The sequence below is a fragment of the Leuciscus leuciscus genome, assembly GCF_965113295.1.
Source record: "Leuciscus leuciscus genome assembly, chromosome: 10".
In the NCBI taxonomy this organism is placed as follows: domain Eukaryota; kingdom Metazoa; phylum Chordata; class Actinopteri; order Cypriniformes; family Leuciscidae; genus Leuciscus; species Leuciscus leuciscus.
The window spans coordinates 11,266,803-11,332,990 of record NC_138734.1 but is presented as its reverse complement, the minus strand read 5'-3'; the positions used below and the strand labels follow the sequence as shown (position 1 = coordinate 11,332,990).

At 39.8% G+C, this 66,188-nt stretch overlaps 1 protein-coding gene and 1 long non-coding RNA gene across 7 annotated transcripts; both read left to right on the top strand.

The window, feature by feature from the left end:
- Nucleotides 1-35,033: 35,033 nt before the first annotated feature.
- On the top strand, nt 35,034-39,137 carry LOC309507398. 3 transcript variants are annotated; one of them, XR_014209138.1, is made up of 5 exons: nt 35,034-35,306; nt 35,403-35,538; nt 36,533-36,621; nt 36,722-36,871; nt 38,134-39,137. It is a non-coding gene; the product is annotated as an uncharacterized lncRNA (long non-coding RNA). The 3 variants fall into 3 exon arrangements; XR_014209139.1 differs by lacking the exons at nt 35,034-35,306; nt 35,403-35,538 and adding an exon at nt 35,671-35,769; XR_014209140.1 differs by lacking the exons at nt 35,034-35,306; nt 35,403-35,538 and having other exon boundaries at nt 35,676-36,621.
- Nucleotides 39,138-51,712: 12,575 nt separating this feature from the next.
- Nucleotides 51,713-64,465, top strand: LOC309508394 (UDP-glucuronosyltransferase 2C1-like). Of its 4 annotated transcripts, none has more exons than XM_082183008.1 (3): nt 51,723-51,829; nt 52,423-52,517; nt 62,620-64,465. In XM_082183008.1, exon 3 carries the CDS (start codon nt 62,625-62,627, stop codon nt 64,215-64,217), a length of 1,593 nt encoding a protein of 530 aa, XP_082039134.1. In that variant the 5' UTR covers nt 51,723-51,829; nt 52,423-52,517; nt 62,620-62,624; the 3' UTR covers nt 64,218-64,465. The 4 variants fall into 4 exon arrangements, with proteins under 4 accessions (XP_082039136.1, XP_082039134.1, XP_082039135.1 ...); XM_082183009.1 differs by having other exon boundaries at nt 51,728-51,815; XM_082183010.1 differs by lacking the exon at nt 52,423-52,517 and having other exon boundaries at nt 51,713-51,815.
- The last annotated feature ends 1,723 nt before the right edge of the window (nt 64,466-66,188 follow it).

Here is a 66,188-nt window from a genome sequence, read left to right as displayed (position 1 = left end):
GGAACTTCTTAATTATTGCCCTGATGTCAAAATGGGGATTTTCAATTCTTTAGCAATTTTCTTACAGCCACTTTCTATTTTATGATGCTCAACAATCTTTTGATGCACATCAGAACTATATTCTTTGGTTACTCATTGTGATGGATGATTAAGGGAATTTGGCCTTTGTGTTTCCTCATATTTAAACTCCTGTGAAACAAGAAGTCATAGTTAGACAATGTCATGTTCTTAGTCACGCTGATGTGCTAAAAAAGGTAAATATTAATGGGAATGTACTTCAGAGATATTTTACTCATAAAAAAATCTAGGGGTGCCAATAATTGTGGCCAACGTGTTTTGGAGAAAAACATTTATTTCATAATGTGATTTATGCGCTCCCCTACACAACACACTGCTGTGAGCAAGTAAGACATGCTGCTGCTGTACAACATTGCGTACATGAATTACCCATAGCACATCTATAAAGGTGGAGCTGGGGAAGGTGGAGGGTTTCTGAAAGCGTGCAGCACTTCTAAGGCAAATGCTAATCAAGTATTTGAAGGTTGAGCAGCGAGCTCACTGGTTACCTATACGGCAGGAACCAATCATCTGCGCCCAATAGATAACAATGTGATTATGAACAGATGAGTTAAAGGTCCTATTAGCTTGCGCCATCTAGAGTTTCATGCCAGAACTTTGTATTTATTTCAACAAAAATACATCAAATGTGAAGTGTCACGCAAGGAATTCTGGTAATGTCAATTTATGTTTTTTCACTGTAAATTATACAATGACTTCTTGTTTTTTTTCACTTCTAAAACTGTAAATGTAATAGTATACTGTACAATTACATTAATTGTACGGTTAGATCGATTACTGTTATTCTTCATCGTATATAGTACAGAAACTTTCTGTTAACCAAGTAACAGTTTTTCACCGTGGCATTTTTACAGTTTTTACCATTAAAATCGAGTTGTTTTTTTTTGTTGTTTTTTTGTTGTTGTTTTTTACAGTGATGATTTTAAAGGTGTGCAATTGAATGGAAATAAAATAATAGGTTAAATGGTGAGAAATCACAGCTATTCTCTGTAAAGGGGGTTTGCATGAATTGTAATTACACCAGCCAGCGGGGGAATATTTCAACAAGCACTGCCATCTCTCTTACACACACACACACACACATAGTCCCCAGGCTTATGTGCTTTGATTCATAGCATTGTCAATGTACCTGCAAACCAAGCATTGGTTAATGGAGTCTGACCAAACACTCCAGATGTACACACATATACACGTATAAGTCATTTTTCACGTTTAACGTGAACACAAAAGCACCTTGAGTTAGACATTCATCACAATTTTCATCTCAAATAATAATAAGACTTTGAAAACACACAAAAAAGCTCAGGGATGTGAAGAGGGAACAATAGATGCTTAGTACCAGAACATCCTAGATCTCAAAGCTTTAAATGTGAGCTATTAATAATGCATGAGTCATATCAAATCCATTCCTTTCCTCTTGCAGAGCTATTAGTAATCTCTGTAAGAACTATAAATCTGAAATAAATGTTTAAATGTTTGGAACCCAATACTGTTGGAGAAAAAGAGTCAAGATTTTGCTGGTTAAGCTAGCCCTGTTTGCCCCTGCTGGTAAATGCTGTAACTACACCATCTGGCTGCAAACAACATTGTTTGACCCATAGACTGTAAAAAAAAGATGAACGATGCACTTTCACTCGCTTCCATTGTAAAAAAGTGAAGCTGCCAATGCCCAAATATGGCCCACACTCTAATGCCCACACTCCCGCAGAATCGGTTAGAACAGTTTACTGCAGAACAACTCATTTTGTCAGTGGGAAATAAACAGTTATGGAAATGTAGAATTTAAGTTAAAGCTCCAATCTCCTTCCAAAGATCCCGAAAAAAGTCTGTTGGTGCTTCAGTGACTACTTCGCTCAGAGAAGCTGTCAATCTCAGCATCATGACTTCACACTGTTAATCAAAGAACTGACTAAAACCAAACTTATTTAAAAAACGAACACTTGAACATGGTTTAGAATTTATTTGAAGAGTAATATGATTGTTTAGTTTGTCCCATTAGATCACATGGAGAGGGGGCGGGGTTTATGACCTATAGCCACTTGGGGGTGATCAAAACGCTTTGGCTTCACTTTTCAGGACTTTTCAATGAATACACTGTGGTTAAAATGGAAATGGAAATCAGACATTGTGTTACCATGGAAAGGTACTTTAAAACCTAGGCTCCTCCCCTAGTGGGCGGTGTCATGTTTCACAGTGTACAAAATGTACTGCACTATTTTTAATCAAATATGTTTTCTAATCTTGACAAAACACATGTTGTTGGAAAGGTCTGAGATTCAATGTTCCATATTTGGCCACTGTTTTGTGATAGCAGTTATATTGTGACATACATGTATTCATTTGTGAAAGGAGTTTTAGCTGATGGCTATTTTTGATATGGCACCTGAACAAAATCTAATGGAAACCTCAGTTTTTGTGATATCCACTTCCAATTTGGAACACAGCTTGGTTAGACATATGGCTTTTTTATAGCAATTTTAGGGCCAGATTTACTAACAGCTTGTGCCAGCGCAAACCCTCTTTTGGAGTTAAAAAATAATTCAGGATTTACTAAAGACATCTAGTGGAAAAAAATTGCTCTGAAAAGATGTGGACAGTTATTTTTGCAGATGACCTTATTGCATAAGCATTTGTAGGAGTTTCCCTTTCAAATGCACAATTTATGGGAGGAAAGTATACTGAACAAAATTATAAATGCAACACTTTTGTTTTTGCCCCCATTTTTCATGAGCTGAACTCAAAGGTCTAAGACTTTTTCTATGTACACAAAAGGCCTATTTCTCTCAAATATTGTTCATAAATCTGTCTAAATCTGTGTTAGTGAGCACTTCTCCTTTGCCGAGATAATCCATCCACCTCACAGGTGTGGCATATCAAGATGCTGATTAGACAGCATGATTATTGCACAGGTGTGCCTTAGGCTGGCCACAATAAAAGGCCACTCTAAAATGTGCAGTTTTATCACACAGCACAATGCCACAGATGTCGCTAGTTTTGAGGGAGCGTGCAATTGGCATGCTGACTGCAGGAATGTCCACCAGAGCTGTTGCCCATGAATTGAATGTTCATTTATCTACCATAAGCCGTCTCAAAAGGCATTTCAGAGAATTTGGGAGTACATCCAACTAGCCTCACAACCGTAGACCATGTGTAACCACACCAGTCCAGGACCTCCACACCCAGCATCTTCACCTCCAAGATCGTCTGAGACCAGCCACCCGGACAGCTGCTGCAACAATCGGTTTGCATAACCAAAGAATTTCCGCACAAACTGTCAGAAACCGTCTAAGGAAAGCTCATCTTCATGCTCGTTGTCCTCATCGTGGTCTCGATCTGACTGCAGTTCGTCGTCATAACCGACTTGAGTGGGCAAATGCTCTCATTCGAAGGTGTCTGGGACTTTGGAGTGGTGTTCTGTTCACGGATGAATCCCGGTTTTCAATGTACAGGGCAGATCAGAATCAGAATCAGAATCAGAATGAGCTTTATTGCCAAGTATGCTTGCACCCACAAGGGATTTTTCTTGGTACTGAAGCTTCCAGTGCACATATACAAATACAAATACAACAAGAAACATAGTAATACAAATTCTAAGAATAAAATATATTAAAAATAAATAAAAATAGTATAAAAGTAAAAAAGTAGGGTCACAGTTGGGTTTAGTCCAAATAAACATTTACAGATTATGAACATATTTACAGTATTTTGAGTAGTATGAATAATATAAATATAAATATCACCTGAGTTAGAGAATATTGCACTAGACAGTGGGAGTATTGCACTTACAGGCATATGCCTTGGGGGGCATGTTAAGTGTTCAGAAGGGAAATGGCCTGTGGAAAGAAACTGTTCCTGTGCCTGGATGTTCTTGTGGCCAGTGATCTGTGTCGCCGTCCTAACGGTAACAGTTCAAACAGGGGGTGTCCAGGGTGGGTGGAGTCTGTGATGATTTTACCTGCTCTCTTCCTCACTCTGGAAGAGTACAGGTCCTGGAGGGTTGGCAGGGGGGCACCAATAATCATCTCTGCAGTCCGGACTGTCCGTTGTAGTCTCCTGATGTCTGATTTGGTTGCTGAACCAAACCAGACAGTGATGGAAGTGCTTAAAACAGACTCAATGACGGCTGAGTAGAACTGGATCAGCAGCTCCCGTGGCAGATTGAACTTCTTCAGCTGGCGAAGGAAGTACAGTCTCTGCTGGGCCTTTTTCACAATGGAGTCAATGTGATTTGCCCACTTCAGGTCCTGAGAGATGGTAGAGCTCAGGAACCTGAATGACTCCACTGCTTCCACAGTGCTGTTCATGATGGTGAGAGGGAGGAGTGCTGGGGATTTTCTCCTGAAGTCCACAATCATCTCCACTGTTTTGAGCGTGTTCAGCTCAAGGTTGTTATAGCTGCACCAGACAGACAGCTGTTCAACCCCCAGTCTGTAAGCAGACTCGTCACCATTTTGGATGAGACCGATGACAGTGGTGTCGTCTGCAAATTTCAGGAGCTTGACAGAGGGGTCTTTAGAAGTGCAGTCATTAGTGTACAGGGAGAAGAGCAGTGGGGAGAGAACGCACCCTTGGGGGGCGCCAGTGCTGATGGTGAGGGTCCTGGATGTGAGATGGCAGACAGCGTGTATGGCGTCGTGTGGGTGAGCGGTTTGCTGATGTCAACGTTGTGGATCGAGTGGCCCATGGTGGCGGTGGGGTTATGGTATGGGCAGGCGTGTGTTATGGACAACGAACACAGGTGCATTTTATTGATGGCATTTTGAATGCACAGAGATACCATGACGAGATCCTGAGGCCGATTGTTTTGCCATTCATCCACGACCATCACCTCATGTTGCAGCATAATAATGCACGGCCCCATGTTGCAAGGATCTGTACACAATTCCTGGAAACTGAAAACATCCCAGTTCTTGCATGGCCAGCATACTCACCGGACATGTCACCCATTGAGCATGTTTGGGATGCTCTGGATCGGCTTATACGACACCGTGTTCCATGCACTGCCAATATCCAGCAACTTCGCACAGCCATTGAAGAGGAGTGGACCAACATTCCATAGGCCACAATCAACAACCTGATCAACTCTATGCGAAGGAGATGTGTTGCACTGCGTGAGGCAAATGGTAGGCAAATGGTGGACATCCTTTCATTAGCGTAGTGCTACTGTTGATTAATGATAAAGTGAACACTGTCTGAGCAGTTTAGTTCTGCATTGGCAAATGCAGACATTCTAGAACCATTAATAAAACCCAATGCCTTCTACCTGTATTTAAAAAAGGTTTCTTGATCTTAGCACAGGTAGATACACGCTATGGGTAATCCCACATTCCTCTGAGATAAATGCAGTCACCCTCTGTGATTCTGGAGTTTATCCAGGGAGGAGTGTTTGGACATGCAGTTTCACTGATATAACCTCTGACTGAAACGTCAACCAATCAATGTCCTGTTTAACACAGTCAGCCAAATGCAAGCCTGAGGGTGTTTAAATGGGCCTAATTCGAGACATCTGATGTGAGACAGACATCAGATGGCTGTTTGTGAGGCAATGCTGTCCTGTCTTTATAAGCACAAGTGGCTCTTCATTTGCTTTTAGCAAGCATTCTAGAAGAATCACACCCTTTTAAAAAAAAATCTCTCTCCCTTTCTCACACACACAGATACTGTGGTCACTACATTTCCTCACACAGAGCTGTGGCAAATTCCCAGAGAGGCCCAGCTCTAGAAAGGCACATTTATATGCAGCCTTCATCCCCACTCGCTCTTTCGCTGTTACGGACTCTCTTTCATCGGAGCGAGGTGTTCCACATCCTTTGAATTCACACATTCCTGAGTATTTGTTGCTCTCAGATGCTTCTGTATGATTGAACATCCGCAGTGTTATACAGGGCAGCTGGGATCCCTTGGATATGAGATTCCAAAAAAACACATGAGAAGAGAGAGGGTTTGCACAAATACAAGCTGCTTAAGAGGAACCAAAGGCCACCACATTATTGTAAACAAGAAATAATTGAATTACTATTACTGAGCTTTATGGCGGGTGGGTCTAGGGGACATTTCCTATATTTTCAAAAAGGTTGGGAATGGGAAAAAAAATGTTTTTTCAAAACTGTGCAATTTAAGAACAACCACCAAAAAAAAAACTGGAACCAATGTCAGTTTTCATGACATTCGGTTACAGTTCTGAATGAAATTGCAAAGCATATTTTACACCAAAATGAAGAAAAGAAGAAAATGAAGCATAATTTTAAGACATGGGCCATGGCCATTTCCATTATGAAATTATTTTCATGATAATTAAGGACATTTTCCCTGCAAATTCTCATTATCCAATTCAGAATTACTTGACAGTAATCAGCAACCTGGTTTTCTCAGAATGTCTCCCATCCAGGTACTGACCAGGCTCAGCCCTGCTTAGCTTCAGTGGGTAGCCAGTCTTGGGCTACAGGGCGATATGGCTACTGGCCATGATTTTTTATTTTATTTAATCATACTTTTTTATTATTTAATAATTTAAATTAAGCATTTATACACGTTAGGTGGCATTTGTTAATCTGCATTACCATATTCTACATCCCTAATCCTACCCAATACCTAAATATACCAACTACCTTACAAACTATTAATAAGCAGCAATTAGGAGTTTATTGAGGCAAAAGTCATAGTTAGTTGGAATTGAACCCTAATCTAAAGTGTGACCCTAATCTTAATTTATGATGTTGATTGTTTCCAGACAGGATGATTTTTATATTATTGTATTGCAGTAATGAGAATAAGTGTTTACACGATGATAATGAGAATCTATCTTTCTTTCTTTCTTTCTTTCTTTCTTTCTTTCTTTCTTTCTTTCTTTCTTTCTTTCTTTCTTTCTTTCTTTCTTTCTTTCGGATGAAATTGAATCCCAAGCATTCTTCATTAGATTATCCCTTTTACTGGAATAAATGTAACATTACGTCCCCCAACTCTCAAAGTAGCAGTAGACTTGAAAAATTGTCCAAAGCCTTTTCTCAGTGATTAGAAAGTAGCAATTATACCCTGTGCCGCACAAATTCTTTCCTCTCTGTCTTTCATGTGAAAGGTATCATTATCATTTGGGAAAGGTGTCTAAAGCACACTTCATGGTCTTTTCCAATGAGAAGAATTTTAAAATGCACCTAACATTCACTAAAAGCACTCAAAGAATAACCAGCACATTTATATTCATCACACGGCCGAGTTATATGGAGTTTTAAAGTGTTTACAATTTTAAAAGTTTGATATGATCAGTAAAAGGCTTTAACATTCAGTTCCCTTTCGAAAGGGAACTCTACACTACGTCAGAATGACGCTATGGGGAACACCTCAGGCGTGACAGGTGTCTGAAATCAAATATCATCTCACAGCAATCATGCTGACCGGCGACAGCCCGTGAATCATTAGCGTGAATGATTAACGTGCAACCTGCAAGTATAAAAGGGGCGCTTTGCAAACATGACAACATCTTTTCGTCTTCTGGGACTGTTTTTGTCTGTAATTAAAAACGTCTACTCCAGCAAGGAAATGAAACGCACGTCCAAGGCAAGTCCTAAGAAATTTGTCAAATGTGTTGACCCGTGCCCAAGATATTTGTCGCCGGGTGACACTCACGAGATGTGCGTGTACTGTCTGGGTGAAGAGCACGCACGGGATGCTCTCGAGGGAGCATCCTGTGCAAACTGTGAGTGTTTTCCTATGAGAACGCTCCGCTCTCGTCTGGCTCTCTTTTCGAGGGGAGAGAGTTCAGCATCTGGTCCTCGCGGATCGGGTCCCGCTCGTGCCGAGGCAGAGCGGCGACGCGCTTCATGGGGCTCCCAGATGGAGCTCGCTGACAGTCTCGAGAGGGTTGTTCACCTCTCGGACGAGTCATCGGCTGACGAGAGTGAGCTGCAGGTGGATGACGGAGAAGATTCTCCTACTGATACTGCAGCGAGTGCTCTTCAGGCTGGGCAAGAGATGGCTGAGGAGGATGAATCAGATCCTCAACCTCGTCAGCCATCCTGCCCCATGTACGCTGAGTTGGTGGAAGTTATGGAGCGCGCCACTGACAAGCTTCAGTTGCCATGGCGGCGCGCTCAGGGAGAGATCGCTCGCGGCCGGTTAGACGATCGATTTCTCCCTGAACATAGACCACCAGCTCAACGGAGCCTCCCATTCCTTCCGGATCTTCATTCTGAGATCGAGAGGGCATGGGAGAAACCATACTCGGCCCGTATTCATCGACATCAGCGGGGTAATTTCGCTGATGTTGAGGGGATCGGGGAGTATGGTTATGTGTCGATGCCGCCCATTGACGAGACGTTTGCTAACTATCTCGTATCTGGGCGGGCGTCGACACTAAAAGCTCCGACTCTGCCATCCAAGCCTCTTAAAGTCACGGCTCACCTGAATGGCAGAGCGTACATGGCAGCAGGTCAGGCTGGTGCTGCCCTTCACACCATGGCAGTGCTCCAAGCCTACCAAGCTGATCTGCTGCGGGATCTCGACCAGGGGACGGGGCTGTCCCCTGAGGCGGTCGCTGAGTTGCGCCGGACCACAGATTTAGTCTCTCCGGGCCACTAAACAGACTGCTGCCGCGATCGGCCGGTCGATGGCGGCGATGGTGGCCACGGAGAGGCATCTGTGGCTCAACTTGGCTGATATCGGGGAGAAGGAAAAGGCCCTTCTCCTTGATTCACCAGTTTCGCCCACTAAACTTTTCGGCACCTCCGTTGAGGCGGTGGTTGGAAAGTTTAGGGAGGCGAAGGCGCGCTCAGCCGCATTTAAAACTTGTATACCGCTGAGATCCGGGCCCCGGCCCAGGCAGGCGGGAGGACCTGGTCCGTCTTGGTCCGAGGACCATAGACAGGGCCAGAGGTCTAGTGTTGCCTCTCGTGCGCCCCCTCCAGGGAGGAGTAGGACGCAGAGAAGGCGAGCCTCCCGCAAGAAGAGGGACTTAAGGGAGGTCATTCAGCGCAAGCGGAGCAGCGCTCAGCGGAAGTAAGGGTATGACCTCCCTGGAGGGCTTTTTCTACCGGCCCTCTCCCTCTTCTTTACTCCCCAGGCGTTTGCGTTACACCAGTCCTGGGGTTGGGCCTATGATGAGAACTATGTTCTGATGGCCCGCCGTAGCAACTGGTTGATGTGAGTGCCTCTTTTAGGCATGTAAAAGTGGTGGACCCCAGGTTCGTTGACACCTTTCTGGTGAAGTCTTCACTCCGCACGCCGCAGGTGAACTTTTTTGGTTTTTGGAGAATTTGTGTGTATAACTAACACTTATTTGTATCTCTCTACAGAAGCCTTGTTCCCTGTATAGACCTAGGGGTCATTCTTAGAATAACAAGGTAAAGTATGGAGACTTCAGGGCCCTGAAGCCTCCCCAGTTGGTGGCTGGAACGATCTAACGAGAAGCTCAAGGAAAATTGGCTTCCGTTTTGAGTATGTGATGGCCTTCCTGTCATAACAGTTTTTATGCGTGGTGGGCCACCGCTCATTTCTTTTTAGCCGCAGGGCTGTTAGCCACCCTGGGGTAGAGTAGTTGGTCTTAATAAAAAAATAATAAAAAAAAAACTTTTTTGCTTTAGGTTTAGACTGACGCTGGCGCTTCAGATAGATCTTATGTCTTACCTATTGGTTTGTGACATTGGTATCCTGAGTACTTCGCTCCCCTGAGCTCTGTAAGGTGTCAGTAGGTGAGTGTTTTACAGCCTCTCAATCAAGTAGGCTGTGGCTCCTCCGAGCTCTCAGGTAGATCTATGCTTGTAGGTCGGCCCTAACCCGGGCCGCCTCTGTAGCTGGCCTAGGCTAGGTTTGGGATGTTGGAGGCGTTCTGCTAAGTATAGCTGCCACATTCATTATGTGTTAGGCTTCCTCCCCTAGATTTCAGCCTCCTCCCTTAAATGGGAGTTGTTGGCCAAGGCCCGCCCCTTTCACTGCATTCAGGGGTGGTAGAGTAATGCAGGGTGGTAGTTGAGGTATGATCCTTCAGGCAGGGTTAGGCTGTCTTTCGCTCTGCGATGTGATAGTTTGCCAGACCCTGCCGAACAGAGCTACTTGGATTAGGCCTCTAGAGCTGGCTCCACTCAGCCCGTTGAGCTGAACCACTCGAACGAGGGGTGAAGGTTGGTTGGCTTGCAAGCAAGCCCCGCTTCCCCAGGCTGGGCACAGGACAAATCCCTGTTACCCTTTGGAGCCACTTGCAGGCCCGCTCCCTGTCTAACATTTCAGGGGCATATGGTGTTACTCCCCCACTAAACGCGGGGTAGTTTTGAGTAATCCATTCTCAGCTCTGTATTATCTACCTCACACCACGATGGCTCCGATTGAGCAGGCAGTTCTAACTACATTTCATTCCGGTATTTGAACTCCGCTCCCTTGAAGCCAGGGCATTGCCATGAGCTGACGCCCATGCATTTAGTAGGTAGGCCCTTGAAATGGGGCCTCCACTAGGCAGAGTGGCGTATGTTGTACTCCCCTGCTATGAGGGTTTTGCTTTGTGCTGAGTACACTGCCTTTGGCGATGTGGTTAGGTACCAGGATGCTGTAAGCGCTGTAGTAACAGTTTTTCTGCCTTGAAGGCTGCACAGTTAGGTAGTAGGCCCCAGCAGGCCTCCTTGACCGGGTAGCCCCTAAGATAGGGCTCCTAGGCCAGCTCACCTTCGTTGGTTGGCCCTGGTAGTTCGGGCAGAAGACTCACTACCGAGTAGTAGGTCTTAACAGGCCTCCTCGGAGGTGGGTCACAACATTGTGGAGCATACACTAGGTCAAAACTTTAGGAAAGTTTTTTATTAGTATGGTTCCAGCAGTGTTCATTAAAGTAGCAGAAAGACTCGCTATCAGCTAGTAGGCTCGACCGGGCCTCCCTGTTAGGCGAGTCCCCAGCAGCAGTACACATCCAGCTGATTAGACCGTTTCAGGAAGTAGGCCTCTTCAGGCCTCCCTGAAGATGGGCTCCCACATTTTTTTGTGGGGATCAGGTAGTAGGCTTTACTAGGCCTCCCTGAGGGCTGAATCCCTCATACTGTGGTACTAAGTGGCCCTGAGGTTGAACTATCAGGTAGTAGGCCTCATAAGGCCTCCCTGAAGGCAAAGCCCCATAGACAGTCAACTGGACTGCCAGTCTGGCCCACTGTCAGCTGTGGTTTTCAGGTAGTAGGCCTCTCCAGGCCTCCCTGAAAGTAAGCTCCTTCATGTCATGGTTCTCTGGTAGTAGGCCTCACCAGGCTTCCCTGGAGTTGAGTTCCATCATACTTTGAGTTTCCACTTAATGTGGTTTTTCTTGAGCTCCCACGTTCTGTGGTTATCAGATAGTAGGCTTCACCAGGCCTCTCTGAAGGAGAGCTCCCACATACTGTGGTTGTCAGGTAGTAGGCCTCTCCAGGCCTCTCTGAAAGTGAGCTTCCACGTTCTGTGGTTATCAGATAGTAGGCTTCACCAAGCCTCTCTGAAGGTGAGCTCCCACATACTGTGGTTGTCAGGTAGTAGGCCTCTCCAGGCCTCTCTGTAAGTGAACTCCCATGCACTGTGGTTATCAGGTAGTAGGCCTCACTAGGCCTCCCTTAAGTTGAGCTCCCACGTTTTGTGGTTGTCATGTAGCAGGCCTCTCTAGGCCTCTTTGTAAGTGAACTCCCATGCACTGTGGTTATCAGGTAGTAGGCCTCACTAGGCCTCCCTGAAGTCGAGCTCCCACATACTGTGGTTGTCATGTAGTAGGCCTTACCAGGCCTCCCTGGAGGGTTAGCTCCCACTTACTGTGCGTTTCCACTTAGCATGGTCTTTAAGGTAGTAGGCCTCTTCAGGCCTCCCTGAAAGTGAGCTCTCACGTTTTGTGGTTATCAGATAGTAGGCTTCACCAGGCCTCTCTGAAGGTGAGCTCCCAAATACTGTGGTTGTCAGGTAGTAGGCCTCCCCAGGCCTCTCTGAAAGTGAGCTCCCACGTTCTGTGGCTATCAGATAGTAGGCTTCACCAGGCCTCTCTGAAAGTGAGCTCCCACATACTGTGGTTGTCAGGTAGTAAGGCCTCTCCAGGTCTCCCTGAGAGTAGTTTCACAGTGGTGCTGGGTTTTTGTAAGCTAGTGGCCGCTTACTTTCAGTTTAGCAGACCTTATCAGGCAGCTAGCGAAGGTGAGCTTGCGCCCTGGCTCGACTCAAGTTTTTATTCTCTGCTACGGGTTCCCTCCTGGAACCTCTTTTTCCTGCTACAGCCTGGTTGCCTACCAGGTAGATCTAATGCTCCTCCCCTCACTGAGGGTCAGTATGAGTATGTGGTCTCCTGAGTCTGGTCAGTCGGTCGTAGGCCTCTCTTGAGGCCTCCCAGTTAGATCAGCCCTTAGGCCCTCACAGGCCTCCTCAGTGTTTTGAAACACAAACACTGAGTTGATCCGTGGATTGAGTAGAGAAACTCCCCTCGCTGGCAAGGGTTGTAAAGCACTATGCTGAGTCATACTCTCCAGGATATCCCGTCTCTGAGATCCGGTCCGAGTGGTTCACTGCCTGCTTCACAGTCCCTCGGGTTGGATGCCTTCCTAAAGGCAAGTGTCCAGAGGCTCTGTCTTCGGACAGACAGGAAGTGGCCAGACTGTAGTGTCTTATATAGTGACACCAGGTCAGGCCTGCCTGGTGGCGTTTCAGGCGGCACGTTCCCCTGAACAGTGACTGGCTGGGGTTCCTCAGGTTCCCTAGCCACATTCCCTAGAAGGGACCCCTTCTAAGAAGTTGAAGTTGTGGTCCTTGGCCCTTGAGCAGGCCCAGGTAGACCTTTCACTAAACTATGTTTATGGAGGTTTTCTGTGGTGTCATGTAGCTTGGGCTATGACCGTAGGGAGTGCTGTCACTGACAGCTCAGTGTGACCTGGGGGTGAGTGGTACTAGCGTTCATTTGAATTGCCGGTTCTGACAGTTGTCACTGCCTTTTTGGCAGGCACTCCCCTTAGCATGGTGGCGTTGGTATATCGTTCCCCATAGCGTCATTCTGACGTAGTGTAGAGTTCCCTTTCGAAAGGGAACGTCTCAGGTTACGACTGTAACCTATGTTCCCTGAGAACAGGGAACGAGACACTACGTCTTCCTGCCATGCCTCGGGGCCTGCCTGCAACAGTCCCTTCAGACGATAGGATGTTGTCATGTTTGCAAAGCGCCCCTTTTATACTTGCAGGTTGCACGTTAATCATTCACGCTAATGATTCACGGGCTGTCGCCGGTCAGCATGATTGCTGTGAGATGATATTTGATTTCAGACACCTGTCACGCCTGAGGCGTTCCCCATAGCGTCATTCTGACGTAGTGTCTCGTTCCCTGTTCTCAGGGAACATAGGTTACAGTCGTAACCTGAGACGTTCTGTTGTTTTTTTTTTTTATTATGTTTTTTTTACATGTATGTGAACATTTGCAAAAACAAAACAACAATTTTCATTTATCATTCATTAACAATTTAAAAATTGTCCTATTTGCAACACCATTCATTTTGAGACAAAGTATCTACTGTACTTACCTTCTAAATTTATCTTGTAATTTCAATTCAAATGGGTCTTATATGCATTTTTACCTTTTTAAACTTTCTTTAGTGCATACTGTTGCTGTTTGAGCATAAAAAAGGTCCACTCCAAAGCGAGTTTTTCTCTATATCAGTAAGCACTGTTTCTGAACTCCCTGAAACGCCTCCATTGTAGTCTTGAGTTTTCTTTCAGGAACGTAGACGTCACAGTATTCCTCATTTAAATGATTCCCAACCAAGGCATACGCAAATAATAGAGCGAGGCCTGGTTGAGTTGTGTTAGTAGTATTTAAACTCGCAGTTATGGTAAGGGTGATATTTCCAAAATAAGCTTGAAACAGTTGACCAATCACAGCACACTGGTCCAGCTGACCAATCAGAGCACATTGTGCTTTTCTGAAAGAGGTGCTTCTAAAGCCCTATTTGGACAGGATTAGTTTTACAAGGGTAGATGGAGTAATGTAATTTTACCACAGGACGCCTGTAATATTAATGGCCAATTTGCATGGGATAAGTAATCTCAGTAAAACTAGCAGAAGTGGCAGGGCACCGCCATCACCTCCCTGTCTTCATGTGCATATTACGTATATCATGTGTGCAAACACAAATAATCTTTATAACCTATATATAAAAGTTAGGTCCGATCGAACAATTTATTAATTAAATTCAGATTGGATTCTGTTGGTAGTAGGCACTTACCTAAAGCTAAAATAAATTGTGTGCTTTCGACCTTCTTTTTATTCTGAATAGTGAGCAGAGTTTTGCCACAGACTTGACATCTAATTGAGAAAGGTTAAAGAACTTGTACAGGCCATGGGGATCAGGATTGTAAAACTCTAAGAAAAGCACCATGAAGTAGTTTGTGTCTGACATGAGGCATGAGTAAATGATGACAGAATTAATTTAGCATTTTTGCTGTAACATTTATGGGAACGCATTGCTGGCACTGAATGATGATAACACAGTGATGCTAAAGAAACACAGTAACTCAGCAGTTCACACTAGTGTCGCAAGGCTGCAGACTGGAGGTGACGCTGATGTAGAAGCACAATTTTGGGATATTTTCACACATCAGTATTTTTTGTATTCATGCTGTGCAGATAAAAAACGAGATCAGTGTTGGCATAGTAGCATCAATAAGGATTCAAGATGCGGCCACACATGAGTTCTATTCACTTTTTCATTCATATGCATATTGCATACAAACACAGGAGAAAACATTATTTTTAATTGATTATTTATGAAAACATAAGGCCTTGAGTGACATCATATCCTGTTACCCATATTCATTATGGGGTCTGAAGTAATTTCACAAGGTTTAAACCTAGTGTGTCCACACCTTCAGATTTGGGTAACTTCGAGTGAATATCTGAAAAACCTTTTTAAAAAAGTGAGATCACAGTTAGATCACATCTCTGTTCATGAACTTCATGAAACCTTAAAACAGAGCTGTCGAACACGTGGCCCGCTGATTGAATATGGCCGTGACGTGCATGTCTAGGTTCAGTCAAGACCATGGCATAATTTAAGGGAAAAAAATGAAATATATGTTAAACGAAACTGTATCTGTAATGGTCTTAGTATCCAAAGAGACTTGAAATAGGAGATCTAACAAAATAGTCCTTTAACTAATTAAATTACAAAAGGTGAACAAAATGAAAACTGAAAGTGCATAATCATGACAGTATCAATATTATATGTTAATATTACTCTGTTACTCTATTATATTTATGATACTATTTAGCTAAAGCAAGTCAGGTAAACTTGATACAATTTGTTTTGTTTCATGCTTCAAGTAATGGAATGTTTCATTTAAGTATCTGTGGCATTTTGCCACTCGCACACATTTCATTAACTCACACAAAAAACTGTTTATTGTTCCACTTTAAAATATGTTTACAACATTGATGACAATATGGATTTTTACCTGGATTAGTTTTATTTTTTTATAAGTTTTAGTTTTTTATTTTTAAATAAAAAAATGCTTCTTCTTCACTTCTTACACAGACTCAAAAGGAGCTCTAAAGATATACGTCATTGTGGCACACACACTCACCTGGGCCTGTCCCTGGGGCTGAGTGTGTGTAAGTGCATGTGTGTATACTGTCGGGAGGAGGGTCACGGAAAAACCCAACCACAAAAAAGCAGCCAGACAACACAAGAGCACCTGATCACTGTCATAACATGCTACTCCGATCCCAACACACAAACACAGCAATAAAAACACTGTAGGTAAGCACCAAACCAGACTGAACAAAGGGTTTGCGTGTATGACTACATCTACAGACCAATAAACTTAATTAAAACCTACACTGTGTTCATACTCTTAATGTATACAATACTAATAATATATGGGTTGTTGACCTGACATTAAAGTCACCATGAAATCAAAACTGACCATTTTTTAATTAATATTGCAGTATTTATTCTAAATGATTTATCCATGCACATCATTAATTTTTAAATGTGCCCTCATGTGCCCCCATAATCTTTAATCAAAATAATATTTTTTTCATTGTTCACTTGGATGTACATCACAAAAGGGAAGAAAAAACTACTGCTACTTCCGACTTTAAGCAGTGACAGCAGTCTGGCATGCTTTAATTTAAAGGGACACTCCACCCAAAAATAAACATTTTCTCATGCCATCCCCAATGTATATGACTTACTTTTTTTCAGTGGAACACAAACAGAGATTTTTAGAAAAATAATCCATCTCTGAGACAATACAATGCAAGTGGATAAATCCCTCAAAGTTGAAGCTTCAAAAACCACGCACAACAAACATGATTGTCCATACATACAACAGTTGAGGAATCAGTGTCTTCTGAAGAGAAACATTAAGAATAAAATAAGAGAAAATATTTTAAAGTTTTTAAATGATAAACCATTGCTTATGTAAGTGCGTTCTTTTGATGAAAACGTCAGAACGTTTTGAAGCTTTATGTAAGTGCGTTGTGAAACTTGCATGAGAAGTGGTGGTCCCAATGCACTTACATCATGCTTCACAACGTGATGGCGTTCAACTGAAAGTTTGCCGGAAGCGATGGTTTATATGCATATAGATAAATACTCAAACACACCTGTTGTTTCGATTCAGAAGACATTGATTCATCCACTATTGTATGGATTAGGATTACCATCGTGTTCATTTTCTGTGGTGAAATATTCTTCTAAATATTCTAAAATAAGTAACTTTTAAAAAATGTAAACATTTCAGGAAAACAATTTTTTTTTTTTTGTATAATGTATATAATAATGTTTTTGTGCACATTTTGAGAACATTATAAAAAGACCAGGGCTGTGTTTCCCAAAAGCATTTTAAGTCTAAATTGATCGTAGAGACTATTAATGGCAATTGTTCTACGATCAACTACGATGCTTATGGGAAACACAGCCCACAAACTAATGTTCTGTTAATGTTGCTGGAAGAAGGTTTGTTCATAACTTTGAGAGAACCTTGCCAAAATGTTAGCCACAGTTCTGAGAACGTTCCCTGTTAGCTGGGTCCTTGCATTATTTGGACTCAAAGATTTTAATTTTGTGTATCCCTTTAAACTGACTTGAAAAAATAAAAAAATTCGAACTTCTTCATATTCTAATCCTTCGTTTATCACAAAATATTTAAAAGACAATTGGATAATTGGAATATTTGTACTTTAAAAAATGTATTTGTCACACCGCAGGACAGGAAGTGAACTGCAAAAAAGCTAAAAAGTTATTAAAAATGTGACCTGTCTGTTTAAGCTTTTCTTCTCTATCTCCCCTGACTGTGATAAAGGGTTTATTCTCCATTTCTGAGAAGGGGCGCTTCAGACTCTTAGGGCGGGGGATCTTATTAAGGTTTATTAAAAGCCTGCTAGGGGTCTCTCTTTCTTAGGGTCTCTGCAGGATGTATAGCTGCTTAACAAGTCTCTTTACAGCCCAGCCAGCGTGTGTATGTTTGTCCAAAGTGGTGAACAGAAGAGAATGCGAATTTACAGAATTACAAGTTAATTACAAAACAAAACACGCCGAAATCTACATCTGGAAAACAGTGTAACTATGACACTATGACATTCTATTTATAAACAGGCAAAAACGATGTCAACTATGGTTCACACTCTGCTTAATTTCTGCATGGTTAAAAAACATTTAACATGCTGTTTGAAGAACAGCAACATCACATCTGCATATCATCTACACAGTTGAATGTGAGCGAGACGAACAGAAATATAAGAATAAATGCTATTTCTGGTAATGAGTGGGTTAGGTAGTTATTCAGCAGATGCAAATGCATAAAGATGTTGAGTGTAGATAATGATATCAATGATTGTTTTTCTTCTTAGCTAGAGAGCAAAGTAAATATTTATAAAGAATTAATGAATATTCAGTTGCACAAGGATTAGATAAAGTAAACCTGGGCATGCCTGGGATTACTGATAAACCATTATCGAGTGAATGACCAACTGCAATACATATATGCTAATTTAAAATATTGATTTGAGACTGATTGCAGATTGATCTTTTGTAGTTAAAATCAATAAGCAGTCATTTACTTTCTTTAACACACATTCTGACTCTGTACAATGTAATGACTCTGTAATGTAAATGGCACCAGACAGGGAGTAAAAAAAAAAATATATATATATATATATACACAGTGAGGAAAATAAGTATTTGAACACCCTGCTATTTTGCAAGTTCTCCCACTTGGAGGGGTCTGAAATTGTCATCGTAGGTGCATGTCCACTGTGAGAGACATAATCTAAAAAAAAAAAATCCAGAAATCACAATATATGATTTTTTTACTATTTATTTGTATGATACAGCTGCAAATAAGTATTTGAACACCTGTCTATCAGCTAGAATTCTGACCCTCAAAGACCTGTTAGTCTGCCTTTAAAATGTCCACCTCCACTCCATTTATTATCCTAAATTAGATGCACCTGTTTGAGGTCGTTAGCTGCATAAAGACACCTGTCCATCCCATACAATCAGTAAGAATCCAACTACTAACATGGCCAAGACCAAAGAGCTGTCCAAAGACACTAGAGACAAAATTGTACACCTCCACAAGGCTGGAAAGGGCTACGGGGAAATTGCCAAGCAGCTTGGTGAAAAAAGGTCCACTGTTAGAGCAATCATTAGAAAATGGAAGAAGCTAAACATGACTGTCAATCTCCTTCGGACTGGGGCTCCATGCAAGATCTCACCTCGTGGGGTCTCAATGATCCTAAGAAAGGTGAGAAATCAGCCCAGAACTACACGGGATGAGCTGGTCAATGACCTGAAAAGAGCTGGGACCACCGTTTCCAAGGTTACTGTTGGTAATACACTAAGACATCATGGTTTGAAATCATGCATGGCACGGAAGGTTCCCCTGCTTAAACCAGCACATGTCAAGGCCCGTCTTAAGTTTGCCAATGACCATTTGGATGATCCAGAGGAGTCATGGGAGAAAGTCATGTGGTCAGATGAGACAAAAATAGAACTTTTTGGTCATAATTCCACTAAACGTGTTTGGAGGAAGAAGAATGATGAGTACCATCCCAAGAACACCATCCCTACTGTGAAGCATGGGGGTGGTAGCATCATGCTTTGGGGGTGTTTTTCTGCACATGGGACAGGGCGACTGCACTGTATTAAGGAGAGGATGACCGGGGCCATGTATTGCGAGATTTTGGGGAACAACCTCCTTCCCTCAGTTAGAGCATTGAAGATGGTTCGAGGCTTGGTCTTCCAACATGACAATGACCCGAAGCACACAGCCAGGATAACCAAGGAGTGGCTCTGTAAGAAGCATATCAAGGTTCTGACGTGGCCTAGCCAGTCTCCAGACCTAAACCCAATAGAGAATCTTTGGAGGGAGCTCAAACTCCGTGTTTCTCAGCGACAGCCCAGAAACCTGACTGATCAAGAGAAGATCTATGTGGAGGAGTGGGCCAAAATCCCTCCTGCAGTGTGTGCAAACCTGGTGAAAAACTTGTCTCTCACAGTGGACATGCACCTACGATGACAATTTCAGACCCCTCCATGATTTCTAAGTGGGAGAACTTGCAAAATAGCAGGGTGTTCAAATACTTATTTTCCTCACTGTGTATATATATATATATATATATATATATATATATATATATATATATATATATATATGATTTGTCCCCTATCTGCTGCCATTTACATTCTACTAATACTCGAATGAGAGTTAGTTGACATGTATTTGCAAATTTACTCATAGTTAGTAGAATGTCTAAAGTGGACCATCAAAATAAAGTGATTTGTATGTTTAAATCTTTATTTTGTCACCACTGATGATGCTAGCAAGTCAAACCTCTGCTTTTCACAATTCGTTGAATTCCTAATGGACAAAATCTAAATGTTTTATTTTGAAATATGTCATTACAGTGCTAAAATGAGTTGTGAAGGCCGTTTCATGTTCACTGTCAACATAGGGCACTGACGATGTTGTATAGTGACAGCAGGGGCACCACCTCCTTCCTCGATACTCCTTTACACTGTCAGACGTGTGAATATATCACAAGTGAGTATGAAATAGACATGAAAATAGAGGCTGAGAGTGAACAGGAGATGTAAAGGGGCCCTCAGTGCCTGGGTGCTCTGGTTAGCTGTGGGCTAGAGGGTCAGTGGTTTGAATAGTAGACGCTTTGATCACAGAGGAGCTCAATAACCTTCAGCTCAGCAGACTGGAAACACATTGGGGACAGAGGGAGAGAAAGACAAAGACATAGAGAGAGAAATGTCTATTGCTTTGAGTTTGTGTTGTTTCTTGCTGTCCTCGACTGCGGTTTTTCAGATTGTTGTCACCATGGTTTCAGGGAGGGAGGGTCCGTCGGTCATCAAGTCATAAGTTAAATCCCTCAAACAGCGGGACGCGAGTCTTTGTGTTGCAGTACATGACGTTTTTGTATGTCTGAAAGGCAATTCAGGCCAATGTATCCATTTTCTGAGCCACAAAAGATATACACACCCACAAACACAAATACACTCATACGTACACACACAATACACCTTATACAGCAGTACAATGCAAGCCATTCTCTCTCTACACAAAAGCCACTATTGTCTCAGCACATAAAAGACTAATGAGCTGCCCTGCCTTCAGACTTGTAGAGATGCAATCCTGTTGTCACGAGCGTCACACACATATACCCAAGTTCACAGAGCCAGAACCTTCTAAACCCAAGACTATTGTAATAAATATTTTACATGAAATTATTTTTTACATGACAGCTAAAATACTGTACACCTGATAAGCTAAAGCAATATTCTTGGTTCAATACACTTTCTCTCTATATGGACGGCATCTGTATCATGCTGTTGATCTTTTGTTGCTAAATAATCGGAGGTGGGACTATTTTTGTAGTTGATAAATGTCTGGTTATGTGTTTAGTAAGCTATAAGCCCTATTCGGACGGGACTAGTTTAACATGGAGAGGTGGGGTAAAGTAATAATTACAAGAGCTTCTCTGTGATTTTTGTCCCTTCCGAATGTGCCATCTCTGTAATCATTACAGACAATAGCCCTATTCGGACGGGATTAACTTTACAAGGATAGATGGAGTAATGTAATTTTACCACAGGACGTCTGTAATATTAATGGCCAATTCGCACGGGATAAGATATCTCAGTAAAACTAGCAGAAGTGGGAGAGTAACTCAATTTGTGCATCGCCATCACCCTCCTGTTGTCATGCGTGTATTACGTTGCTTCCTGATATCACGTGCGCAAACACATAACCTATATTTATATATATAAAACAGTTATGTCCGGTTGAACAATGTATTAATTAATTTCAGATTGGATTGTGTTGGTAATAGGCACTTAATAGGTAATAGGCACTTCCAAACTTCCAACTGTTTGGAAGTTTTCCTCTCTGTCCTGCAGTTGCCATGCCCCATTTTTCTTTGCCACTCAGTTCCCTATGCAGTTCACCACACCTTCAATTAATTAACCTCAATCAGCCACAGACTTCATTAGACAGCACCTGTACACACAGCCCCTTCCTTTTGTTCATGCCACATGGAGGAATCCTTGTGTGTTGCTGTTGGAAATGCTGTGTCTCCTGCTAGTGATGGCCAGATCGAGGCCTCGTGAAGCAGTTGAAACAGTTGAACCAAATGTGCCATATTGTTTCGAGGCTTCGAATCAATCCGACACCCGTCTCAACGGTGACACCTAGTGGTCACTTGCAGGTGTTGATCTGAAACAACCTTGACGAGCCATTAAAAAAATGTGTTGTTTTTTTATTATTATAATTTTCTAATATGTGAAGATTGTAACCTATAGGCTCCTCACTGTGCATTTTGGTCTTGCAAAATGAATATTAATAAAAGAAATCAAGCCACAATGTCTCACTTTTTTAGAGATTTTTATTCAAAAATATTCATTTCTCTGCTGTGGAAGGACTTAGACTACTTCTTTTTTTACAGATAATTTCTCCAGCCTTTGAAAAAATCCTCTCACAAGGGACACTTGTTACTGGCATGCAAAGATATATATATATATTGTTTTGGTGATTTTCCTTTTATTGTGACAGGACAGTAGAGAGATGACAAAAAAACGAGGCGGGAAAGGTCCACGAGCCGGGACTCGAACTCGGGACGCCCGAGTGCAAAGGCGCTACATGTCGGCGCACTGACCACGAGGCCATTGATGCCGACGGCGGAGATATTTTTTTAGCTAGGACATACAAATGAGGAAAGATTACTGCTATCTCTTTCCAGTTTCATTTAAATTCATGTTAAATTTAAATGCAAGCCTAAATAGCCTATAACTAATCAAATCGCACTATGTCACTATATCACCAAAAATCCGCTATCTCAAAATCAAACTCCTTTCACAAAAACCCACGAGGTCAAGATGCGTTGATTTCACTTTTATACAGATGTGCGACTGTGTGGTCTGTTCCCGACCGTGTCAATCAAACGCTGATTCGGCGGACCACACCTGATGAAACACTTAGTGAAACACTTCGAGGCTTCGTTTGGCCATAGTCACGTGACATAGGTGTTTTGAATCACGCTTCGGATCAGTGTTTCGAAACATCTGCGCTTCGGGATCTCGCAAAGCTTCGGAACGACTGTTTCGCGTCAGCCATCCTTATCTCCTGCCTTGTGTGTGTTATTGAACTTTGAAAGTTCCATACATTTTTACTGTTAGATTGAACAGTTTAACTTGGTTTATATTGCTCATGTGACTCACTGTGGTAATTGTAAGAATATGTGCATTTGAGTATTTATAGGCATTACCAGTTCATTAATTACGGGGCAGAGGACATGTATTGACTTTGTTTGTAGGCTACCTAGCTAATTTCCTGCATTCTAAGATCTTGTACAAATGTTTGATTGTCATTCAAATGAACTGTGGTCTTGTATTGTGGCATTATGTAGCTATTTGTGTCCCATATCCTTTTCCCTCCTAGAAACCACACACATGCACATGCCTAATAAAGAAAGACGTTGTGTAATAAAGTGACTGGACTGGACTGTTCTTACCAACACCTCCACTGGTCTCAAGCCAACCACCTATACATCCCTCTCAAACCTCCTTTTCACTAACGCTAAAAGATGGTTTGTGCCTCTAACAAGTGATTTCGATCTTCTTTCTGATCTGAATGTTATGTGGAAATCGCTTGAGTTTTGCCACAGACTTGTCCCAGTGTCTAGAACGCAACTGAATTCTTTTTCAAGCGTCTCCATACTGGAAAAACTGCGGAAAACTACGAAATGACGAAATATTTACGTACATATTTACAGCGGGTCTATTCGCATGGGATTAGTATTACCTGAGGTCATTTTTACGGACCTTTTTACTGAAGGTAAAAGTCGCAGTAATCTTTACTGACATTGTCCATAATGATTACAGAGATGGCACATTTGGACTGGACTAAAATCACAGAGAAGCTCTGGTAATAATCACTTTACCCCACCTCTCCATGTTAAAGTAGTCCTGTCCGAATAGGCCTAATGGCAGTAAAGATTACGGCGACATTTACCTTCAGTAAAAAGGTCCGGAAAAATTACCTCAGGTAATAATACCGTGCAAATAGACCCTCTGTAAATATTTCATAATTTCATGTTTAAAAGTAGTTTCCCGTGGTTTTTCAAGAATGGAGATGCTTGAAAAAGAATTCAGTTGCGTTCTAGATACTGGGACAAGTCTGTGGCAAAACTCAAGTGTTTTCCACATAACATTCAGATCAGTAAGAAGATCGAAAGCACTTGTTAGAGGCACAAAACATCTTTTAGCGTTCGGTAATTGCCTATTACCAACCCAATCCAATCTGAAGTTAATTAATACATCGTTCGACCGGACATAACTGTTTTATATAAATATAGGTTATGTGTTTGCGCACGTGATATCAGGAAGCAACGTAATACACACATGATGATAGGAGGGTGATGGCGATGCACAAATCGAGTTACCCCTCCCACTTCTGCTAGTTTTACTGAGATATCTTATCCCGTGCAAATTGGCCATTAATATTACAGACGTCCTGTGGTAAAATTGCTTTTTTTTATTTTTATTAAACATTTCTTTTAAATCTCTTTTTAAAATCTCTAATAATAATAATAATAATAATATTCAAAATGATTGTCTGTGATAACAGACAGCATGTCACAGATGATGTTGATAAAACCAATTTTGCCATAAAAGTGGTTCATTATCATTAACAAGAGATGAACATGCTGAGAATGTGTTTTATAACGAAGGTAAAATTCTAACTAGCAACAGATGCAGAGAAAATATTTCAGTTGCCTCAAGGTGAGAGACAGTTTACAGACAGACTTTACAGGCACAGAGTGTGAGGGCCTGACTCACACTTTCGTGAATGCCAGGAGCACTTTCTTAAAAACACACTGAAATAGTTTTGCTTCTTGCACTGAAAATTCACGAATGCAAGAAAGAGTTTCATATTCATAACCACAACAGAGAGTGTAGTCAGTCTTTGCACTACAGAACCTGACAGAATACAGGCTACTGATCAATGGATAGAAGCAGAACTATGCTTCTATAAGAGGTTACCATGGACAGCAGAAAGGCAACACAAAGGTCACAAACCTTATTGTTATGAGAATCGTAGTACAAACACCAACACACAATGGCCATGGCCTTCAAAACCTATTGCCTGACCTGTTCTTCTCTCTACAGAGTCAGCAAAGGAAGGTCAAAGCTCCAGCAGGAGATCTGCTCCCCAGCACAGCGCGCGCACACACACACACACACACACACACACACACACACACACACACACACACACACACACACACACACACACACACACAGCACACATACACACACACACAAGCAGGTCAGGCTATTTTCTATTCATGGAGCAAATGGACACACAATGCCATGAGCCATTTGGTAATTACTGAAATATTGTGGTGTGTTATGAATTATAGTGTTATGAGTTATAGTGAGGTTTAAAGCCTGTGACACACCAAGCCGACGATCAGTTGGTGGCCAAAGTCAGGCCTCCCATGGAGCGTCTGTCAGCCCAGTTTTTTTGCAGTGTGTTGCGAACCGTTTGCACTAGTTTTGCCGACTGAGCAGAAATCACTCTGATTGGATGTTCAGCTTAGCGAACCAATGCATGAGAAGAAAACCGAAAGAGATGAAAGCAAGAAACGACAAAGTCAAAGGGGCACACACAGATGGCTTTTCTAATTTTACACCTACATCTTACATGAGCATTTCCATATGTGAATATTTTCACAATATTTAGCCCTGACTAATAACACATGCTTTATTTGTGATAAAGCTAAATGTATGTCATAAACATTTACATAAACATTTACATGTCATAAACAAACATGCAAATGTCATAAAATGCTTTGTTTCTCCAATCAGCAATGATACTTTCACACCTTAAAAAAATCATTAACTTAGTCCCAACTCAAATGTATTAATGTACTGAATAAAAATCAACACATATTTTTTTTTATTAACTGTAAAAAAAAAAAAATACTAAATATGAAATGATCAGGAGAATTTTTTTTTTTTTTGAGGTATAATGTATTCTACACAAGTGAATGTGCTGCTAAACAACAGTTTTACCACCTGCTCATGCTTACTCATCAACTTCTGATCATTATTACAGCTCAGTAAGGAAATGCTGCAAAAGTATATGATGAAAGAGTAGGCAGCATGCTCAGTGTGTGTTTAACACAGGTCTTCTAAAAGCACACACACAATAGAGGTGTGCATCAGGCGCATAAATGTGAATGCATTTAATTACAGCACTGTTGGGTTAGGCTGATGTCCAAGGAAAACACTGTAAGTGTATGAGTGCCTGCATTCATGGCCATAGATGTACACACATTCATGTAGACACATGCAGTGTGTGCGCTTGTTGGTTTCGTGGCTTGCTTCCTTTCTGTTATGCGTAACCTCCGCTGTTGCGCCGTTCATATGCTGATAGACCTGCTGTGTTTTTGCTAAATACAATCGGAGAGACAAAAGACCCTCCTACCGATAAACATTCCCTCTCAGAAAAACAAAACCACTGAGTGTCTCCTCTCCAAACACAGGCACATTGAGAGTTTCAGTCCCTCTCTTTGTGGTTAAGGGTTGTTAGAAGTTTGTGTATGTAACAGACCTCAAGAGGCATTGAAGATGAATAATACAAACAGAAAAAAACCTCCAATGAATCATATAGTATGTAATTATGCCATTAGACTTCAGGCAAAACCTGACTTGCCAATTCATTTTCCTTATAAACAGTACGTAGGATTAGAACTGTCACACATAAATCATGATGAAAATAGAATGCCAAAGTGCAGATGATACATTTTTACAAGTGGGTTTACTAGTGGATTTTTGAAGCATCTTTACATGATAATTTTGATTTTGGCCATAACCCTGACCACAACTTCTTTCAACTTCCAGAAGTTAAACTTAATGCATGCTTCAATTGTCCATTTGCCAGAATTCCTCATGGACAGTGCATAATTATTTACTTGAATTGTGTCATCCGCACACTCCATTCAAGCTGTGCAAGTGCAGCCTGAATGATTGTATATTCTTACTGGTGGACCCACTAGGTGGTAGCATTCACAAAGAAGAAGATGGAAAATGCTAATAAAAATGACAGAATACAGAGGTGAAAATAACACATATGGATATCAGAGGAGGTCATAGTGTAGTGCAACAAAACAATGTGTGAAACATAATGGCAACCTGAAAAACGCCGTTACTGTCCACAGGTTTCTACTGGAACTAACACATTTATCAATTTGCAAAAGTGGCATCAAATGTTTTAAAAGATATTTTGCTGTAGGAAATTAATACCATTTAGAAATTAAAAGAAGACCTAAACCTCTGCCTTTTAATTCCTACTCATGGAGGGCCTCCTTTCTGCAGAGAGCTCAGCTTCAACCTGCTCAATCACACCTGTCTGGAAGTTTCTAGTAATCCTGAAGACCTTCCCTGCATCCCAATGTGTTATCTATCTATCCTAAATAGTATGTGAATTTAGAATAAGTGTGTTCCAAAGTAGCATGTTGAAAAGAGTATGCCAAAAGTCCCCGTATGGTCACTGTTTTCGGTAGATTTCCAAAGTGTGAATACATGTACACTCAAACAACTAATATTGCCCACAAAACCAGTGATTATTAATAATCCATTTCATTTTTTTTTTTTTTTTTTACCCATGTTGTTCCAAACCTGACTTTCTTCTGCAGAGCACAAAAGAAGATATTTTGAAGAATTGACTTCTATTATATGAACAACAACACACTGATTTCTCAAATAATCTTATTTTATCTTCCACAGAAGAAATCAATCAGGTTTGGAATGACATGAGGGTAAATTATGACAGAATTTAAATTGTTATGGGTGAAGTGTGAACTATCGTTTTAATATGATCTGTGTTATATACAGTATCTGCAGTTGGTCTGTTTGCGTTTATAGTGAGAAGTCTGGCTCTGTGAGACTAGCCGAAACTAACTTTGACCCTAAAGCCTGATCTGATCCCCATGACCAGAACAGCATCATGCCAACTCTGTCTGCTGAGCTCTAAACTAAATAACAAAATGGGGGCAGCTTCAGAAAACTTAGGCAGCTGACTTGTTCCCTTGCTGCCCTGTCAGACAATGAGGAAAGACTTCTGCAGCATAACAATCTAAAGATTTACAACAAAATAGAGAAGTCTTTGTTATTAACTAAGCAAATATTACTACAATACTAATTTCATAAAAATGTAATTAAAAGTTGAAAAAGTTGTTCAAAAACATACATGTATCCACAAACTGACCACCAACCACAACCTTCAGATGTATTTTTTTTAAAAATTTTTTTAGCTCAACTATCATGGAATCGAACGCACAGGATAGTGGGATATAATAGAAAGCAGAGGATACATCTACAGTATGTTGTCTTCTAAAATCAATCAGATCTCTGTACACAGGATGTGACATGGATTTGGATGTGCCTCTGTGGCATTTTTCAGTTTTCAGACGCAGCTAGAATCTCAATATGGATTGGTGTTTCAGAGGGAAGAAGTTCAGTCCCATGCATTACATTCGCCCCTCGTTTCCTAACTGATTTGGGTCTGAAACTCATTAAAATTATTAATGGAGAATGTGATATTATTAATAAACTCCCACTGAATACCAACGTTAACAGGCAGATTTACAGAAATGTATGCAGAGTTTTGAGGATGTGTAAAGGTGGAAGTAAGTCAGAGATGTAGCGGCAATGTTGTTGTTTTTTTTGTTTTTTTGTAATGGGCCTCCCATGGTCTTTTCCACTTCTTACCTTCTCACAGAATAATAGAGAAAGGGCTAAAGAGAGTGTGTGTACGTGTGAAAGGACGGCGACCCCCCGTGCCGAGATAATTACTGCCCCTCTCTCTTTCTGTGTGTGCTCAGGTGGAACACTCATTACGCCCGTGTTCTCATGAAAACGCATATGGAAACTTCATCTGTCACGCATATACATACAGTGTTGCCTAGTCACTCTGTCCTTAACTCAAGTACACAGAAAAAAGCACTTTGCCTCTTCTAGATTCACATTTTCTGCTTACATAGACCTACTTATGACATGTTTTTGTGATTGGGATTAACACTTTATGTTCCATATTAAAACATTGAACGCACAAAACTGTTAGGAAGGGGAGAGTTTGGCGTTGAAGGAAGGGGAGGGTGAAATTTGAGACTTGTTCCTGTATTCCCTCAGAAGGCCCCTCACTCTCATAAACCACACTGGGCTTTTTCTGCTCCGTTGCACACTTCAATCTCTTATATACAAAGCTCACAAGAGCTGACTGTTAAATCCTCCAGGATATCCTGCTATAACACAATATCTATTCTCTATTATGAATGATAAAAGCCAAAGTATAAAAAATAATAATAATAATAAAGCCGACAAACTTGCAAAAATATGGTGATGGATGAGATGAGGAGTGGAGATCAGAGGACAGAAGGATCTGGACTTGTTGGAGGGTTTTTTCAATTAGTGGGTCTATACTGCCATCTCCTGTTGCACATGAGAGTGAGAATTTTTTTTTTTTTTTTTTTTTTGTGGTTTGGTCACTAGTGATCATCATCACAGAGTGTCACATAAGGGTCACATTCTCCATTAATACAATTATTGTCAAACACTGTAAACCATTAACCCTGTAAAGCCTTACATATGAAATAATAGTCAGAAAAATCTAGTTATAGTTTTCTAAATTTAGCATACTATCACAAGAGGCCTAGCTTTTGAAATGTTGGATTGCAAAACCAAACACATTTCTCGGGCGAAGCGAACTAGAGGAATTTAATCATATCTCCTATTTATCATATCTCCCTTCTCAAAAATTAAAATTAATGCAATTTAACCCTTGTATCAATTTTAAATGTCTATTGTGGAGAGTCACTCCCAGTCTTTGTCTACAGGAGAGACAAAAATACCTCATTTATGCGTGAAAGCATGTTTCAATTATATGTCAGTCTGTCAGTTTATACAGCAAGACCAAATTCCAAAATATGCTTTAGAGTGGAAGAGGTTAACTTGAAAAACAAACCTATTTTTTTTTTACCTTTTTTTTTAACATGTTATTACATTATATTAAATGTTATTAAATCATATATATAGCATTGTTAGAAAGAATAATTAATTGGATTTTTGATTCAAACCATTATATAGCCCTTGTAATGAACCCCAGCCTCCCTTATTATGGTCCCATAAATAAGAGGACTTCACCCTATGATCTGGTGAAGACAGATAAAGGAAAGGGCCATAATCTTCACCCAGTGCATTCATACAATCCTAATATGGTCCTTACAAACCAACTAATCAAGAAATAAACATAAGGAACAGGACTGCACTCACCCCGCAGTTGTCTTCAGTCATCTCTAAACTAGAAAGTGTCAATATGCATCCAAAGTTAAAGCCTGTTGATGAGATGTAGGGAAAAAGCACGACATAAGGACTCTCAAAGGTAAGTCTGACCAAAAAAAATATAAGAGCTGGAACATGCCCTAACATGACCAACATGGCCAAGAAGACCACCAGGGAAATATTGCACCAGCAGAGGGAGACACATGATAGAAGTGGAGGTGTGTGTGGCAACTCTACCATACACTGAATTGAATAGGAATGCAAAAATAAAGCTCTCTCTATGTATATTCTCAGGAAATGCATGAAGTGTCTAGGACATGGCTGCCCTACAAAGGCAAAAGACCTTAACTCGCTAGAGCAGTGGTTCCCAATCCTGGTCCTGGGGACCCACAGCTCTGCACAGTTTGCATGTCTCCCTCATTTAACACACCTGATTCAGATCATCATCTCGTTAGGAAAGAGCTCTGAACTGAACTGGGTGTGTCAGATAAAGGAGACATACAAACTGCGCAGAGCTGTGGGTCCCCAGGACCAGGATTGGGAACCACTGCGCTAGAGTGTGGAACTGAGAAAAATGACTTTAAAGATTTTTAGTTGTCCCGCCAAATTAATTATAGGTAGGACACTGGAAATCTGACGATTAGATGTTTTAGTAATGAAAATTATATACATAAAAACATCTTGAGTTCAAACTTGACTTTTGACCAGTATTTTAAAGTTACTGTACTCTGCCTCTGTATTGTCAGCAAAAAGTGAGAAGTCATGCCAAGGCAAAAGGCAGTAACTTCCACATCAATATTTGGTTGCTGATCACCATTAACAAAATCATTATAGTAACACCTGTATAAAATTTGCAGAAATAACTATCAGTATGGACACCATTTTCTCTAGTACCTTAGAAACTGTTGCACCGATCAGATTAAAAAAGGTTAGAGATAAGTGCTGTACCATGGTACAACAGTATTACTCACGCTATCAAGAGAGAAACTCGTAATCTAGAGCGTAATTGGAGACAAACTCAATTAGAGGTCTTTAGAATTGCGTGGAATTCCTGATATAAAAAGGCTCTAAAAGCAGCCAGGGCCAAGCATCTCCGCAAACTCAAAGAAAATAAGCAAAACAAATCCAAGGTTCTTGTTTAATACGGTGGCTACATGAACAAATAAACAGACATCACCTGAACTGATTATTCAATTACAGTTTAGTAGTAATGAATGACTATGAATTTCTTTACTGAAAAAAACCAGACATACAATTGTAAAGTGCAACCTTTGACAGCATTTTATGATTCAGCCTCAATTATCACCCCTCAAGAACAATTGCAGTGCTTTACAACTATAGGACAGTAAGAGCTTAATAAACTTATCATTGCATCTAAACCAACAACATATTTATTAGATTGAATACCCACTAAACTACTGAAAGACTTGTTACTAGAGATGCACAGATAAAAACATTTTGGCCGATACCGATAATTCTTTACATTTGAAAGTCGGTAACCGATATATTGGCCGATAAATCTAAATTCATATACTTTGATAGCCTGTATACATAAACAAAAGGCTCACCATTAAAAGCCATGTCCCAAACACTTCAACATAAATCAAACATATACAATACAGTTGCCTACTTTGAACCAGTGTAAGATTCCTTAACTTTTTAAAGGAGCTGTATGTAAGAAATGTATTTCAATTAATCATAAAATGGCACTGATATGTCACTAGACATTAATAAATCATGTTCATTTCAAATACTTATATCACTGACAACAGTAGTCCGGCCAGGATATTGTCATTTAAAAAGTGAAGTTGCAGCCCTCAACTGATGTTGATGTTGTCATCTTGTGTTTTGGCCTGAAGCACCACCCTCCACCTATCTACCAATCACGAAGTCAGTAGTGTTTCGGCATCCGGGTTGCCAGCTCTGCTCTAGTTACCACAGCTACGTAGCAGCCTACGTTCCTGCTGGATCCTGCAGCCTATCTGGCAACCTGGAGTCAGGGGGAGGGGGAGGGGATACACCGCTCTACAGTAATTTGAAAGTGATTGCAGTACCAGTTTTGGCCACAATCTTACATACGGCTCCTTTAAATTAAATGTACACTCCTATAGCCAACTTTCTTTATTAAAAAACGGTAACACCTTTATAATAATGTTTTGTTTGATTAGCATTAGTTAACATGAACCAACAATTAATGAGAAATACTTCAACATTTATTAATCTTAGTTAATATTAAGCTCAACATTTTATAAGACATTTTTAAGATCCAAAGTTGTATGTTAACATTAGTTAAAGTGGTAATAAAAATGACTTATGACAATGACAATATTGTTATTGTAACTAACAATAAAAATATTTTATTAACTAACATTAACAAAGGCTATTGCTCTCTGTTAGTTCATGTTAGTTAATGCATTAACAAATGAGACCTTATTGTAAAGTGTTAACAAAAAATCTATTGTCTACCAAAAATGTAAATAAAATTAAAATAAAATACCTAAATAATGCAAACATTGGGCCGCATATAAAGAAACAAAATGCAAGAACTTGTTTTGCAACAATGTCTGCTCGCTCATTTGCAATAATGCCACTATGTCCTGGAATCCAGCAGAAAACAATGTTGTACTTGAGTCTCTGTAACTGATTTGCTTTGATTAATATATCAATGATTATTGGATGGTGTGTCTTCAAAGATTCAAGAGCTTGTAAACAGGATTTTGAATCAGTAAACACTACAAAGTTCTGTTCTCTTGCATTTTCAATATGTTCCAAGGCAAGTAAATAGGGCATAAGCTTTTGCTGTAAAAATGGAACTTTGGTCTGGGAAACGAATGCCATACTGTTGGTGGCCAATTAATTAGTGGGTCTATACTGCCATCTGTAGTACATGAGAGTGAGAGGGGTTTTTTTATTAAATTTTTTTGTGGTTTGGTCACTTAGCCAATAGTGATCATCATCATCACAGAGTGTCACACAAGGGTCACATTCTCCATTAATACAATTATTGTCAAACCCTGTAAATCCTGACATAAGAAATAGTCAGAAAAATCTAGTTATAGTTTTCGAAATTTTGCATACTACCACAAGAGGCCTAGCTTTTGAAATTTTGGATTGCAAAACTGAAGACATTTCCAGTAAGCAATACTTAATTCTCAGGCTGAAGCGCACAAGAGGAATTTAATCGTATCTCCTTTTAATCATATTTCTCTTTTCAAAAATGAAAATTAATGCAATTTAACCTGTGTATCAATTTTAAATGTCTATTGTGGAGAGTCACTCCCAGTCTTTGTCTACAGGAGGTTCAATGATACCTCATTTATACCAGTGAAAGCAAGTTGCAGTGATCTGTCAGTTTATACAGCAAGAATGTTTAAAGGGGTGGTTGATTATGATTTCACTTTTCTAACTTTAGTTAGTGTGTAATGTTGCTGTTTGAGCATAAACAACATCTGCAAAGTTACAACGCTCAAAGTTCAAAACAAAGGGAGATATTTGCTTTTAAAGAAAAGGACTACAACAAACGGCTGGTTGGGACTACACGACATTCCTCTCGGGTTAGTGACATCACTAACCCTAGAATTTACATAAACCCCGCCCCCGGGAACACGCAGTCCATATTGAGAAGAGGAAAAGTTGTTGTATAAGAGTACATTTGTGAGTCAGCTCAAACTTTAGCATCCATCGTTTCACATGCAATAGAAAGTCACTCTGTGTGCATCTCACAACAGTTCCTATATAGGGTGACCAGATGAGATCGGCTGAAATTCGGGACGGGGGGGGGGGGGGGGGGGGGTCGTCTATGGGTCTGGGGTGACGGGATGGGGGGCTTCTATGGCATCAGACTGCGTAGCCTATAATAAAAGATAATGAATTTCAAACCTGAACCAAACATATTTTTATTCAAAGATCAACAGTCTGTCATTATTCTTTAGTCTGCCACAAAAAACAACAACATTAAAATCATGAACTCAAATCAAATGTCATTGTGAAAAGAAAAAAAAACAATTACTGCATAAATCAGACCTTTCAGTAGCCTAACGCTAATAAGCTTAAACGACGTTTTGCAGTGCCGCGAACAATCAAGTGACTGTCCTCACGGCTACAGAAACTTGCGCTCAAATAATAGGCAAAATAGGTTACAGAATATTTCGGTATTGATAGGTGCAATATTTGAAAATCGATCATATATTTATTTTTTATTACATTTATATCTGCATTTATGTAAAAACTTAAACTTTCAAACATCAAAATGTAATTTATTAATATGTTTTCATGTCAAAATGACATACAAACATCTTTTCCTATTCTATTTTGCCTGGAAACGCTTCCAACAGGCTTGCGTGTCGCGTGAAAAATAGGCGTCGGTTCTATTTCTAGCAAGACGCGCGTGTCACGCAGGCAGTGTGCAAGCTCTAACCTGTTAACATGGGAGCCGAAATAAAAACGGACACGCCACGCAGCCAGTGTATCGCCGGCCTCAACCTCCGCAGACAGTTTTTAATGTTTATAAGACAATAACTACTCAAGATTTTGCTTTAGTATAATTTTCGGGACAATTAGGGCCAGATTCGGGATTCGGGACAACAGTTTTGATTTCGGGACTGTCCCGAATTTTTCGGGACGTCTGGTCACCCTATTCCTATATGAGCAATTTATAGATTTATCATGACAGAATATCCTAATTGAAGATAGTTAACTCCACATCAGCTGCATAAATTCATCAACTAACCATTCAGAGACGTCCTGTTGCATTCTACATGTTGTCACTTCTTCTTGAGTCTCTCCATCCTTATCTGAATCCGTTTAACATTAAAGGCAGAACAGTTTCTGTCATTTTAGTGTGTCTGCGTGAGGTAACAGCAGCTGCTAACACACATGAGCTCTTGAAACCCCGCCCTCTGCAGCAGCTCATTTGCATTTAAAGGGCCAGGCACAAAACGGTGCGTTTTTGCAAACCCTCAAAAAGTGACAACTTTAAAGGTATAGCGGAGGATCTTTCCAAATTTTAGATAAGACCCGCCCTCTCCACTTTTTGAAAAGTTTGATTGATTCACCAGAATGATTGACAATTAGGAGGACCAATAGTATAGGTTACCCACAAGGAAGTAAAACATCCTCCGCCATACCTTTAACTTGCTACACTGTTAGCAATTGATGTAATTTTTACAATAAAATTTACAACAACATATTGTATTCATGTTTTTATTGTAAATACAAATGCATGATGGGAAATTTATGGACAGTCCTGTAATTTTGTTGTAACTACACTGTAGAAGCATTATTTTACAGCCACCGCATAGCATTGTGGGATTGCTGCGATTTGAATTTTGAAATTGCGCGGTACCGTGGCGGCCAACGGCACCAGAATCAAACACTTTTGGAAGAAGCAGCTTTTGGAAGGAACACATCTCAGGTATGAAACGTTAACATGAAATCTATTTTTATAAGTCTATGGATATATTAATACCGGTCATATGAGTGGTGATTGTTTCGTTTGGTTTTATTTCAGTGACATTAGCTTCTGTGACGTTCGCCCCGACTCGACTCGCTCACTCCCGGTAAAACAACACCATGAACTGACCGCGGTGAAGAGGCGTCTTCTTACTCAACCCATACGGAAAAAAGTTACCACATGCAGCTACAAGGTACGAGATATTCACAATTTTTCGCTTGGTATATTTCAGTAACATTAGCTAGAGTAATGTTAGAAATAACGTTAGCTCAACTCGCCCCGCTCACTCCCGGGTAACGACGTTATAAACCTGAACCGACCGCGGTGAAGCGGCGTCTTCTTTAAGTTACTCAATCCATAAAGAAAATGGTAACGTTACCACATGCAGATACACGGCACTATTTTCAATGGAAAAACAAACATGGTGAGTAGAATCGAGTAGAGCTGAGCTTGTAACGTAGCCTAACGTTAATGGAAAACAACCACCACAATGACGATAGCTCAAATAACGTTAGCCCAGACTGTTAAAAATAAGCATTAACGTTAGCCCGATCAGTTAGCTCAGGTTATTATTGCATTGATTAGCCTACACGTGCTACTGGACAGGCTGTCGTAACATTATTAGGACTTCTGCTTTGCTGTCTTGTAATCGGGGGTCTTGAAGCCGTGGTTTGCACACTAGCATAAACGAAGTTTGTAGATTTTACGGTCACTGAATAAACACAAGCAAATTTTAGTTGAAATATGGGTTTTAATTAAACGACAATGCTGGTATCTTTAATTATGTGAGTCAGCTATAACTGTGAGATAAGCTGAATATAGCATCTGGTATGCTCATATGTTATAACATTACTTTGTGCTTGGCAAACCAGGTTGGAAGAGCAGTCATGTAACTGTCTGTATCTAAAATAAACTGCGCGTGCGCAACTAAATCCAACCAGCATCGTCATAAAATTATTATTTTTTCCGGAGCCTGGGTTCTGTTGAAAAGCTTTCAATGCTCTCTTTGTGTTCAGAAAAGGCAGCAAATTATCAGTAGTATTAAAATTAAGTTAACCATTTTGTTTGTCTCAAATTACATGTGGCTGCCTGGCAGACTATATGGACTAAAATAATAATAGATTTTTTATTTGGTATTTGTGTAATTGGTAATACATTTGGTAATGTTTACGTTTTTTATTCCCTAGCCTAGCCCTCTGCCACAGCTGCTGATATCCAGAGAGAGAGAGAGAGAGAGAGAGAGACCTATCCAGCACACCTTGCTAAATTGTGCAAGGTATATTCTTCCATTATTTTATAGAGTAGTTCACTTTTAAATGAAAATTACCCCATGATTTACTCACCTTTTATTATCATATTGTGTTAATGCATTTCAGAAGAGACACTAATAGCAACAAGTGTTCATAGAAGGAACAGTTGTGATGGGGCCCAAATCAGTCTTTTGAATGGAGTGGCTGAAACCTTCGCTGCTTACTATGTGTTCAACATGCAGTATCCTAAAGACGCCTCAGGGACTTTATACAAAGGTATGTTTAAACTGTTTACACAATAATAAAGAAAATGAGGTAACACTTTACGGTAAGGGTACATTAATTATCATGAATTCATGTATAAATTCATGCATGAATTACGCATTCATTCATGCATTAATATCTCATGAATCATCAGGAAATAACACAAGTTCAACGTTTTTCATTCATGACTTCATGAGTGAACAACACCTTAATAAAAAAATTTACTAAGATGAGTATATCATCATGAATTATGATTTATTACGCATGATTGTGATGCTTTTCTTTGTTCACAGTTATGCGACCATTAGCACATTGTTCATCAGTGTTTCTAAGGACCAAAGAAAACACTGTGAACAAAGAAAACATCATGATCATGCGTAATAAATCATAATTCATGATGATTTACCCATCTTAGTTATTGTTTTAATTAAGGTGTTGTTCACCCATGAAGTCATGAATGAAAACGTTGAACTCGTGTTAGTTCCTGATGATTCATGAGATATGAATGCATAATTCATGCATGAATTTATACATGAATTCATGATAATTCATGTCCCCTTACTGTAAAGTGAATCCATCATTCTCATATGTAACGTCTCATGAATTATTACCTTATTACCAGTATTGTTAGGTTCTATGATATATTCTATGCAATGATGTCAATAGATAGGTTTCCATCCAATTAAAACATAACTTTTAAACGCATTCGTAAAAATTTGGCAAAAAACCCCTCTAATTGGAGAGCATTTCAATCAACTCTGTTATGCGAATTATAAATGGTCACGCACCTAGGAGTCGTGAACAGCTGTGGGATCAAAACGTAAGGTTGACAGGGCAACTTGAAACACCTGATATAATTGCAAAAAATGCAAATTTGTCAATCCACATAGAAGTTTTTGTTCACATTAGAATATTTTATGTGAATTTTAACCGTTTCCAGTCAGGATTTCTTTTTCAAATGGTTAAAATGTGCATTAAAAAGTTGGATGGAGACCCACCTATTGCTGTTAAGTGTCTGTTCTATAGTAGAGTTGGTTTTCCCCTGCAGGACATAATTTGTGTAAACAGAAGAGACTGACGGACAACAGTTTAACATTACAACTTTCATTAATTCATTAAATTAAATTGTATGGTTAAAGTTGTTAATGTTAAATAAATACATCAAAGTCATTTTATTTTATGAGCAAGTAGGTTACTTATGTTTTTTACACAGTATTTGTCATTTTTTAACAGATATGAAAACTTTAACTTTTTTCCTCTCTCTCGGTTTTCAGAGCTTTTTGTGGAATCCACTCCCAGACGGGCAGTAAAGCCGAGAAGAGACACAGGCTCAACGCACCTGTTTGCACCCTCCTAAGAAAACTGGACTTTGAGTTGATGGGATAGTAACATGAACAACTTCCCCTATGCAGTTCAAGTCTGGCTGGACACCTTTGTTCCATATCATCGTGTTCCCCCTGACGATAGGCTGCCTGGACGTCTGGAAGTGAGCTTCTTCATTAAAGGGATACTCCACTTTTTTGGAAATAGGCTCATTTTACAACTCCCCCAGAGTTAAACAGTTGAGTTTTACCGTTTTCGAATCCATTCAGCTGATCTCCGGGTCTTTAGAAGAATGTCAGAGTTTTTGGTCCCATTGACTTCCATAGTATATATTTTTTCCTACTATGGAAGTCAATGGGACCAAAAACTGTCTGGTTACTGACATTCTTCTTGGTCCCATTGATTTTCATAGTAGGAAAAAATATATACTATGGAAGTCAATGGGACCAAAAACTCTGACATTCTTCTAAAGACCCGGAGATCAGCTGAATGGATTCGAAAACGGTAAAACTCAACTGTTTAACTCTGGTGGAGTTGTAAAATGAGCCTATTTCCAAAAAAAAGTGGAGTATCCCTTTAAAAGTAAAATTTTGTTTGTGTGTGATAAAGTGGATACTTTTGTAATATGTATTTTTGCACAGTTTGTTAATAAAAAAAAAGAAAATATACCATTGTTGTGTTTTTAATTGGCCAATACGGAAAATGACAGCTTTTTACTTGTAATATTTATACTTGTAATGTTTTACAGTATATTGATTTGTCCTGTGAAATTACAGGAAATTCCTGGCTACTGAGTTGCCGTAAATATAACATTTTGCTGTAATATTTACAGTATTCTATCCTGTGAAATTACAGGAAATTCCTGGCAAATACCCGTAAATTTACATGATTATTGTAATTAATTACAGTAGGGATGTTGTATTAAGTATTACAATAACAGTCCTGTATACTGTTTACAGTAAACTTACGGCAACTATTAGCCAGGAATTTCCTGTAAAATTACAAGAAATTTCTAACAGTGATATAAAAATATATGTGGGGTATTTTGCGCTAAAACTTCACACACACACACTCTGGGGACATCATAGATATATTTTACATATATATATATCACTGTTAGAAAGAAGAATTCATTGGATTTTTTATTCCAAAACATTATTTAGCCCTTGTGACTACTAACCCCAGCCTCCCTTATTAATATGGTCCCATAAATAGGACTTCACCCTATGATCTGTTGAAGACAGATAAAGGAAAGGGCCATAATCTTCACCCAGTGCATTCATACAATCCTAATATGGTCCTTACAAACCAACTAATCAAGAAATAAACATAAGGAACAGGACTACACTCACCCTGCAGTTGTCTTCAGTCATCTCTAAACTAGAAAGTGTCAATATGCATCCAAAGTTAAAGCCTGTTGATGAGATGTAGGGCAAAAGCTCGACATAAGGACTCTCAAAGGTAAGTCTGACCAAAAAAATATAAGAGCTGGAGCATGCCCTAACATGACCAACATGGCCAAGAAGACCACCAGGGAAATATTGCACCACCAGAGGGAGACACATGATAGAAGTGAAGGTGTGTGTGACAACTCTACCACTGAATTGAATAGTAATGCAAAAAGAAAGCTCTCTCTATGTATATTCTCAAATACATGCAGTGTCTGCACTGACATCTTGTTTCTGGCTAAATCTGGTTCCCTGTTGCTTTGATGGTGGTAGTATAACTTGTGGAAATGACTAGCAGTATGGACACCATTTTCTCTAGTACCTTAGAAACTGTTGAACCGATCAGCTTAAAAAAGGTTAGAGAGAAAAGTACTGTACCATGGTACAACAGTATTACTCACTCTCTCAAGAGAGAAACTTACAATCTAGAGTGCAAATGGAGACAAACTAATTTAGAGGTCTTTAGAATTGCGTGGAAAGACAGCAGTTCCCATTATAAAAAGGCTCTAAAAGCAGCCAGGGCCAAGCATCTCCGCAAAGACTTCACCTGAACTGAATATTCAATTACAGTTTAGTAGTAATGAGTTTATGTATTTCTTCACTGAGAAAATTGAAAGCATCAGACATACAATTGTAAAGTGCAACCTTTGACAGCATTTTATGATTCAGCCTCAATTATCACCCCTCAAGAACAATTGCAGTGCTTTACAACTATAGGACAGTAAGAGCTTAATAAGCATATCATTGAATATAAACCAACAACATATTTATTAGTTAGAATACTTACTAAATGTTACCTAGCAGAAGAGCCTCTTCTCAATATTATTAACCTGTCTTTATCTCAAGGTCATGTCCCAAGACCGTTCAAGCTGGCAGTTATTAAGCCTCTCATTAAGAAACCACAATTGGACCCAAATTAATTAGCAAATTACAGACCCATTTCAAATCTTCCATTTGTCTAAAATACTAGAAAAAGTTGTGTCCGCTGTCTCACCGCAAACTCATAGAAAATAACCAAAACAATCCAAGGTTCTTCTTTAGCACAGTGGCTAGATTAACAAATAAACAGACATCACCTGAACCAACAAACTTGCAAAAATATGGTGATGGATGAGATGAGGATTGAAGGATGATTCTGGACTTGGAGGGGTTTTTCAATTAGTGGGTCTAGTAGTAATTTGAGTTTATCGCCATATCAGCATCACCGGCTATTACATTATTAGTACAAAATGAGTACATTTTATAAAATATTATTTAAATGTACTTGTGCTAAAAATGTAAAAAAAATAAAATAAAAAAAAATCTTAATACATAAATAAGTCCTTAAAAGTTTGATCTGATAAAAAAAGCGCTGTCTTGTAACATTAAAGATTGGGCAGTCCAAAAGTATGTTTTACAGACAAGTTGGTACAACAGTATTGACATTTTGGTGTTTCTTCACCCTTCAATAAATGCCCATGAGTCAGTCTAGTATGACCTATCCGACACCTTGTAAATACAACTTGGTTGTGTCTTGATTTAAAGGTGACATATCATGAAAATCTGATTTTTTCTGTGTTTAAGTGCTATAATTGGGTCCCCTGTGCATCTACCAACCCATAAAACTTGAAAAGTGACAACCCAGTAACTTTGTTTTAGAAAGCCTTTCTCTGCAAGCATGTCAAAAAATAAGCCGATCAGATTTCGCTCCCCTTCTGACGTAGGAAGGGGATCTTATTATAATATTACCGCCCTTTAATCTGCACGTTTCCACCCGCGGCGTTGGATGGATGTAAAATGGATGTAAACCATTTTGTAAAAATGGTGTAAAACAGTGTAACCAGTAGGGGTGTAACCAGAGATGGGCACAAATACATCAAAAAGTATTTAATTACAAATTACAAATACTTACTCATCAAATGTATTTAAATAAAATACAAAATACTGCTGTGAAAAAAGTATTTAATTAAATTACAAGTAATTTGTAATGGTGCAAGAATAACTGTCAAATTAGATACACGTAAGAGTATAGAATATCGTAATTTCATTGTTTAGTGCAGAAGATGCGCTTTTAACGTACATGTTGCCGCATACTGTCATAATAACATTTACATTTATTCATTTAGCTGACGCTTTTATACAAAGCGACTTACAATTGCTATATATGTCAGAGGTCGCACGCCTCTGGAGCAACTAGGGGTTAAGTGTCTTGCTCAGGGACACATTGGTGTCTCACAGTGGATTCGAACCCGGGTCTCTCACACCAAAGGCATGTGTCTTATCCATTGCGCCACCACCACCCCCATAATAAAATACCATTACGTCTATAACAATATATTTATATTACAACAAAACTAGTGTTAATGGAGATGATGATTTTGCAATTATACTGCCTTGATTAATGCTTGATTTGCTTTAAACTGATGTAACCTAAGTAGTAATAATGCTTTTGCTTAAGCAAATATATGTAACCCAATTATTAATGCTGTATGAAAAATGTATTGTGTGATTTCACTACCATTAAGAAAACTACTTACTTGCATGAAATGTATGTATTGACTGATTTAGAGTAGAAAAGCATTTATGTATTAGAAATTGTTTTTATGATAAATGGAAAATGTAGTAGTTAAGGTATATGTTACAGACGATTAAGAGGAAAAAGAAGAGAAAGAGGGCTCGAAGATGCTATAAAGAAATACGCCGTAAAGAACTAAAGGCGCTGGCGGAGGATTTGGCAGCACTCCATGTGATGACGTCAGAAGAGAGCTTGGCACCAGCGATTGACCGTCTACGTATAAAAGACTGAGGGAGAGACTGGACTGACGGATACTGAATAGCGCAGTATCTCTCGACGCCTGAAAACCAGCTGATTGTACCTTGATTGAAACTTATTTTTGTAACTTTACTATTGTACTTTTATATAACTTTTGTTAACTTTAATAAAACTTATATTATATTATTGGCAAGTTATTGTCTACCAGAGTAGTAATTTAAAAGCCTTAAGCAGGAACTGACCACAGGGAAGTCTGCTGAGCAAATTGTAAGTACTTTTTGAATGCTTATAGTTTTGTCCAGATTCGACTTTCCTTACCTACCTGAGAATAATAAATAAATAGGTAAAAGGTGTAAAGATTAAAGGACACACCATAAAACACTAGTTAACGCTGCTGTGAGGGTGTTTCTAACACATCGGCTGTGACAAAGTTGACATCTTTTTCTCTTCCGACTGCCATTATCAATCTCTCTCTATTTTTTTTTTTACTATTTTTGAAAGTTGTGAAAACACTGTTGTGGCGTTTTTCATTTGCTATTTGAGCAAATGGGAACACAAAAAAAATATATTTAATGTAGTCTCTAATTCACTGCTATAGAGGTTTACCCAACTATGACGCCTCCAACAAAGGCAGTACAACAATTAATTAAAGAAAAACAGCCTTAAATAGATGTGTCTTTATCAACTTTTTAAAGTGTCCCAACGTTGGTGCATTTCTGATGGTAAGATTCTGATATAATAAAGACGGTGATAATCCAGGTGATTAAGTGAAGTCGCATGATGACATACGGAAGTTGTTATACAGCCATTACATCACACGGAGAGCTTAACGCAACACCAGGGACCCGTCTAGTCTCACACGGAGACAGCCGCAAGCAGCAGGCAGTCAGCAGGGACAGTGCAGGGGAAACACGGCAGCAGACAGACCAGGGGAAACACTTTAAAACGCTGGTTCAAACAAGGTAAGTATGTGCAAATCCGGAAGTAAGTTAAGACACAAAAGAAGTTAAAATTATTTAGGAGAGTTAAAATGAGAGTTAATAATTAATTAAAATAATAAACAGACTAAATACGGCAGGAGAAGTGGCAGCCAAACGTGCGCCAGTGTCCTCTCCAAACCAGAACCAAACCAAAATACTGCCCATGTGTGGGTGTAACCAGAGATGGGCATAAATACATAAAAAAGTATTTAATTACAAATACTTGCCCATCAAATGTATTGCTGTGAAAAAAATTACTTTGATTGTATGATTCTATTTATTTATTTTTTTGCGCTTTGAGATGCAACTTTTAAAGGCGCTATATAAAATAAAGTTTATTATTATTATTATTATTATTACCCAACTATGACGCCTTCCACTTCTGAGAAACCCGGAAATGTGAACAGGGTCAATAGGATGTCACGTCACGTGATTTTCTTAAACTTTGATAGGCAATTTGGTAGTCCTATTCGTATTTCATATGTCTATGGTCCTATTAAGCCTGGTGATGAAAGTTAATATATGCGAAATAAAACAATATATTTAAATAAGTATTTTAAATACAAATTACAGTCTCTCAAAGACTGTACAGTCTCTCTTTTTTTTTTTTAAGGAAAATACAAATTAGAAAACACCCAAAAGTAATTAAATACGTATTTTTACGTATTTCATTAAAATTCTGCCCATGTGTGGGTGTAACGATATTCAAACCGAATCGAAAAACAGCGATACATACACCACCCATGATACGTATTGCAAATGCAATACTCTCATGGCGTACCAAACACGCCCCACCCCCTGCTGCATTGGCCAGCCCTGGCTCATTGGATCTTGTGTCTTATGTGTACACAACGAATACAGCATTAGCCTAACCACCAATAATTGTAATAAGCTCTGCGTTTTGTTACTTTCGATAAGAAAAAGTGTCATCTTTCAAATTAGGTCCATTTTATCATAAAATTCTAATAAAAAATGCTGTTTTGAAGCTCTTTGACACGACAGATCACTATATAGGCGCCTTAGTTTAAGCGGCAGCGCGGAGCGCGAGTGAACGCAATCCTCTCTTCTATTCACTACTAGTTACAGAATAAACATGAATGAACTTATGAAGGTATGTTGAAAGATACAGAAAAACTTACTGAAATGTATCTCGTGTAATCGCTCAATCAATGTTTCATTCGCGGAAAGACGTCAGTGAAACATCTTATAAACAAATGTCACGTAGCATTGGTGCGTTCAAGTCACTTTCGTCGAAGTAAGATGGCAGTGTTCTTTCTCTTAAATAATTACACAGAAATACAGCAAGGTTCTTAAACTCTAGTTCTAAAAAATTAAGAACAAAGAAATGTGCATCGCTTTTTTATGTTTTTAATTAATTTATGAAGCCACTGCAAACTTTATCGTTACATATTACATTGTTATATTATAATGCCATCATTTTCTGTGCAGGGAATTAGCTTCCTTCGCTGTATATAGAAAAGCCTGACAATATAACTGCTAAATCATTTTAAAGGTACACTGTGTAGTTTTTTGAGTATTTTATTAGCTAAAATCAATGTCTTTATTTATAAATTTGTCCTAATTGGTGTAAAATTACCTCTGCCAATGATCTGACTTAAATTTCTTATCTTTATTTACATTGGACGGGTAAGTCCAGGGAGGGCTTCCATGTTGTTCCGCCATTTTGAAAAACTATAATAGCAGAGAGGGACAAAAAGCACTAGCCTACCTCAACACGTTTTCGTTCAGAGCCAGCGTCACGTCACTGAAACCAGCTGAAACGGACAAGGGGATCAATGAGAGGTGCTTGTCACTGCCCCGGCAAATCTGAAACGGCTGCACAGTACTTCATAATGCAGGATCATACTTATGCCGAGCAAATAAAAAAAACAAGGGTAAATATCGGGATAGCTTTTCCCAGGTGGAAAGAGCTAATGAAGGAGAAAGACTTTGAAAGGGACGCTGAAGTTGCCTGCTTTCTTCTTGACAGGTAAGTCAATGTTGCGGTCTAAATTACAAGCTTTTTTTTCATTGCTTGGTTGTGTAATTCATTATATAGGCAGCATATCAGTAGAACATGTTTAGTTCAACTCGATGAAGGGCTATTGGAAGACATGTTCTCATAGCTTCTTGGTACATAACGGCTGTCGTAGTTGCAAAACGCATTTGAAAAAGCGAGGCGCTAGAGAGCACTATTCGTCTGAATGCAAAATACAATTTAACCGCTAAATGGGAGAAATTCCTACACAGTGTACCTTTAAAGCTGCAGTAGGGAGTTTTTAGTAAACGTTTGACTTAGCCTGAAAATTTGAACAAGCACAACTTACAGGTCACTCCCCCTTGCTCTCTGCTGCACTACAGCCCTCCCTCCACAGCTCGTCCCCCATAACGGAGCCTGCCGTGAACGCACAGGCTAGTAAGCAGGGCCACCGACGGCGGATAAACAGTTACCGCACATTCACTGGTAGGGATGAAACATCAACAATATGCTTTACATTGACTATGGCCTGCCCATACTTTGACTACAAACTTGGTCCTCAAATCATTACGTATTTTGCAATACATGTAATGTAACTTTATAACGTTGCACTCTTTCTATAAGTTATAAATAGCTAGTAAAATAATATAACGGTAACTAACGTTACAGTATGCAAGTAATTATTCTAGCGATATGTAATGCTAAAGAAGGTTTGCTAGTACATTATTTCAGCAACATGACAAGCCAGTGAATTAGCAGGTTTCAATTGTTGCTTTGCACAGTGCGTGACATTGTATCTGTATGTTATGCGACTAGAGTTTTGACACTGAGTCAATGGGCTCCGACGGGCTTGTTTATCGTCATCTGTCTTTTGCCGTTTACCTGTCTTTGTTGTATGAGCAGGTGCCACTCGAGAAATTTGCAGTTTTGGTTGTTTGTCCGCCATTAGCACAGCTGCGGCACACCGGCAATCTTGATTTTGAACGACGGACTATACGCGCTCACAAGAGATCACAAGAGAGGGGTGTGATCAGTGCGTACACGAGCTGGATTGACACTGCTAAGACATTCCTCCTGGCTCTGATTGGTTGTTTCTGACCGGGAGCGGTGTATTTCTGCAAATGGCAATAGGACCACTGGGAGGAGCCAGAGGAGCTTGATTTTTTCACAGATTATCTGTCTCATATTCTACTGTCAGGACATAATGACAGTTTTAACAAATATGTAAAAAACACATTTTTACAAAAGTTACCTACTGCAGCTTTAAGTATTGTGGTATTCTGCCATGTTTCTCACTGATATGCCCCCAACTCGTAAAGATCTGGGCTTAAAGAAAACCCTGAGCTTCCCACTCGTATTTATGACACTGTGGTGGCATTCATGTGCATGTGTAAATCTAATTTAATCTAATCTAAACTCTTGCTACGTACACAGATACCCAAATACATGTCACCTAATATCACAACACGATCTCATGAAAGTGCGTAATCTGCGTATCTATAGCACGAATGAAATTTCTCGTATCATTTATACGGCAAAAAGAGTTTTTGCGTTCAAATGATACGCACTGTAAACCCCTTGGGTAGGATTAGGGGTGAGGAGTGCGTGCGTATTACACGCCATAAAGTGCGTATCATATGCACGTGAAAACTGCGTATCATATGTATGCAAAAACTCTTTTTGGCGTATAAATGATACGAGAAATATCATTCGTGCTTTAGACACGCACTTTCATGAGATCGGGCTCCCAATATCACCATTATAAACTGTTTTGCAACCATGTAGTTCAATTTTCCAGATTTATTGTATGTCATTACAGCCCGATCTCATCCCAAGTCGTCATATACTGACGCTTTGGACATTTCGTCTACATCAAACGCACATGGCACCCTTTAGCGTCAATATGAGACGCAGATAGATATGGGCCAGAAGGCACCTCCTAGCGGTCTAACCCTAACCCTACCCCAGACCAAAACCTACCCATAACCGAACAAAGCTCTGTGCGTCTCATATTGACGCTAAAGGGTGCCATGTGCGTTTGATGTAGACGAAATGTCCAAAGCGTCGGTATATGACGCCCTAGGATGAGATTGCGTTGGTCATTATGTCAGTATCAGTATTTGCTTTCTACCATGCACAAAGAAAAATGTAGAAAAATTCACAATACAGATTGTATCAAAGCAGCTTCACAGTATTAAATTAAAATAATACAACAAGGTTTGTTTAATTTATTGATTGATAAAATTAAATTAAATATCCCCAAAATATCCCCAACTGAGCAAGCCAAAGGCAACAGTGGCAAGGAACCGAAAAACTCCATCAAGTGACCTAATGGTGACCTAAAACTCCATCAGGTGACCTAATGGAGAAAAAAAAACCTCGGGAGAACCCAGGCTCAGTCGGGGGCCAGTTCTCCTCTGGCATTTATGAGCTAAAGACCGGATTGTATTTTGAACTGTAAGATTAAAAATATTATATGAATGCCTGGCTGAAGAGATGCGACTTTAATCTAGTTTTAAACTGGGAGAGCGAGTCTGAGCAACGAACAGTATCAGGAAGACTATTCCAGAGTTTTGGAGCCAAATGTGAAAATGCTCTTCCTCCTTTAGTGGTTCTGGATATCCTAGGTATGACCAAAAGCCTTGAATTTAGTGATCTTAAAGAGCGCGATGGATTATAGGGTGATAGAAGATCCGTTAAATAGACTGGAGCTAAGCCGTTTAGGGCTTTATAAGTCAGTAGCAATACCTTGTAATTAATACGGAACTTTATAGGTAACCAATGCAATGATGACAAAATCGGTGTTATATGATCATATTTTCTTGATCTCGTAAGAACTCTAGCAGCGGCATTTTGGACTAACTGTAGCTTGTTTATTGAGGATGCAGGACAACCAGCTAATAAAGCATTACAGTAATCTAGTCTCGAGGTCATGAATGCATGAACTAACTTTTCTGCATCAGAAACTGATAGCATATTACGTAGCTTAGCAATGTTTCTAAGGTGGAAAAAGGCAGTTTTTGTAACATATGAAATATGATTTTCAAAAGACAGGTTGCAATCAAGTATAACACCCAGGTCTTTTTTTTGTGCATTTTAATGTTAAATCCATCAATCTGGTGCACTTTGAGAGTTCAAAATTAAAAGCTCCAAACTATATTCAGTGTGCAAATTAAACAAAGAAAAATGTAAACCTCTTTTAGTTACAGTGTCTATTTACATTACACCTACTACATAATAATAGTTATAATATTAATCCTATGACCGTAATAGCCATATTTTGTAAAAACAAATGCACTAAAAAATAAAGGAAACTTTCATAATTAGATTTGTACCTATTTCTATACTTGAAAGAGATAAGCATGTGATCTTTTATTTTGACGCAAACTGCATCAAGCTTTTATTTTGGCGGAAAACATGGTTTACAAACGCCTCTCATTAAATTTCTAGTGAATTGCGGTAATCGTCAAATATGCAGATATGGAAATAATCTGTAACTGGGTTATGGGTTCCTACACTCATGACATGGCCTAAGTGTTTTGAAAGTAGTTATGCTTACCGCGGATTACTCATCTCTCTCCTGATCCTCCTCACTATCATCATCATCACAGGAGCTGATGAAGGGCAGAAAACCTACTGTATATTTTGACACAGTTTACAGTGTCTGCTTTAAGGGCCAGTTTCTATTGTTTCACGCTATTTCTCTGCACATTCCTTGCGTTTCTTCTCCATCTCGCTGAATATTTTGACAGATGCACACTGACACTGCTGCACGCTCGCTCACTCATTTAAAGTTGTGATTGGGCCAGCCCAGTGTCAATCAAGAAAAGAACCAATGGGCCGCTGATCTACATGTTTCATGGGCTGGTCTGTCAGAAAAAAAATACCTACTTTTTTTGACCAATGCATTACACCAGCACAAACCCAGCGCGTTCGCGCGATGTTGTTGGTTACCTAGTAACGAACGTACGGTGCGTGCACACTTTGTGTGCGTGCGCCTCGTACACAACGTTATAAAGCTTGCAGGACAACTTGGTTGGCATTGCCTTTTCAGCGTGAGAAATACATGGTGTGGCGTGTGAGCGTGTGAACTGGTTGAATTGCGTGTGTCTCACGGCCAATGCGTGAGACTTGAGAACCCTGTAACACCGATTTTATCATCACTGCATTGGTTACCTATAAAGTTCCGTATTAATTACAAGGTATTGCTACTGACTTATAAAGCCCTAAACGGCTTAGCTCCAGTCTATGTAACGGATCTTCTATCGCCCTTTAATCCATCGCGCTTTTTAAGATCACTAAATTCAAGGCTTTTGGTCATACCTAGGATATCCAGAACCACCAAAGGAGGGAGAGCATTTTCACATTTGGCTCCAAAACTCTGGAATAGTCTTCCTGATACTGTTGGTTGCTCAGACTCGCTCTCCCAGTTTAAAACTAGATTAAAGTCGCATTTCTTCAGCCAGGCATTCATATAATCCTATAGTTCAAACTACAATCCGGCCTCTAGCTCATAAATGCCAGAGGAGAACTGGCCCCCGACTGAGCCTGGGTTCTCCCAAGGTTTTTTTTTCTCCATTAGGTCACCTGATGGAGTTTTAGGACACCATTAGGTCACTTGATGGAGTTTTTCGGTTCCTTGCCACTGTTGCCTTTGGCTTGCTCAGTTGGGGATATTTTGGGGATATTTAATTTTATTTTATCAATCAATAAATTCCTCTTGAAACAAACTTTGTTGTATTATTTTAATTTAATACTGTGAAGCTGCTTTGATACAATCTGTATTGTGAAAAGCGCTATACAAATAAACTTGACTTGACTTGACTTGACTTGACTTATCCAAGTTGACAGAGTGTGTTAAAGATCATTTAATTTTTTATTTTGTTTTATTAAATTCAGATAAGACTGAGATATTACTTATTGGACCAAAAACCTGTACCTGTATTTAGAAGGATGTATTGTTACTTTATCCTCTACAGTTAAAGACTCTTTAGCCAAGCATTCAGATAATGCATTTCATAACCCTGTACTCCAGTTATATCAGATCCTCTTCTGGATTGAGAGTGTAATGAGACAAAGTTGTTATTCACCTCTGTAGAGTCCTACCTTTGTACTCATATTACTTGACAAACATTGAAATAACATTGTTTGCAGTTGTTCTGATATTCACTCTCTCCATATTTTTTACTTTATGTGGGTCACATGCTGCAGCAGAAAGTTTGCAAAAATATTTGTTTTTCTTTGAAACTCTATTCAAATTGTATGTAGCCATACGTTTAAAGCAGGGCTCAGTAGTTTCGGGATTTCTTCGCTGTATTCTCGCTTTTTGCTCGCAGGTTTCTCTCTAGAGCTCCCCCCACAGCTTCGGAATAGATATTTGACAACACTGTTGTAAAAACTCGTTGGCGATTCTTAGACACCAGAGGCTAGTAGATCAACGACATCAAAGCAGATGGGACATTCTTTAAAACGTCTTCTTCATTCGGGTTCGAACAGCGTGAGGGAGCGCAATAATGACAGCATTTTAGCAGATTTCTTTTGGCCGTAAAGCAATTGTTTACATCGCGAGACCTGATATCACGCGATACTTCCTGACGCGGTGGCCGGCGGCCCGCCGGCTCAAAGTTGCAAGTGCGGATTTTCCGCTCACGGGCACCAGGGGGGTGCGAAACGACCACCATTCAACCCGAAATAAGTAATATAACCATTCCAATGACTCCGAAGCTGTTCAGTTAAGGTAAAAAAAGTTACTTAGAGCACCTTTAATGGAATAATAAATATTGAATTTTCCCACAGTTTCTAAAACCCTTTTATACATTTCCTGAGAAAATGTGATCTCCAACCATTACACAACCATGTCTGTCTGTAATGATGTAAAAAGAAAAAAGAAAAAAAAGAGCTGTGTATGTAACTGAAAACTGTATGAGAAGATGCGTATGATCTAATCATACCAACTTTTTATTGAGACATTTGCCTGTGCATGTGGCATTCTGTCTTTGTTCACAAAATTCAACAGATTTAATTTCTTTTGAGTTTATGCACTTCCCCCGCGTGATCTCTCATTACCTCATCTAAACTCTCTTTCCCTCATTGCTCTATCTCAAGTTCACAGTCCAGATACTGATAGCAGGCAGTTAAATGGGCACCACTGAGACAAAGTACTCTTAAATCAATAGTTATGTTGCTTTAATAATAAGCAAGTGTGCACAGATATAGTCATAGTTTTGAAAAGTAGTAGAAATTCTTCTCTGTAGAATTGATATCACTAGCAAATCAAGTAAAAGTGTGCACTTTAAAAATAAATCTCTGCCATATACTGTAGATGATGTCACAAATAAACTTTGTACTTTGAACTTTCTTCTTGTGGGCTGCTCATTGTATTTGATAAGGTGCAATGCTTAAGGAGAAATTTGCCAGAGACAGAGTAACATGCCAAGACAAAGATATCAGCACTGAATAAAGCAAATATATAGCCGTAAGTTATCTACAGTTTATGAATTAAAACAACAAAATAAATGTGACATTTGCATTATTTCAGAGATCGTCTGTAGTTTTCTACAACAGTTTTAAAAATGAATTTTGTGTGATGCTTCCAGGTCAGGATTGTTATTTATATTTGATTTTATATTGTGTGAAAAATGTTATATATATATATATATATATATATATATATATATATATATATATATATATATATATAATGTATATATATATATGTGTGTGTGTATATATGTATATATATATATATGTATATATATATATATATATATATATATATATGTGTATGTATATATATATATATATGTATATATATATGTGTGTATTATATATATATATGTGTGTGTGTGTGTGTGTATATATATATATGTATGTATATATATGTATGTATATATATATGTGTATATATGTGTATATATATATATATGTATATATATATAATGTATGTATATATATACTATAATACTATAATACTATATACTATTTGTTTGTAAAATGTATTTTGTATTATAATGCACATTTTTAGACAAGCTCATATACTACTAAACATATTTTTGCTGTTTTTTTTGTTATTTTTTTGTTAGTTCAGTACAAGAGTTCCTGCAAGATCGTTTTTCTGCAGGGTTATCTCCATCCACATTGACACCGTGTCCTAACTACACGCAACACAACATAAAAGGTATCTTTTCCATGTTAATCAGAGTTTTTGTCCTAACCAGCCGTGACGGCGACACGCGACAATTCTATTTTAGAACAACAAACACAAAGTGTGGCAATGATAATCTCAGGTACTGTTTATGTGCGTTATTTGATGTTAAAAGCATGCAGTGTGACTTTGAATATCATTTAATGCTCCCAGCTTTGTAACTTTAAAAGCAACAATGGATAATTCACCTTAGATCTTGAAATTAAACAAATGGAAACAAGAACGTTCAGACTGTGAACAAACAAGTGTATTCTTTGACAAAGATTGTTTTAGTAACTCAGTAGCCTATGTATTTTTAATTATGTTTAAATGGTGTAATATTTGTGAATTTGATTATGTAGCCTACTCATTTTCTTGCGAGTGCCGCCAAACTACTCTCTGGTGCTGTGCACTTGCCGAGAGACTCCGCCAACACGCTGTTCTGATAGGCTGTGGGTTTTGATTGATTTTTCGCGCATTTCGCTGTCGTGTCGCGTCTAGTGTGGACAGACAAATTATTTGTCGCTGGAATCTTATCGCATCGCGTCTGGTTAGGACACGGTGTGAAGGTGTGCGTGGCGGCCATAGCGGCCTACCACGTTCCTTTGGGTGGATTAGCTGTGGGTAGAAACTAGGGCTGCACGATTAATCGCAATTTACATGTAATCGCACTTAAATCGATTTGGCTTATCGCGATTTTGAAATCGCAAAGGCTGCGATTATTTGTTATGCGCAGCTTGTCACTTCATAACGACAGTTGAGCATCCTTCAGTGAGATGATGTGCCTTCTTACACAGAAGGCAGTCATGTATTTATAAGTCAAGTTTAATCAAAGCGTTTCAATCTTCTGTTTATTCAGCTACAGCGATAGGGATTTCCTGGAATGATGCGCCGTTATTGTACTTCTGCGGCGGGGCATATTTAGCGTATTTGCGTGAGAGCGCCCTCTGGCGTTCAGATGGAGCAGTATTTACTACCGATCAGCCGCACTCCACTGACAAGCTGCGCATAAGATAATCGCAGCCTTTGCCAAATCGCGTGCGGTTTTATTGCGATTAATCGTGCAGCCCTAGTAGAAACCCTCTGATAACATGTTTCCTTCATGGCACTTTGAGGTTGCGGCTTGCAGCCCGAACCAGAATTCCAGCTTGGGACATGGCTTTGGTTTTAGAAGGTTTATCTGCGACTACCTTCGAGCCTCTTGACATGGTTACAGAAAAGTTTCTTACCTTAAAAACAGTGTTCCTTCTAGCCATATCTTCACTAAAGAGAGTAGGAGATCTTCAGGCTCTGTCGGTATCCCCCTTGTGCCTTGAATTAGCATCGGGGATGGTCAAGGCTTTCCTTTACCCTAAGCCGGGCTACGTTACCAACGTACCGTGGCCTATCGTTCTGCAGGCATTCTGTCCTCCTCCTTTCAGAAATCAGGACCAGGAAAAGCTGAACCTTCTTTGTCCAGTTAGAGCACTGGAAACTTACTGAATGTCCACAGAGCTGCCCTGTGGACGAAATCTGATCAGCTGTTTGTCTGTTTTGGATAACCTGAAAAAAGGGCTCCCTGCTTCTAAACAAACTGTCGGCAAGTAGATAGTTGAGTATGCGGCCCCCTGGGTGCTGCTCCAGGTTCACAGGTGCTTATATCGTAAGTGTGCTCTCAGTATTTATACGACAGGCACTTGTAAGTATGGGGTTTGGGCATTATCGTTCCCAAAGAGTCATTGACGCAGCGCGAGTTTACTACTGTAACAATAGTTCCCTGAGAAGGGAACAAGACACTGCGTCACCTTGCCATACTTCCTTCACCCGTGATCGACTTGCTTCGGCTAATTGAAGCTAACGCCGGTCATTCCGTATGTGCTTTTATGCTTTCCTGGTCGTGACATCACCCGCCTGTGAGTTTCCTTCTCCCCATTGGACTAGTGGACACATGTGCTTCAGACGCAGTCACACGATTTTTTAAATTTTTCTAATCCAAGCATTAATGGCAAGGAAAGACCCTTATACTGTGAGCGGCACATATGAGGTGTTTCTGGGGTTTCGAGGTCTTGATTGTAGCATTTCTTTGAGGTTTAGAATCCAGTATTTCTGTCATTCTTTTGTCTTTTATGAATTTAATAAAGAACTCTGTCTCATATTCTGTCCAAACACACCGCACCTTCTAATTCAGGTGACTGTAAATGCGCAAAAACTGTTTCCATTGCAGTTTTGCGAAATATTCCTTTTTTGAATTGCCTGAAAAACCACCCCATGTGAGAGTAAAAACTTTTTTGTGATGAATGGGAGTTTTTGCAAAATTGACATGTTTCCATTGGGCGTATTTTCAATTCGCAATTTCAATTTGCGCAATTTAAAGGGTAATGGAAACGAGGCTATTGACGCAGCATCTCGTTTCCTTCTCAGGAAACTATGGTTATAGTCGAAACAAAAAATTATTTCAAGATTAACAAATTAATACCCAAATAGGAACATAGTGGTATACTTAAAGTGCAAAAATAATATATAAATAGTAAACTGTAATGTACAAGTATACTTGCACTATAAAACTACTAAACTAGTAGTTTACTAAGCATATACTTCAAAGTGTACTTTCATGAACTAAAAAATGTGCTTCAAGTATTAAAATAGTCAACTGCTAGTATAATTATAAGTTCAATTGTAGTACAGATGCAGTAAAAATGAGAAACATATTTGTGAAGTAGTTGTGCACTCAGTGTTGAGGAAAGTTACTTTGAAAAGTAATTACAATATTGCGTAACTCCCTTAAAAAGTAACTAAAAGGTTATGCGTTACGTTACTTTTGCGTTACTTTTTTTCCACCTGGGCTTGTTTTTTTTATAACAAAAAAGTGTTATTTTAGGGGAAATGTAGAGGGCGCCACTCAAGCAAACCTTTCAGCTGTGCTGCCATTCTGGATAATCAAAGAAGAGGATACAGGAGAAGAAAGTTTAACATTTACTTTACCAATAAAAAAAATATACCATACCATACCATCTTCTTCCGCTTATCCGGGGCCGGGTCGCGGGGGCAGCAGTCTAAGCAGAGATGCCCAGACTTCCCTCTCCCTAGTAACTTCCTCTAGCTCTTCCGGGGGGACACCGAGGCATTCCCAGGCCAGCCGGGAGACATAGCCCCTCCAGCGTGTTCTAGGTCTTCCCCGGGGTCTCCTCCCAGTGGCACTTCCCGGGAAGGCGTTCAGGAGGCATCCGGAACAGCAAACCGTCCCAGTGCATGCTGAAGTTCCTGGTCTGAAGGGGCCAACACGACAACATCATCCGCAAAGAGCAGAGACGAAATCGTGTTGTCCCCAAACCTGACACCCTCCGGCCCCTGGCTGCGCCTAGAAATTCTGTCCACAAAAATCATGAACAGAATCGGCGACAAAGGGCAGCCCTTCCGGAGTCCAACATGCACCGGGAAGAAGTCTGACTTACTGCCGGCAATGCGAACCATGCTCCTGCTTCAGTCGTACAGGGACCGGACAGCCCTTAGCAAAGGACCCCTGACCGACCGGACTGTGTCCGTCACCGTCCGTGGATCATTCATTCAATCTTTTTTTTTCAAATTAAAACCAAAAATAAAAAGATGAAAAACGACTTGTTTTTCCATTATTTATTTCCTGAACTGAAATGAAAAAAACGAATAAGGACGGGTTTTCTGATTTTCTGATTGTGCTCAGATCAAAAATTGAAAAAAATGAATTACTGGATTAGACAAATTTTAATTGTAATTTTTAATTTTTAATTTAACACCTTATGCATATATCAAGGAAATCATTTTAAACAGATCAAGTACTATTGTGGTAACAGATTACATCCATTTTAATAAAGGTGTGAATAGCAATCATGCCTCATTCCGTACAGTCCGACTTTTGAACTTTATTCCTTTTTTTTTATTATTATTTATTCGGGGACACACACATACACACCTAAGGTTTAAGGAGGTCTGCGCGGGACTGTTTTTTTTTTCCGTCCCGCTCCCACAAGGTTCTATTCAGCAACCGCTTAAAATATACTCGGTGTTCACCCGCTTTATTTCCCGACCTGACGGGTCCACAAAATTTAGATCTCGTTTCCATAATCTCACATTCAAATGTCTCTAACGGAAAGAAGGAGATTAAGTAGCCTATAATAATTATAAATGCTATACAAAAATTGTGTTCGTGTCAATATAAATAGTAGGCTATTTTAAGATTGTACTGTCAGCAGAGAAAAAAAAAGCCACAGAAAAAAAAAAGCAATATAAATAACATAAATTAAATAGGACAAAGCCTATCAGTCAAATTTCTAGCAACATAAACGAAAATCATATTTCTCTACTGACGAAATGAAGTAGGCTATTTTCTGCCAAACTATTTCAAACATCCTTGCAAAAAAAGAATGTTGTTGACTGACAATGGTTTCAGTACCAAACAGCTCCTCAGAGATAGGTGTACAGGCGGTCAGAATTAAGTGCGGATACGCTGTCAAAAGATGTCGGGAGTGCGAGTGGGCTATTGTCAGTCAGACCGCCCGCTCCGTCCAAAGTACACCAGAGTTCTGACCGCTAACGTCGTTTGACGCGCAAATGGACACAAAGTGGTCAAGCGTATAACTAGACGCGGCAGGCGCGAATTTGACGCGCTATTCGCGTCCGGTGTGAACGCACAGTTATACTTTAAAATGTAATCCCGCACCGCATGATTCCCTATGGGCGTTTCACACAGTATGCGCAACTACGGCTTTTCTCAAGTAGTGGAAGAGTTTTGTGCAGCATTTAGGACTACCAAAATAATCCGGCTGGCCAGAAAATATTGCTGGCGGGCCAGTTTTGGCCCGCTGGCCGCCAGTTGCCGTTCCTTGCTGTAGAGGGTATAGAGCTGGTCCAGTGTTCCACGACCTGGACGAAAACCACACTGTTCCTCCTGAATCCGAGGTTCTACTATCGGCCGTATTCTCCTCTCCAGTAGAGGCTGAGAAGTGTGATCCCCCCTGTAGTTGGAACACACCCTCCGGTCCCCCTTCTTAAAAAGAGGGACCACCACCCCGGTCTGCCATCCCAGAGGCACTGTCCCCGACCGCCACGCGAGGCTGCAGAGGCGTGTCAGCCAAGACAACCCCACAACATCCAGAGACTTGAGGTACTCAGGGCGGATCTCATCCACCCCTGGTGCCTTGCCACCGAGGAGTTTCTTAACTACCTCTGTGACTTCAGCTTGGGTGATGGACGAGTCCACCTCCGAGCCCCCAGCCTCTGCTACCTCAATGGAAGACGTGACGGCGGGATTGAGGAGATCCTCGAAGTATTCCTTCCACCGTCCAACGACATCCCCAGTTGAGGTCAACAGCTGCCCACCTCCTCTGTAGACAGCGTTGGTAGGGCACTGCTTCCCTCTCCTGAGGCTCCGGACGGTTTGCCAGAATCTCTTTGAGGCCAGCCGATAGTCCTTCTCCATGGCCTCACCGAATTCCTTCCAGGCCCAAGTTTTTGCCTTCACAACCACCCGGGCTGCAGTCCGCTTGGCCTGCCGGTACCCATCAGCTGCCTCAGGAGTCCCACAAGCCAACCAGGCCCAATAGGACTCCTTCTTCAGCTTGACGGCATCTTTTACTTCCGGTGTCCACAACCGGGTTCGGGGATTGCCGCCTCGACCGGCACCGGAGACCTTACGGCCACAGCTCCGAGCGGCCGCTTCGACAATGGAGGTGGAGAACATGGTCCACTTGGACTCAATATTTCCAGCCTCCCTATGGACAAGCTGTAACTAGCACAGAAGTCCAATAACTGAACACCGCTCGGGTTCAGATCAGGGGGGCCGTTCCTCCCAATCACGCCCCTCCTGGTGTCACTGTCGTTGCCCACGTGAGCATTGAAGTCCCCCAGTAAAACGACGGAGTTCTCAGTCCAAGCACTTTCCAGCACCCCTCCCAGAGACTCCAAGAAGGCCGGGTACTCTGCACTGCCGTTTGGCCCGTAGACACAAATGACAGTGAGGGACCTATCCCCGACCCGTAGGCGCAGGGAAACGACCCTCTCGTTCCCCCGGGGTAAACTCCAACACATGGCGGCTGAGTTCGGGGGCTATAAGCAAACCCACACCAGCCCGCCGCCTCTCACCATGGGCAACTCCAGAATGGTGAAGAGTCCATCCTCTCTCAAGGGGTGTGGTTCCAGAGCCCAAGCTGTGCGTAGAGGTGATCCCGACTATCTCTAGTTGGAACCTCTCAACCTCACGCACAATCTCAGGCTCCTTCCCCGCCAGCGAGGTGACGTTCCACGTCCCTAGAGCTAGTTTCCGTGTCCAGGGATCGGGTTGTCGAGGCCCCCGCCTTCGACTGCCGCCCGGTCCTCTCAGCACCGGCCCCTTACGGTCCCTCCTGTAGGTGGTGATCCCACTCGCATACGAGCCCCAACCCCGGGCCTGGCTCCAGGGTGAGGCCCCGGCTGCGCCATACCGGGCAACGTCACGGTCCTCGATTTAATATTACTCATAACGTTTTTTTTTTTTAACCACTCTTAGTCTGACCCGTTGCCTAGGACCTGTTTGCCTTGGGAGACCCTACCAGGGGCATATAGCCTCAGACAACATAGCTCCTAGGGTCATTCGGGTACTCAAACCCCTCCATCACGTTAAGGTGGCAGTTCAAGGAGGGGCAACAACAAAAAAATATCTATAGTAATTTTTCCTTGTGGTTTAACTGATTCATCGAAGGTCAGAATTGGTCAAAATTGGTCAATAAAGTGAGATTAAATCCATAAAAATGCATGTTTTATTTAACATTTAATTATTGGAGGTTTGCATAGTATTCTGATTCTGCATTTCACTGATTTTATTTTATTAATTTTGAGGAATATTGAATCTTTTTTTGTGCAAGTGAGATGCATGTGAGTAAATGCATGCTCTGTCAGGGTTCTGTCACTTCTGTTTATTTCTTGGTTTTGTGACAGAGCTCTGACACTCTGTTTTGTCATGTCTTTGAGTGGGCGCATGGCTTTGAGCGTTCTCGGGCCGTACGCTCTTCTGTCCACGTGTGTTGTGTTTTGTTTAGCACGCGGTTCGTGTTTACATCGGCTGCGTGCTTTCATGTCATGTTTTGTCTTGTGCTGTGTAGCACACAGCTTGTGTTTTCCACTAGCTGTGTGTTTTCATGTTGTCATGTTTTATGTGAACACGTGGCTTATGAGTGTTTTCATTAGCTGCATGTTCATGTCTTGTTTTGTGTGAGCACATGGCTGGTGATTTGTTTTACTGGCCAAGTGCTTGTGTTTGTGTCATGTGTGAGCACAAGGCTTGTCATGTGTTTCTGCCATGTGCTGTCCTGTCCATTGTCTAGCCCCTCCTTCTTGTTACCTGATTATTGATTAATTTGCCCCACCTGTCCTCCCTCGTAACCTGCTTTGTTTGCTCTCCCTATTTATTCTCCTTGTGTTTTCAGTCCTGTGCTGGTTCATTGTTGTATGTTTACCCTTGTTTATTCCTCCTAAAGTCAAAGTTAAAGTCAAGTCTTCCCCCTCGGGGTAGTTTTTGTTTGTTTTTTGTTTTATTTTTATTATCAATAAAACCCTTAATTTCCCTGCAAATTGAGTCTTTGCTTCGTCCCTCACCCACATCCCTGACACGCTCACATTTAGTCGAGAAAATGTCTCAACATGGAGACAAGAGAGCTGTCAGTCAATAAATGGGAAAACAAAGTAACTTGCGTTACTTATTTGAAAAAGTAACACCGATATTTTGTTGTAAATTTTAAAAGTAGAGCGTTACTTTACTAGTCACTTGAAAAAGTAATCGGATTACGTAACTCAAGTTACTTGTAATGAGTTACCCCCAACAATGCTTATAGTACACTTAAACGTATACTTTATATAATTAAAAGTGGGCCAATTTAGTCCCAAGTAGTATTGAAATTGTTCACTTTCAAGTTTACTACTAGTACATTGATATTAGTATACTTACTACATAAAATATACTTAAAAATATACATGAACACTACTTAAGTATACTAATAAAATGAACTTGGAAGTGTACTTCTTTTTCATAAGGGTAGTAGAATCATGACTAGGGTTGGGTATTGGTTGGGTTTTATCCGATACCAGTACCTACTCGGTATTTTTCAAACGGTTCCGGTGCTTAAACGGTTCTTAAACCGGTAAGAAAACGAAACTGCACACACTTTATCAAAAAAATAATATCTGTGTGTTTTCTGATTTCTGATTAAATAAAAAATTGTGCAGATGTAGCCGAAAACACTCAAGTTAAGATAAAAATGTTGTCTTCTAATATTATTTATATATATTATATTATATATCAATTATATTACATATTATATATTATAGACTTTTACAAAACAGAGAAATATCTGACACTGAGCAGAAATATTTAACACACAAAGTATAGCCTCATATAAATATACTTGATATAGGCTACTTCATACTTGATATGCAAGATTTGCAGTTAGTATTAAAATACTAGACTTACCCGAAGAGGAACACTGCAGCTGAACTTGAACTTTAGTCAAGAATGTCAGAGGTTTTGGGTTCTAATCCGCATGCGTAGTTTTTTTAAACCGATAATGCTCATCAGTGGTTGTATATCAAGCAGGGACACTTTGTGTGCATTATATGTTGTGATTTCACCAGAACGAATAGATATGAGGCGCCGTCTAGGGCTTAAATCGAACTTCATTCACGCACACATAAAACGCTTGCATACACATACTAAGTAGTCACACATGCATGTATACTGCTGAATGCTCCAACTATATGAAATGCACAACGTCACATCTAAAGTCGCTCACGCACACACACACACAAACCGCACACATACTCATCTGAGACGCGAGCACACACACACACACACACACACATAAACTCGCGCACATACTCATCTGAGACGCGAGCACACACACACAAACTCGCGCACATGCTCATCTGAGACGCGAGCACACACACACACACACACACACAAACAAACTCGCGCACATACTCATCTGAGACGCGAGCACGCACACACAAACTCTCCAAGCACATAACGTTACTCATATAGACGGCGCCTCATAAATAGATCGATCTCTGCAACGTATTGAAGCGCGCGTCCGAGACGAGTGCGGTGTGCGTGAGCCACAAGAGAAAAGAATTTTCAGCGCTAGATCGTCTCTTATTTAACAAACGAACGAAATGAATGCTCTGCTGATTAACTGGAGATGCTTTGTTATTGGATCATTCGTGCCGCGAGATGTTTTATAGGGGGCGGTGAAAAAAGTCAGGCACCGAAATCAGGCACCGAAAGTTGCGTTCTTATTCGGTCTGGTTACTACCGTTTACGTCGGAACCGGTTCCCTATTGGAACCGGGTTTCGGTACCCAACCCTAATCATGACGCAGAATATCAAACAATAACTTTAACAAACACAAAGAGAATACACAGGCATATGCACGGAGAAATATCACACTAACAACTCACATCATGAAAGATGAGAACCGACAATGAACTGAATGAAACACGGAGTATAAATACACAGGAAAAGATAATAATAGAAAGCAAGGAGACTAACTAGGATGAAATCAATTCTAAACTGAACTGAAGCACAAGAAGCAAACACAGAAATTAAAATACAAATAAACAAATCATATCATAATACTGACATTTATACACATTATACTGTATGCATAGTAATTATTATTATTAGGCCTGTCAACTTGTGTTAATTTAGTACAACTGGTTAATTTTTTTTATGAAAAAACACATTAATGCATGATTGATTGATTAATATGTTTAATAATTCAAATAATATTAAAGATAATATTAATAAAAAGATTATTATTATTATTATTATTAGAAAATTGTGAAAATTGAGAGGGAAATACATGAATGAGAAACTTACAAAGCCCTAGGGGGATATGGTGATGTTCTCACCCAAATGTATTGTGTTCCCCTGAGAAACTTTGTGTTCTCTCACAACACATTTGTAATGATTCTACCTGCCTGTCTCACTCTGAAAGAGTACAGGTCCTGGGAAAAAAGTGTCCCTTTAATAACGCCATATCTACTGCACAGTGTCGACAACACATAATAATGTAATATTATACAAATTTATGTAATCCAATTATTTTATCATTTACAGGCAAGATGACAAAATTTTCTGGGAACACCGTTTCTGTCTCTCTCTGGATAACAGTCGTAATCCTTTTTGGTTGTCTCTGTGATGGTGGCAAAATCTTGGTGGTGCCTGTGGAGGGAAGTCACTGGGTGAACATGGACATCCTCATCAAGGCTTTACATGGTCAAGGGCACAGCATTGATGTAATACGCACCTATAATAGCTGGTTCGTAAAGGAGAATTCAACTTATTACAACTCTATAACCATACCTAACACCAAAGGAATGGATGAAGAATTTGTAGACGATATGCTCTTCAAAATGATCGACTATGAAAGAGGAAAGAGCCAGCTGAGTGCTTTCCAGCTGTATTCATATGTATTCAAAGCTATTCATAAAACTCATGAAATGATATGTCAGCTTATAACAAACATATTTGAAAGTGCGGAGATTCTAAAGACACTGAAGGAAAAGCAGTATGATCTGATGCTTACTGATCCATCATGGGGTGCAGGGATTCTCCTGGCTCATGAACTCAAGTTACCCATGGTATATAATGTGAGATGGACCGCTACTGGAGAGGGACACTTTGACGTCGCTCCCTCACCAATGTCTTACATCCCTATCACAGGATCTGGAAACACTGACAAGATGAACTTTTTCCAACGAGTAAAAAACGCTTTCTTCTATTTGCTAATGGACATTCAGAACAGCCGTTTTAATTTGCCACTGTACCAAACATTTTGTGATAAATATTTTCATCCGCCTGTACGTTTTTATGAACTTCTCCAGGGGGCTGATATATGGCTTATGAGGGTTGATTTTGTTTTTGAATTCCCACGTCCAACAATGCCAAATATTATCTACATTGGAGGCTTTCAGTGTAAACCATCAAAGGCCCTTCCACATGATCTGGAAGACTTCATGCAAAGTTCTGGAGAGCATGGAGTCATCATCATGTCTTTAGGGTCGTTTATCAGTGCCCTACCAGATGATTTTACAGCAGAAATAGCTACTGCTTTTGCTCGGCTCCCGCAAAAGGTAATTTGGAGATACACTGGAAAGAGACCATCTACTTTGGGGAACAACACATTACTGGTTGACTGGATGCCACAGAATGATCTTCTAGGGCATCCAAAGACTAAAGTTTTTGTTGCACATGGCGGAACCAATGGGGTTCAAGAAGCTTTGTACCATGGTATTCCAGTGATTGGAATTCCATTCTTTTTTGACCAGTATGACAATCTTCTTCGTTTGCAAGACAAGGGAGGAGCCAAGATACTCTCTATCTCAACTTTAAACAAGAACACACTGCATGCAGCCATACAGGAAGTAATCATTGAACCATCTTACAGACTGAGTATGCAGAGACTCTCTCATCTGCACAGAGACAAACCAGTTAAACCTTTGGACAACGCCCTCTTCTGGATTGAGTTTGTAATGAGACACAAAGGTGCTGCTCACCTCCGTACCGAGTCCTACAAACTGCCTTGGTACTCCTATTACTCAGTAGATGTTGCAGTTACATTGTTTGCAGTTGTTCTGATATTCACTCTATCTATATTTTTAACAGTTCGATATCTGTGTTTCAAGTGCTGCAGCAGAAAAAGGAAAACTGAGTGACATTTGCATTTGATGTTGATCTCTTACAACTAATATACAATTATTTGACTGTTTTTACTGTTTAACCCCCTGAGGTCGGCTATCACGCCGGCGCGATAGGCTCGCTTTTTTTCTTATCAGTGCAAGAGAGACTCAAAATACTCTTTTGCCTTTCATCTTACAAACAAGTTTCGTACATCAATCGATCCTGTTAAGTGTACTTTTTTTTGTGTGTATACTCACAATAAAAACAAAGTGTTGTGCTTTTTGCCAAATAAAGAAAAATAAACATGATGCGAGTTCTGCCTACTCTCTGTCAGTGTAGTCCATTCTGAAATGCATCCGAAAATGAACTATAACTCAGCAAATACTCAGTCAAACAGGCATACAGACACACAGGCATGAAGCTTGAATTCTCTTAAATGAAGTAATTTTTATAAAAAACAAATACTCTCAGTTTATGTAATATGTATGAAAAGAGAGAGATGTCAGTCGTTCTCATCTCATCTCATTAAGTTTTAATGTGACCCCGCCCACAGAGAGCGCGCTATTCAAATGCAAATTATCTGAGGCATCCCTGCAAACCTGTGAAACGCCCTCATCAGCTGGATAACACACACCGCAAGTTCACTTTCAGACTCATGTACTTTACGACGCTGTGAGGAATAATACTATCTTAATAATAATCCTGGAAAATTTACCTCAGAAGTGCTGGAAGTTTCATTTCGAGGATCAACGGATCTGGCTGAGGAATAGGTCAGTTCAATATTTGCTTTGTTCTAATTGCAAGTGTCTGTACACGCAAAAAGACTGTTTAAATATGAATCGCGTTTCTGTGTGTGAATGAATGAACGCACAGATGCTCGCTGTTGTGTAGCTACAGCTGGCAAAAATACTGTTTAAATATGAATCGCGTTTTTGTGTGTGAATGAATGAACAGCTTTAACCAAACTCTATTGCTATACAGAGATGAGTAAAAATCGACTACAAAAATCGGATAGATTATAAAGTTTTTACTGTAAAATACTGCCACATCAAATAAGCTTATAATGTTGCCAATTTCTGCTCATGTTAAATATATATATATATATATATATATATATATATATATATATATATATATATATATAATGTTTTGTCAAATATAATGTGATCAACTAAGATGTTATTACAGTGTTTGTTCCAATGTAGGCTATATTCAAACTAATGAATCCTTAATTTTGAAATACATATGATAAAATGTATACTTTAGTTTTTACAAAGAAAGATTACACTGGAAATATTGTTAACATTTTAATTGTTGTTGTAATTGTATAACCTTTTTAATAAAATAGCAAAAATATATATATACAAGGATAGATGTAAACAAAATCTTAAAAGGTCAATATAAGCCTTCTCTTTAAATTATTTTTATTGTGCTTTATTAGTGACACATTTGGGTAGATAATATATTCCAAAACTTTCTGAAAATACAGTGAGAACAATTAACTGCACTATTACTAGAAATGTTTACCATGGATATTATAAAATTTGCAAGAAAATTTTGTAAAAAAAAACAACAACTGTGTTTCCAACTGTGAACCAATTTTCTATATATAATTTTTTTTTTTTTTTTTTTTTTTTTGTCCTTGCATTCTTTCTTGTGGCTTAGTGACACACCTGAATGAAAGGCTAATTATGGGTGTGAACTTCTCAGGTGTGCACCACTCAATATTCATGATGGTGTTGGATCGTTTACGCCCAGCATATTGCCTTTCCAAACAAAAAGTGTCTTACAAAATTTAAATCAATGTATTGTTTTATGTGAATGATTAGGCAGGATGATTTTCACATCATTTTGTAGAAAAAACTCTCAAAAATACAAACATGTACATACATGTTGCTCACATATTATGGTAGCCCTGTTTGTGCTAAATAGTGTAATTACACCTTTGCCATTAATATGTTTATAAGCAACTGAAAAAAGCACAAATGTCAGGGCATGTCAGAACA

Excerpts from the sequence above, each read along its gene's own strand:
- LOC309508394 (XM_082183010.1), top strand. The coding sequence starts at position 62,625 with ATGACAAAATTTTCTGGGAACACCGTTTCTGTCTCTCTCTGGATAACA.